A 62,067-nucleotide genomic window follows, 5' to 3' on the forward strand; every position below is an offset into this window, starting at 1 on the left:
GTGCTGCATGCATACAAATGACACCTGCTGACATTCCCTTTTCTAAACAATTGTTAAAGGTACAGGAGCCCTGTCCTCCTTTCCATGTGGTAACTCTATCTCCTACATGAATTTACTGAACATGTGAAGGGATAGCATAACATGTTGAGGAGCTGTGCCCTCTGTTGCCATCATATCTGCTGGAAACACCTCCACCAATAATGTGCTCAGCAGAAATGAAAAGTGGCCTACGTACATACATCTGTATGCATGCTGGGCTTACAAAATGCATGGTCCTGCTCCCCTCATTCACATTCAGAAAACAGTGTGTGTGTGTGTGTGTGTTGTTGTTGTTGTTGTTGTTTACACACTTCTACAGACAAATATGCTATGTGTTTATTTAAAAACTGACTGCTACAGAATGCCAGCAGTCAGATTCACTCACATTTTGCAAAATTTTAGCATTCCCAACATGGATACAGAACAGCAAATGCTTGCCAAATACTCAATCCACACATTCTGAGAACATTTGATGATGTTCCACCACCAAAATTCAAATGTAGATCCTAGACAAAATTCACAAAAGCAAATACTTTCCAATGGATGCTAAATGTGGCTGAGTCATCAAATTGTTTTTGTTTATGTGTATTGTTATATTTATATCCATCAAGGTGGCTACATGGAACTGCTAGGGGGTCTCCCCTCAAAGCACTGAGTAGATCCAAGCCTTCAGCAAGGTGGCTGCCTCATGTGCCTTCAGGCCATGCTCTGTAACCATGGCAAGTGTTAAGGAATCAAGTAATGAGAGGCCAAATGATTGATATGCATGTATGAAGAACTAGTCTTTCTAAGATTCTCTAACAGACAAAAACTGTAGACTTATTAGTTGTCTTGTCAATTGATGGCCTTCCCAGGAACTGATGTCCTCTTTTCCAAGTGCCATTCCAGGATCCTGTGATTCCAACAACTTTCTGTTATATTTTTGCCCATTAAATTTTATAAGTAGCAATGCAATTGTAAAGCTATTTACTCAACAGTAAATCCCACTGAGTTCAGTTGCTTTATTCCCTAGTAAGTATGTTAAGAACTATTGGGGAGGGGGGACAGATTTATAAATCACTAGTGTTAAGGATGCCCAACTGAATTTAGTAGGATCACTCAGGTAGAAGCAGTTTGTGACATTTAGGACTACAGAGTGCGTGAGCTACAATATATATATATATATATATATATATATATATATATATATATATATGCTGTGGCTCAGTCTGGTGAAATGGAAAAGAAAGAAAAGAGAAAGCACACGTTTCTAATATGTTTAATTTCACAATGGTTGTGGGTATACAATATTTGAGAACCAATCCGTGTCTAGATCTAAACCGCACAATTCTGAAGATTGGCCCTGAGCTTTGTTGATGTTGATTGCAAACGCCAATCGAATTGGGAATTGCAATCTCTTAATCTCTTTGCAGCTGGACACGCATATTTGTAGTTAATTTTAACGTCTTTACGTGTCGCCACAAAGTAGAGTATTTCAGGCAAGCATTTATTTCGTCCGCTGGTGTCGAGCAAGGAATTACAGGTAATGTTTGCCTGAAATCTCCTGCAAGCAATATTAATGCATTCCCAAATGGTCTGGTGTTTCCATTCAAATCTTGCAATGATCGATCAAGAGCCTCGAGCGATTTTTTGTGCGCCATTGTGCATTCATCCCAAACAATAAGTTTGCATTTCTGCAATACTTTTCCCATGCCGGATGCTTTGGAAATGTTGCACGTGGGAGTTTCAATGAATTGCATGTTCAATGGCAATTTCAAAGTGAAATGAGCTGTTCTTCCACCTGGTAGCAATGTCGCAGCTATTCCGGACGACGCAAGAGCTAAGGCTATGTCATTTTGGGATCGAATTGCTGCCAGAAGCAATCTAATTAGGAACGTTTTACCAGTTCCTCCTGGCGCATCTAAGAAGAACATTTCTCCAACCCCGTTATTGACAGTTTGCATTATTTGATCGTAAATGCCATTTTGCTCAAGCGTTAGCTTAGGAATATTTGATTGCACATACGACAAAAGATCACCCGTGTTGTAATTTTGTTCACGACGCAATTCTACATTGAACGAAGCAGGAGCAGATCGATTCGGTGATGGCAATTGATTGAGAACTTTGTTAGCGATTTCTAAGCACAAATCTTCAATCATTATCAACGCTTCGTTGTAGATTTCTGCTGTGAAATCCATGTTTATATTTGAATTTTCCTTGCGTATTTGATGGAAAATATCTTCAGCCATGTGCGATTTCTATTTCTCCCATAACTGTGTTGGAGATGAAGGAGAGCAGGTGGTCAATATGATTGCAAACAATGCACGAATTTGATTTGGATGTGACGTGTTGTACGCGTCATTAATGTATACATCCCAGTGTCGGTCTGTCTCCAAGAAATTCAGAGCTTGACATGCACTGCGGAAATGGCATGTGTAACGCCATTGACAATTCTCAATTGCTTGAAAGACGTTGGACCGGGCACATTTACCAACAGCATGCGAAGAAAGAAGCATTCCTCTTGATTGGGATGCACGGTGTACAGTCTGCCTATCATAGTTTCTTTGAATATGCCAGGTTGTCCGTCAACTCGCTCTCCTTGTTTGCATCGTTCAAATGATTTTCTACTCGCATTCCATGTGTAATACGTAGGCACTTCCGAATACAGCAGTATTTTCGCAAACGCGTCATTTTGACATAACGTGAAGAAAGCAGTTAACGTTGTAGCCAGTGGATTCAGGGCTATTTGTTGCACATTTGCAGCTGTGAAATAAACGCATTGTCCATTTTCTAGATGTACTGCTAAGTGAACAACAGCTGGACTTCGTTCATGTATGGGAAATGAAAGAATTCGCCATACATATTCATTGCTGCTTATGTATCTTCCAGCCTGACCAGCATGTGTTGCTTTTATGTCCAACAGATGGCGCTGTTTTTCAAAAAAACATGTTTTTACCTGTCACAGGTGTGACATCTATATAATATAGGTATATAAAAACACGCGTGTATTCGAATGCAACGTTGTGTCAAAATTTCAAAGCAATCAGTGAAGAACTTTTGGAGATTTAAGATTTTGAACAAACAAACATTTACATTTTTATTTATATAGAATAGATAGATAGATAGATAGATAGATAGATAGATAGACAGATATGAGAGAGAGAGAGAGAGAGAGAGATGCGCCTAGCAATGCACTTAATCACTGAAACAAATAATGCAAACAGTCCATCTTCCCTTATAAAGTTGGCAGCCCTGCCCTGCATGAGTAACATTACTTTAACATTCTTTTTCTTTACATTATTCATGGAGAAAATTTACATGCGTGCCCATTCAACAGAGTATGTATGTGATCAAATCCATATATGCAAAATCATTGTCTTATATTGGCGTATGGACACAGCTTCACATAGGTTCCAATAGCCCATAGTCTGATATAGCAAAGCCTTCAAGCAAACACATGCAGCTGTCAGAGGATGCATTGTGCCCACCTTATCTGAATGAAAGCACACCCACTGGCACCCAAAGGCATGGTTCCTACCATGGTGGACCTCAATATCCCCATAAGGGAAGAGTCAGTCCACTCCATTTCCCTGAGGAGAGGTTGCCCCACAAAAGGAGGGAGGCATATAACTCTGTCCGTCACCCAACTAATTTCTCCAGGCTTCAAACTGTATGGTTTGCAAAGCTATGTGCGACTTAGGGAAGTCTGCCCCTACTGGGTGAAGATGTTACTGCAGGCTTCAACCACACGGACCCATTTAGATGAATTAAAAGTAATTAATGCATTTTAAATTCAAAATGACCCTGCAGTGCAGATCCCTAGGGTCCCTTTAGTGTGCATGCAAAGTTTCAAATGTCTAGGTGTTACAGCCTTCGTGGTATGTTGCTGATGAACAGAAAGACAAACAGATATCTTCTTTTATTTTCATAAATGACTGGGGAAATCACACATCAAAGCCATGAAATAGGCTACAAGCAAGATAAGTAAGGCAGTGAAAAGCTGAACAAATGGAGGGGTGCCCCAGCACTAGAACCCACAGTAAAACCCAAAGGCAAACAGCCCAATTCCTTTGCACTTGCTCAGTAAACTTGACACAGAAAGAACAGGGATCTTGTTTATGCTTCTCTACAAGGCACAAAAGACTCTTACCCTGCCCATCAGAAGTGGGGAGTTTCTCTCCACAGCTGTGGCACTTCCTGAATAAGCCACACTGAACCATAGAAGGCCAACAGGGTTAGTCCATCAAGATTTATTTATTTATTTATTTATTTATTTATTTATTAATTACATTTTTACACTGCCCAATAGCTGAGGCTCTCTGGACAGTTCACAATTAAAACCATAAAATACAACAGATCAAAGCATATAAAGCTTTAAAACTACCATGCAAAATCAAAATAAACCCAGCAGCAGTTACAGTCTGGGAAAAGATGTGTTTTTAAGAAGCATTTAAAGGAAGTTACATTTTCCACCTCCTGAACTGCACGAGACAGGGTTTTCCAGATGGTGGCTGCTGCTACAGAGAAGGCCTGCCATAGAAGTTCTTCATGGCAACATATTCCATTTGTTTTGGAATGACCAGCAAGGCCTCCTCTGAAGGGTGTATATAAAGGAAGACCTAGGGGTCTGCTAGGTACCCTGGTCCCAAGTTATTTAGGGCTTTATAGGATAATAACATAACCACATGACTCAGTAGCTAATAGGCAGCCAGTGCAGACTCTAGAGTAAATAAGCCTGGAAATAGTTTAATTATGGGCTGCAAATGAGGTACTGCATGTGCCATAAACCATTTGGATGCCATATTTAAAGTTTGCAAATGATTTTCACACAAAAAAGTACAAAACACCATTAATTGCACAGATGTTATCTCCCCCCCCCCCCAACACATGACTCACACGGTTATTGGGCTTGTTGTGAAGGTTGTTGGGCTATTGAGAGCCAACACAGCTATTAAACTGGAAGATCCAGGTACAAACCCTTGGTCAGCCATGAAAGCCTTAAGGCCAGCCATTACCTCTCAGCTGAACCTACCTCACAGGGCTGTTGTGAGGATAAAAGGGAAGGGGGACTATTTATTTTATTTTATTTATATTTTTATTTACAATATTTATATGCCTCTCCACATTCAAAGGATTTCAGAGTAGTGAACAACAGACAGCATAAAAGAATGAAAACACCATATTAAAATTACTATTTAAAAAAAGAAATTACTATTTTAAAAGTAAAAAATAAAAACAGTTCTGATAAAACTTCTGGTAAAACTGTGGCTGGCAACTCAAGGAAAGCTTCCTGAAGCAACAGTATTTTCAGGAGGTGTTGGAAGCAACAAAACATTGGTGACTGCCTGACCTCCAAGAGCAGGGAATTCCATAGAAATGGGGCCACCACACTTAAGGCTCTTCTCCTGGTAGATTTCTGATTTGAAAGATCTGCATACAGGGCTGGTGCTACCATTAGGCCAACTAGGCAGCTGCCTAGGGCGCAGACCTCAGAGGGGCGCATTACTGACCTTTAAGGGTCACACTTTTATTCAAATTAGCAGTTTTTTAAAAAACGTAAGTTCAAGTTTTGTGCTTTTTATTTATTTTTTTACAAAACATCTGTTCTTAAAAATAGAAGTTGTCAAAAAAATTGACAACTTCAATTTTTAAGAACAGATGTTTTGTAAAAAAAAAAAAGCACAAAACTTGAACTTATGTTTTTTTAAAAACAGCTAATTTGAATTTTTTTTATTTTTGAGGGGGGGTGCACATGCACAAGTAGCTCGCCTTGCCTAGGGCGTAAAATAGTCTGGCACCGGCCCTGTAACTGTGAAGGCACACAGCACGGCTTCTACCATTCTGTCCTGCTATGCTCCCTCTTAGTTGCAAACAGAGTGGGCGGACTTGTGGGATCTATTTTGTTTTTTAACAAGAGCCTTGAGATGCACCAGCCGGAACCTGGTGCAAAAGACACATTGCGAACACATAGCAGATTCTTTGTTGCTATCACATAGTAATGTTGTATCACCCCTCTTGTATAAACATGAGTTCCTAGGATGGCTTATAAAGATGGTGTGATGATACCAAGGTTGTGCGATTATTAGGCCACTTGTTATTGTTTTTGTCACTATTGACATGGCTTCAACCGTTGAATGGGTAGAAGAAATGCAACCATTGAATGTGCTTTATGGGGCTGGGACATCACACTACTCTTTTATTCATTCTTTCTGGATCAGACTGCACTCATGTTTTGCTTGTGAGTCTCCTGGCTGGTTGGTGGCCACTGTGTGAACAGAAGGCTGGACTAGATAGACCTGTTAGTCTGATCCAGCATGGCTCTTTTTATGCTTTCATTGACAGCAGTGCAGTGGGCTAAAGAATCCCAGGGGGTTGCAGATAAGAATTAGGCAAGTCTCAAGGAACAGGAGAGAATTGGAATCTGAGGCCAAAGCTTACTCAGAGAGGGAATAAATAAGAGCTCCCTTCAAGCAGAGGGTGGCTGAGTCATGAATTTCTAGGACTTTGAGGAAGGAGGTGATTCTGTGGAGGTCTAAGAATCCAGGGGGTGGGGTGGGGAGATATGATGCAATTGCCAGACTCTGGAGTATCCAGGTAGCATATTTACCTAGGATCTCGAACTACCTACAGTCAACTCTGCACCATCCTCATTTTCCATGTTTTGCTAAACAACCATGACGGCTAGAAACATAATCTCATTTTAAATGAAATACCATGTTCACATAATTCTATGTAAGCCACCATATTCTTTGTTTGATGGGTATTCAACTTTTTGCACAGTCTTAGTTATCATCGCCATACATACCAGACAGCGAGGAATAACATACAGAGGTGTAACCACAGAAGACAAGAAGAATATCATCTGCTCAGAGTAAGCCAGCCTTACTGTCCTTGCCTTGGACTTCATGTGTCACTGACTGACTCAGCCATTCATCGTTCACTAACGTTTCCATGTCTCCTACAAAACAATGCCTTTGATTAGGCTACCTCTGCCAGTTGGAAAAATTATAAAGCGAGGGCAGTGAATAAGACTGGCTGACCCTCAAGTCAGATGTTAACAGCTTTGGACAAGTGTGGGATTTTTACACTCCTATCTGCAGGAAAATCTAATGTTTAGTGCCCTAATTGTGAACAGGTCATCCTTAAAGCGTTGAACATCCTAGGCCAAAAAAAAAAAAAAAAAAAAAAGACAGAGAGAGAGGGAGGGAGGGAGGGAGAGGGGCCTGGGGGGAATTGTACTGGTCCTAATCCCTTCTGCCATTCTGCATATTCATGGAACATTGTCATAACACATCAGGCAGTTCAGTCGGACAAAAGATCTGTCGGCACCCCCCCTCCCCATTCCTCTGATGAGCCACGAGACAAATGCTGAGTAAACACTTGGAAACCATTCATTGGGCCGTTCTCATACTGATGAGAAAGGCCCGGGTCTTTCTTGCAGACCCAGAGCTGCTCAACCTAATAAAGTACGGCCCATGGCCTGTGAAAAGAGTGGCCTATGAATGATGAAAACATGGATTATCTCGTTGCACTCTCCTTAGCCAACAGTGCTTACATTTAGAGTGCACTTGGTCTGACACGCAATTACAAAAAAAAAAAAAAGGAGGGGTGGGTAGCCGTATTGGTGTGCGGCTTGGGGGTGGGGAGACAAGTTCTCCCTGCAATTTCACAACTGACCTTTACCTAGTGGGAAATGTTCTCTCCCCTCCCAAGCATGCACTTCACCCCGAGTTTGGGCATGAAGTTGCCCATAATCGTCCTAGCGAGCATTTTCAGAAACACCATTCAAACAGTAGGATTTCTCAGTGAAGAAAGGACAACAATGGTATTGTAGGGCGCTTTACTGTATTTCGTTATGTTTTGCCATCACAAGAATGGATTGAGTCTGACCACTGATCCTCTTTTACAAGCAGGAAAGTGAAACTGAGAGACAGAATTGCCAAGGCCATTTAGAGTGAGTCCTTGGCAGAGGTGGGATTTGAACTCAGGTCACTGCAAGCCAAGCCAAAGTCTCCTAAAATTTTTACCCCTAATATATGAGCCCTATACAATGCCGAGGACACACATCCAGAGTTGTGGTTCATTTAATAAGATCTCTTTTGCAATACCCTGCCTGTTGGTCTTGGGAGCTAACATGTTGTTCTCAAAAGCATGTAACAGAGCCCAGAAACTGTGTGTGTTAGCATGAGGTTTAAAGAAAAGTGGCTTATGCAGAGGGGAATTTAGAGCAGAGCAGGAATGTGGCTAAGCACCCTTTCCGAGGCTGTTCCTGGAGCTGCTTTTCTTAAAACAAAACAAAAAAGTAGCACAGCACCAGCGTGTCGTGTGTTAGCCCTTCATATGACCAGTGTTCTACTCCGTTTAAATCACATGGCTGGGCTCAAAAGAGCTACTTTACTCATGCTCAATAACCTGGAAATTTGCAGTGAGGTTTTCCTCTCTTTCATGCACTGTCTTCACTGCTGTCATCATGCCCCTCTCCTGATCATTCATTTTATTCTGGTCTTACTATCCTTGTGCCCAGCCCCATTTGATACATTCATCTTATATAATGAGAGATTTTCAGTCATAGATACTGATGGCGTAGCATCTTCAAAAGATCAGGGCTGATTTTTCCAGTCAAGTTCTTCTCAGACTGTCAATTTCCCCAAAACGCTTTTCAGCTTATTTACTTCTTTACCTGTTTTAAGAATCCATAAACAGCACATTCACAAAAATTGAAAATTAGTACAATAGTAAAATAAATTCAACATTAGTAACAGTCCCTTTGCATCCAAAGTGGGTATGGGATTGCAGCCTTGAATTGTTTTGTAATAGGAATAAAAAAAGGAACATTGCCCAGAACGTAAATTCGTATTATGGATCCTTACCTTCTGCTATCTAATCTGAATTAATAACATTCACACAAAGCTGTATGTAATAAAACTTTTCAAAGGGTATAAAGTAAATCCTATTAAAGTATATCTCATGCTTCTGAGGCCCTTCATTGGGCCCCATCCCACTGAATGTACAGCAAGTGGGACTGCAAGAGACAGCTTTTGTTACAGGCAGATTTCTGAAGTAGCATCCCCAAGGAAGGTATGGCCTAACTTCATTGCTGCACACTTTTAGATGAGGAACAAAGGTGGGTTTTTTTCCAGCAGTCATTTTCAGAACGCTGTTTTTAATGGATTTTGTATTGTTGCTTCTTCCTATTTTAGTCAGTTTTTACTTAGTCCATTTAGGATGCAATCCTATGCATGTTAAGATAGAAATAAATGTGCCCCACAACTTCCGGCATTCCTCAGCCAGCCATATCTTTGTCTAAACATGCTTAGGATTGCACCCTTAATTGTTCTTGTGTTGTTACTCGTTTTGGATTAAGCTGTTGGACTGTAGTCCTATACACACTAACCAGAGAGCATGTCCCAGTGAACTCAACAAGACTTACTTCTGTGTAGACACATATAAGATTGCACTGTTAATGTATTTTTATATTATTTAATTGCTGGCTTGTGGTTGCTGTTTTTTAATTGTTGTAAGCTGCCTCGAGTACTGTGTAGAAAGCGGACATTTTAGAAATACAAAAACGTATTAATTGCATCAAACCAAATAAAAGCGGAGAGGTTCACTGGCAATCTAAACTCATATTCTGTGTTGTACTAAACTTCTCCCATCTTCCCTCACCCCTAATGTCTCTGAGAGAGTGTCTTTCAAAATTCAGCCTCTGAACACTAGGGCTGAAAGGGAGTAAGATCCTCCTAAAGGTTCCTGGATCCCGCAGCTTTGAGAGAGCTATGACAGAAAGGCTCATGAGGCAAGCGAGTCATCCAGCCGAACAGTGTGATGTTCTAAAGTTGCAGCTCCCAGTGTAGAGCCAGCGTAGTAGCATCAGCAACCATTGTTGTTTGCTCAAGGGAACCAGAGTTTTCTTAAATTCAATTGCCTGACTGCGAAGGAGAATAACATCCAAGTGGAGGGAGTTGCATTAAACATACACTTTTTAAACAGCGGTGTATCCCCCCAGGCTACCAACGCCTGAAATCATAATATTTATTTTCTTAAATAAATATTCAAATGGTGGGCTTGTAGCTGCTACAAAGGTAATCCAGAGCCAGATGGGGAAGGCTTGTGCTTCGCCTGTTTCCTACCCTAGAACACAAAACATTTGTTGCTATAAAAGATGGTTTGCACAACAAACAGAACATTCACGTACAGTGGGATCAACCTAACATGAAGCCCTTTTCACAATAGGTAAAAAAGGAATAGTTACAGGGGAAACATACAGGACCGAGTGGTGGTAGGCAGAGTTCACTTTTTAAAAAAAAGTTGGATGCCCCATCCACGTCTTAAAAGAGCAGCTAGATGCTGAGCATGCTTTGGATTAAAATACATTACAGTAACTTCTATAAAGGTAGGGGAAATTACTAAGCATCCAAGATCCTACAGGTGATTGGAGTATATTATGGATAAACACCCTGTGGCCACTAGGTGTATAACTACAAATGGCTCCATTAAACAAATAAATGTATAAGATTCACTTGGATGCTGCAAATAGGCATCATTCATTGTGCCTAATAGGATTGGTTGGCTCAGGAATAGATTAGCTCAGAAGGGTTAGGGAGCTGAGATCTACAAGGCCATAATCCTGCCTCTGTGCAAAAATGTGCAATGGCTGGGTAAGGAGTTTGCAAAATAAATACATCTGTAAAATTGATTTGTCCCATGGTAAGTATTGGAGTTGCTGGCTGAAATATTAAACAACAAGAAAATATATATGTTAGCAGTTTTGTATTATCACTGCCACCAATACACAACATAACAACTTCAAAAATGTTACCATGACTGCTACTATTATTATGAATTGTTACTATTATTCATAATAAGAAATATACAAACAATCCTGTTTTGGATAGATATTGCCATCTCTCCATCCATTCTCTCTTTCCACAACTCAAGTCTGTTTGAGTAGTTAGTACTACATCCTTGTGCTAGGAGCCTAAAATAGGGGTGGGTTTTCTGTGTCCTAGGCCTCAATTCATGCAGCCTCCTGTGTCATTTCAAAAGCCTCCGAGACTGCAAGTGATCAGTTCAGATTTCTGTCAAGAGCAAACCTCAACTGATTGGGAAGGAGGAGGGAGAAGAGAGAGAGAGAAGTGCTAGCAGAAAGAGAGACAAGGAGAAGCAGAAAAAAAGACAAAGGGGGTTGGGGAGAGAGAGAGAGGAGTGGTTATGGCTATACGGCCCTGCAGACCACTGGCATGCACCTCCAAAGGCATATAGCCCTTGCAGAAAATAGGCAAGGGAATGTGGCCCTCACAGAAAAAAAGGTTCCCCAAACGTGGCCTGTAATTTAGTCAGTGTGCACTCCTACTTCTGATTCCCCCGCGCCCATGTTTGGGGTACCTCTGGCAACAGTTCAATCTGCAAATATGGCTTCACATGACTGAATATTCCTTCATATCATCAATTCGCTGTAATTTACCATGAAAGTTGACGTATAAATTCCTATAACATCTAGTTTTCCTTGTAGAGGCAATTCTCTTTTTTGTATGGAGGAACGTTCAAATATGTGAACCCCATTTTAAGTCTGAAGTAGCTCAGGCCAGACAAGTTTATAAGCTTAGGGGGGATGACCAGATTAGTAATTCTGACAGAAATGTTAATATTTATAGATATTTGTATACAATCCTTCAATTATATTCCTAAGGTAGCTTACAAAAATAAACAATTGAAATAAGAAAGATAATAAGCTAAAAACTACAGAATAATAAGAGCCACATAAAATAGTCAGCAGAATTAAAACTGCATCTAAAACGCTCAAGGAAATAAAAAGGTTTTTACCTGATGCCAAAAGCACATTAAGGTGGGTACCAGATGAGCCTTTCTAGAAGACCCTTTTCCATAACAGGGGTGCCACCACTGAGAAGACCCTCTCAAGGTGCCTCATTGGTGATCTATAGTCTAAATCACATCTGCACCAGCAATGCCAACAAGAAACTCCCCAAGGGTTCGCTAGAATCCCATGGATTCCATAAACATTCTGGGGTGGCTCATCCTAATTGGTCCCCTGCCCCTGCACAGGGGAATAGTTGTTGGGAGTTTAAACATCAACAGGAAGTGTGCTATCTCCAGCATTCAAGACAGTAAGCCTGTGTGCACCAGTTGCTGGGGAACATGGGTGGGAGGGTGCTGTTGCACCATGTCCTGCTTGTTCATCCCTGGCTGATGGCTGGTTGGCCACTGTATGATGAACTGAGTGCTGGACTAAATGGACCCTTGGTCTGATCCAGCATGACACTTCTTACATTCTTAACCATGATTAAATTCCCAGGCCATCATTCACATGACTAGTTGAGAAAACCAAGTCAAGAGTGTGTCCTGCTATAAAGATTGTGCTGACGACATGTTGGGACAGCCCTATGGTTGTCATGGTGGCCATGAAGCCACGATTGTCAAAGCAGTCTTGGCATGAACGTTGAAGTATCCAAGACTACTATCCTGGGACCCCTCAACAAACAATCTGAGAACACCTCTGTCAGCTCACACAGAGAAATATGTTCCCAAATCTCTGCTGATATTTGGGGCCAAATTTTAATTGAAACCAACTTTGTCATTTCAATACATCTACCATTAATTGTTCCATTAGGCTGTGACTGATTGGGGAACATCCAAGCATTGTTCTCAAGGACCCATAACTGAGACCAAATGGATATTATCCGCCAACTCAACTCGGTCTCTGATACCTGAGCAAACATTTACAACATGAGACTTAATAGACATGGGCATGTCTGCCTTCTCTCAGGTGGTTCTTGAATAAACAAAGTCAACTAATCTCCATTGCTAAAGTTAAAAGCTGTCAGTCAGCCCAGGAGGTCTTGTTACAGGGTCAACTGTGCTCTAAAGGCTTTCAAGGCTGAGTTTGACATGTCAATCTCCCAACATGCAACAAAGCATTGGTTTCTCATGTCAGTGTCAGATATCTAACTTTTAGGATTAGCTGTCAGATACCATAATATGTTATTATTTTACATCTTACAATAAAGTAAAATAAAATAAACAAATAAATGAGGTCATGTAATTTGCCATAAATACTATTCATTATACAGTAAAGCATTATTCTGTTCCAATAATGTATAAATAGGCTTCTAGCTAGAAACAAATACCAACAGCACAATCCTATGAAGGTCCACTCAGAAATAAGTCCAACTGAGTTCAATGATATTTACTCCCAGTTATGTATGTATAGGATTATCACTTTAATACCCTCCACTCCTTTCTTTCCTTCCCTAAATATCAGTGTGTGGATAAATTTAATCATAGTACTTGTATTTCATGCTAAATTTTAGCCTTCCATCTTATCTTCCTGGTTCATCTGACAATAATCTAATTCTATTCGTGCAGTGATTCTGATCTGATACTTTTTAGTTCTGCTCTATTTTCTGGAGGTCCTTTACCTATAAATTGTACCTTCCACCCCCTTTTTACTCTTTTTCTCAGTTGAGTAATTGTGTGAGTTGTGGGGAAATTTGCTCTGTCTTCCTGATTCCAGTTATTTACAACAAAGTGCTGGAAGAGGAAGTGAGGAGGGGCAGGGAGATTTTGTGTTCTGGCTTTAGCTGCCTCTATCATCCTGTCCTCCTCCTGTGCCATGGTAACCCGGCGCAAGTTTCACCCACAGTTAGGTGGTCTCCCCAAACACACCAGCCTCCTTCCCTGAGCCTCTTGCCTTCTCTCTCCCTCTTCCAGGAAGCCTTAGAACCCTGGTTTGCCTAGCCCCATGTTCTTCAGCTCTTCCAGAACCATAGTCCAGCCCAGTTTGGGTCCATACCCACCACACGTGTTTGTGGCCCTTGTCTTCTATGTACAGCAACCCTTGATTTAGACACCAAGTGGGCCTTTGAGCTAATTTCCATTCCTTTTGAGTGCTGTTCACAGATGTCTATGGTGTTCATTTTAGTACGAATTACTAAACTGCCTTATCTGTTTAGTATACCTGGGGTTGTTTGTTGTATATGAATTGATTAATTCAGTCTTGGAGTTAGTACCTTTACCACTCAGCTAATTCACAATGAGATAATTGTATATATGTCTTGATTCTTGTGTGTTAAATAAGCAAATCCCTTTTGGTAATAAATTTCTGCATTGTTGGATCAAAACTGTCAAGATGCACTATGACCAACATTGAAAGATCCCATAAATACATGCGTACATGCGTACAAAGAGGAAATCAATTAACAGCGGTCACTAAACATATTGTTTCTTATCTTTCTCCCGATACCCCCAACAAGTGCCCAACAACCAAGTTTATGATTTTCAAGGTCAGACCCACTCATAGTGGAAGGAAGAAGCAAAAGCTCTTTACAAATGAAAGCAGAGACAACAGAGCTATCAGCTATTTCTTTCTTTTATACCATTCAATATTATTGATTCATGGTATTTGATCACCTTTCAACATACATTTGCTAAGTAATTTCAATATAAAAGTAGAATAACATCAGAAAAATATATTTAAATACTTGAAGTGATTAAACAAACAATAACCAAATAAAGCAGAACAGCAGCAGAAAACTGCTAAAGATACCTTCATTTTCTGTATCAGACAGACACACACTTCACAGCCTAACCAATGATCGTACTTTGAGACCAGTGAGACCCACTTTTTTGTTTTGTTTAGTTTCTGTTAAAATAAGCTTTGCATCAGAAATGTTGTTTGACAGAATCACTACAAGCAGGAGTTCAAGGATGACAGTAAAAGAATAAGGAGCCCACCATAAAAGAGAAGTATGACCTAATGCACAGTGTCTGCCCCCCTCCCCTTTTATTAAGCAAGAGAGACGACAAGTATTGAGGCAGACTTAAAAGATTCAGGGATGTGATGACAGCTCTCATTCTGGAGAAGAAAGGACTGAGGTGATGGGATTTGGGTCCAGACTAAATCTTTATGGCAGGTAAGTCTTCAATATGTACTGAAAGGTCAGAGCACAGAGCGGCTTGTTTTAGAATAATAAAAAGCTTTCGACTTTATTAGGCTTTTACGGCATCTTTCTTCCCAGAGACACAACTCGAACGCTTTGATTTCTTCTTTTATGGAATTTGGATTACATAAACATGTGGTTCCATGTCTGAAATGGAGAAGCAATTTTGCACTAGGGCTGCATTTTCAGTTCCTTACAGCCAACATTCATCCTTCACTTTTTAATCACAGAACACCAGAGATATGAAGCTCCATCAGACGGAGGGAAATCATGCTTGCCTACTGTTGCTTCTCTGCCCCCGCTTTTGTTGCTTGATACTTCCTCTGTGGCAGGATCTACACTACTGCTTTAAAATGGTTTTTAGCAGTAGTGACAACTGTTGGGACCCAGGACACGCTCCATATACAGTTTTCAAACCGTTTTCAAAGTGTCATATCCTGCTTAGTGTAGATCTGGCCCTTCTCTCAGGGAGAGGAAGTAATAAAAAGTGCACATGGTCCATTCAGGGGGTATCTTTAGTGCACTGCTTCTCTTGAGCGCAGCAGGAGATAGTGGCAACTTCCATTTTAAAAAATAATAAGCCTTATCCGGGGCTTTTTTTTTTGTCACTGGAAGATGCCTAGAAGTGGCGGGAGGTGTGCAGGAGGCAGACGATGACTTGAGAGGGACCTGTGAAAATCCGTGAGTGCCCAGGAACGAGCATGCAATAAAACGCTTGCCTGATGACGCCCATGGAACACTCTCATAAGTAACAAAACAACCTTGGGGCTGCTTCCCACACTACTCATTTTGTACAAAAACAACTTCCAAATAGAAACATATTTATTTACTAGATTTATATCCTGCCTTTCCATCAGATGTCTCCAAGACGGCTTACATAAAACCTGAAGAGTCAAAGCAGATGTAATGCAGGATTTTCGACAGTTTTAAAATATATTAATTGGAGCCATAAGGGGAGCAATCTGGATAGAGGCTTAGTTTTGGGGGAGGAAGATGTTAATCCTTTTCTCTGTACCATTTCCTCAATCTGAACTGTCCTTTGAGGGAGTTGCAATTTGCCCTGGGCAAGGATTTAGGGGTACCATATGCGTATAGGCTGCTGCTGTTCTATCTCTGTCATATGTGTGTGCATGTCCATCACATCTGGTTTGGCCCTAATACAAAGTATAAAATAATGAAGCCCAGGTAAAAGTCAACAGTCATAAAGCAAAGCATGTTCAATGTGGCAAGTCTCATTAAGTCATTTGGCCACCAAGTCCTGAACCAGCTGAAATTTCCAAACACTTGTCATAGGCATTTTCATGTATTATACAGTGCAGTTGTCTTAACCTTGATGTTATAGAAGCATGGATAATTAGCAAGATTCCTGTACCCATCTGGTGTGTTGGCAAAAGGGCTCTGAGCTATGGATCTAAAAGCATTGCTAACATGTAAATTGGATCCTTAAGAAGGGAGCAATCCCATGCATAGTAGGCTGTGAATACCATCTTCATGGCTAGCTATATTACCTACCAATAGGACCCAAACTTGTCTGAATTCATTAGTTCTCATCCAGTCCATTACTGACTCTAGGCACCTTTCCAGAATCTCCATTGCCACATCTGGATTAACTGAAAAGAAGAAATAGAACTGAGTGTCATCAACATATGGATGACACTTTGCTCCAACTCCTTGGACAACCACATCCAGGAGCTTCATGTAGATGTTAAACAGCATGAACCAACAAGGTAGAACCCTGTGTTACTCCACAGCATAAATGCCGCAGGCCCCACATATTGTAACATGTGAAGCATGGTAGGTTGCCCTCCCCCAATCTGTTCTGCAAATATACTAATCAAGCAGCAGATATGTGCCAGGAAATTCGTATTGGTAAAGTGGCCCCTATGTGCATGAGACATGGAGCAATGTTACTCTTCCCAGGTTGACAGCAATATGGGAGGTAAAGCCAAATCTCCCATCTCTCATCCCAAGCACTCAACAGCAGCCCAACTGGAATCTGAGACAAGTGGATTGTGTCCCAGATGTTTCGATAGCTAAGTATTTGCCTCCCAATAAGCCTTGGGTTGACATGCATAAAATGTAATGCCATGGAGATTTGATTAGAGCAAGTCTAAAACCATAAGGAACCATGAGAGTTGAAAAAGTCCAAATGTAAGTGCAGAGATACCCGATATAATCCTCTGATCATAAATCTTTGCTCTTACTCATAATTTATTCCTTAACAGTACTCACTGGGGCAGAGTTAGAAGTACTGCTTGTGCAGGACAAGACACACAAGTCAAACAAATGGCTTAAAATTAATTTGAAGGGCGGGTTAAAGAAGGTTCACTAATGAGCAAGGTAATAATACTTTAGACTCTCCATAAAAAGTTTAGCTCTCTTAGCTCTGTTACAGCCAAGTCATCAATAAAAGAAAGAATTCATGATACACTGCAAGTTCTGCCAGTGAGTTTTATTTTGGGTAAAATGTAAACAATCTCTGCATTGCCATGAAAATGAAACATTAGCCACTTAGTAGAATTAAGTAACCATTAATAATGCAAAATGTTTATAAAGCATTATGGTTCCAGAAATGCTGCCATTTGTGCTTGGTGGTTACTACTTCAAACCAGCTAAACATTGTGTTACTGTGAGTATAGCCTGGGTAGTCTGGGTGTATTATATATTAATTATTTCATTTATATTCCACCTCTCTTCAAAGGTAACATACTTAAGATTCCCAGGCAGACTGCTATATAGGCACAGATCAGTCCTAGACCTGCTTAGCAACAGCAAAGCTGCTTCAACATGTGCCCGCAGACCATGCTCTGAGATCAATAGTAAAAAGCCTTCCTACACTACTTTGTTTGTTCACTGCATAATCAATGCAGAACTCATGAATTGGCTAATGTGTTAGAGAGGGCGTAGCTATTCCATTGAAGAATTTCATGCTCAACAGTGCTTTACAATGGATGACTTTTGTCCACGCAATAGACTCCAACTGTGTAGATAGTCGTAGTTACCCCTATAAAAGCCTAACCAACTTGGCCATGGCTACTCAACTATAAGTCCACTATGCCAATTTTTTTTTCTAGACTGTGGCTTTAGTCATTATTGAAACCAAATTGGGAGATTCAGAGTGCAATGTTTCCTTGAGCTCACCCTGCTGTTGGGCCCAATAGTGAGCCTCATGCATACAGAGACATTCCCTTACAGTGGCTGGATTTCCCCCTTAACTGTATCTGACATATGCTCAACACGAGTTGGTATCTAAAATCATGAAGCCTAAATTGATTTCAGGGCTGGGGCAGCTGTGGTGGATATACTGTATAGCATAGAAGTGGACATTTTGCCTCAACAAAAGCTATAAAATCACTCTAATAGAACTGTTATATTCCCATGGAAACATTTCCTAGAATTTGTATTATCTAAGGGGAGTGGGAAAGCACCTCCCGAAGAAGCAATGAGATTTTGGAAAAAGGAATGAGATCCCGTGGTGGGGGGTGCACTTTTATGTTAAGTATGATTATGTTAATAGAATAAGCTAGAATATATGTTATCAAATGTTATCTAATAATTTATGTATTATGTAGTATTGTTTTTATTGTATTGATGTATGTTGAAGTATTAAATAAAAAAAGAAAAAAAAGAAAAAAGAACTGTTATATTCCCGCACTACAGAAGAGGGTGATAGCCAAGATATAGTATTATGTAAAGATGGAAAAGTGGCAATCCAGTTAATTGTCCCTATTAACAGATATTTGAGTGCTGTTATTTTAAACCATGGTGCTCACTACAAACAGAGGAGTAATTAACCCCCTAGGCAAAAATGAAGGTCTGAAACTCACACATGCTCAATATTGCCATGGAGGATTTCTAACAGAAAGTTCAGACACTTCCATAAAATAAGTCATTTTACCCCAATACTGAAGGCATGTTTTGTTAAGGTCACCTGTGCTGTATCACTTTAATTAAGGATGCCCTTTAATTAACTGCAAACAAGCATGTCATCCAAACTGTAATAATCAAATCATTCATTTTCATGCAAAGCTCAGTAAAAGTTCTATACTAGGAAAGGTCTCCAAGCCCCCACCTACCCCCAGCCCAATATCTTTCTCCAGTTTGAAAGTGGGAAACACAGCCAGTAACAAAAGAGTTATTGTCTTTACAATAAGGCTGAAATTTCAAATACAAAGTGCAAGTCTTAAAAGGGAACCAACACTAATATTCCAAAAGCATTATGAAACAAAAATAAGCCTTCCTCCAAGTTTATTAAAAATAACATTGTTAGTGATTTTCTTTTGATAAGCAGGTTACTCACTAATAGCCCAGGATGAATGGTTGATACTTTCTCAGTGGAAAGTAATGGTTAGGCAATAGGCAGAAGTCTCTCAAGCCTTAGCCATCACACTTCATAAAGACAAGGACACCTGGACACTTACACACACCTGGGGGAGGGGAGGGAGAGTTGATGGTGTGTGCGCGCCTGTGTCTATAAAAGGAACTGTCAGGGATGGGCCAGGAACTGTGGAACAAGCCAGAAATCAGGTCTGAAGGACAAACCAGGATGCAGAAACAAGGAGCAAAACAGAAATCAGGACCAAAGAACAACACAACACAAAAACATACCAAATAAAAGATAAGGAAGGCCTTGTTGCTCAAGCAAAACCCAACTAGAAAAAGAAGGTCCTCTCAGGCCTTCCTGTCCAGAACTATCCAATGGCCAGTCCGGGTGGGGAGAATCAGTCTAGGGCTTGAAGGTACTTCACTGAGAAGTTACTACCTGCAGTTCAGTGGCTCACCACATTTGGCAGCTGTACACAGATCCAGTACTTTGGGACAGGAGCAATAGGTATAGGTTTTGAGACTGTGAGAGCAAGGCCACAGCTAGACCTAAGGTTTATCCTGGGATCATCCAGGGTTCGCCCCTGCCTGAGCACTGGATCCCCTGTGTGTCACCTAGATGAACAGGTTTGACCCCTGGACGATCCAGGGATAAGCCTTAGGTCTAGCTATGGCCTAAGACACATACAGGCAGAGAGAGGGCAAGCTGAGAGGTAGGTTTGAGTTGATAGTATTTCGTGTACAGGTATCTCTCTCTTGGGATCTAATGTGAGTTACTAGGTCTGAGCTCACACTGCTTACTTCCACCTATGCTTGTATATTTGTAAATAAAGCAATTATTACAAAAGCCAAAACCAATTCTTACCACTCAAGGAAGTAGAAAACACTCTCTTAGGCTTTTGCTTTAGCTGAAGCAAGGGAGTAAACCATTTTGACACCAACTACAACTCTGGATCTTTCTGGCTGCAATCCTATAGACATTAACCTGGGAATAAGTCCCTGGAACTCAGTGGGGCTTACTTCTGAGTACATAAGTATAGGATTGCACTGCATAATACTGGAAATTGCAGCTGTACAATACAGGAACCAGAGTGCCTTTCTCCTTGCTTCATAATGCCAGTGTATTGTGAGGGATATTTGACAGAAGTGACTGCTTTAACAAGATACTAATATTCCTATGACAAAGCCGAGAACTCAGGTCCCTAACTAAGAACATAGGTGTTAGTTGCATTAGCAGTATAACTAGGGATGTGTCTAAGGGTTTCTCTAAACAAGTGATTTATAGCATGCTCATGACTTGCCACTCACAGAAGTTTGCCGATCGATTACATGACATCATGAACAACCAGGACATCTCCTGTGGAAACAGTTGCAAATTCTGCTATGAAAAGAACCACTTTTAAAGTAGTATGATCCTTTAAAAAGAGGGATCTTCCACCACTAGATGGCACTGTCTTAATTGAAGTGAACAAAGGGAAAGTATTGAACCCATGCGGTCGCCCCTCTCCATCCATGCAATGCAGCCCATAACAATCGCACCAAAAAGCAGGGTAAGCAAATGCTTCGGGTAAGCAGCACTATTTCCCCTTAATGTAAAGATGCCCTTAAACAAAGTGGGTAACTTCTGGCCTACAACTCCCATTAGCCCTAGCCAGCATATAGCCAGTGGTGAGGGATGATGGGAGTTGTAGGCCAAAACACTACAGATCCACCCCTAATCTAAGAGGTGAAGAACAGTTGTATGGATTTCCATATGAGGCTGAAGTTGTAAACAAGCAAAATTATCCTAAAAAAATGAATGCCAAGTAACAAGGCATTAGCATTCTGGATATCTAATACAGCTAATATTACAGACCAAAGTGTGAAAGATCAGCTATTTTTATTATTATTATTATTATTATTATTATTATTATTATTATTATTATTTGCAAGCTTCTGCTCATTCAATGAACCTCCAACCTTCTTCTTTCAATCTTGGCATGTGCAGAGCACCCCAAACACAGGAAAACACACACACACACACACCCCACTTCTAGAGTGCAGAATAATGATGATTATGATAATAATAATAATAATAATAATAATAATAATAATAATAATAATAATGAGAAAGTGGCATTGTCAGTGGCTTACTCACAGTTGTGCAACCCTCCCGCCCCCCGGGGAGACTTTCTAAACACCAAGTCTAAGCATATTCCCAAAGTGATGCAAAACATTTTTAATTGTTGGGGTTTAGTGGCAAGAGTTTGGGAAATATGGTATTTTAGTAACTCAAGCTGGGTTGTTATGATTAATATCCATCCCTTTATACATTTATCCCAGATTATATATTACTGTTTTACAATAATGGTCCCAAGCAATTATCTGGACATGCTTCATTTTAAGTGGAAGAATGGAAGATGGGGGTGGGCAGGGGTGGGATCTCCGTCCAAAAATGTTAAACAGATTGAACAGTCAGAAAACCCCATCATTGTAAGACGTTAGTCCTCAAGGCTCTTTCCAGTGCCATGATTTTTTATTTTCTATTGAGGTGCAAATGTTGCCCATTCTAAATATATGGAATATCTTTAACATATGGAATATCTGACATACCGTATTTCTTCGATTCTAAGACACACTTTTTCCCCCATATAAACATCTCTAAAAATGGGGTGCATCTTAGAATCGTGAGTGCGATTATTATTCTTAGAATCAAAGCTTTTTTTTCTGTTGGTGGTACTGAAATTAGTGTGCGAATTACAATCAATGGCATCTTACAATCGAAGATATACGGTAACAGATTGTGTTGGTGTAAGCATCCTGCAGAAGGGGATATCTTTGTGGTCTAGGGATGCAATACTTGACCCCACCCCCTTCTAAGCTAGACAGCTTAGTACCCTACTCAGACAACAGCAATATGTACTCTCGTCAAACCCTTATTTTTTGTACATCCATGAAGCTCATTAGTAGCCCATTGTGTATCAAAGTGATTGACTGAGGTGAGGGATCCCTGTTTCTGCATCCTGACTTTTCCCTCCATCCAGCCAACCTGAGATCTGATTCCTGGTTTAACTGTACCCCCAATGACACAACAAAGTTGTAGCCCCTCTTCGCTCCCCACTCCCTTTTCCTTGTGTGTCACTCTTTTTTAGAATGTAAGCCTGAGGGCAGGGACTGTCTCCTTTACTGATTGATGGTGAGCCACTCCTTTATGGCTGAGGTGTGGGATAAAAATACTATAAATAAATAAAGTTGTATCTGTTTTATACTAGTTTATCCTTAATGGCTTCCCCTAAAGAAGCTTGAAAACTGTAATTTGGGCAGGGTCCTGAGAATTCTGTTTTGAGATTCCTCACAGAACTATACTCCACAAGATTCCCCGGAGAAGAGGAAATGAATATTAAACCAGTTTAAGTCTGTAGCGTAGATAGAACCCAAGTACTTTTCAGCTCACTGGACAGCCTTTCCCAACCTGGCTATGCTGGCTGGGAACAATGGGACTTGCAGTCCAACATATCTGGAGGACTTTAAGTTGAGGAGGACTGACACAACCTGCGCCATCTTTATTAGTATCATGGTGATACTAACGCAATGGCATTTACTTAGTACATTCAAGTATTGTTTTCATATACATTACCTTATTATAATCTTCACAACAACCTTGTAGGGTAGGTCAGTATTATCTCTGCATTGCAGGCAGGGGAAGAGTCTCAAAGATACTAACTTGTTTAAGGACAATGCTAGTTCATGGCAGGGGCTAGACTCAAGCAAGGGACCTTCCTTTGAAGCTCAGTCTCTCCGACACTATGCTATACCAGGTCTCTTATGATTAATCCATCTGGTTGATGACTATGTACCAGTGTATTTGCTCTTGTCTGCTGCCATTTACAACCCTAAATATTATAATGAACTTTTCAAGCTGCACTGTGTAGCCTCTAGAGCAGGGAGCCTTTAGGCTTACACTGAAGTATCATCTTCTCCTACAAAGGCATTACTGATCTAACATTTTTAGCTAGACCCAACCTGCAACTTCCTCAGACAGTATGAAAAGAATACCAAACTATAAAAGAGCAGTGCAAGCTCAGAAAATCCAGTAGATACACATATTATTTCTTTAGGATCACTTTCAAAGTCTTCCTAACAGTGAAGTAGAGCATTAAAAAGAAACCTCTAACTTACCAGCTCCATCTATTTTATACTAGCCAAACACTCCTCCTTGTGGCCAAATGGAAAAATTAACAAGATGACCGCCAACTTCAAAGCCTCACAATATAGCAGAACTTTCTTGCAGACAAAAGTGAAGTACTCTCGTTGTATCTGTAGTCAAATATGAAGATCTCCAGGTACATAGTTTCCTAAAAAGTTCAAATAGCAACAATTCTTCTCCAGCCCCCTTTTCCCCATGTAAGTTTTTTTATTTTAATTACTATTTTAAACTAGTTGTTCTGTATTGTACACACACTATTGAAACTTGTTTATTCAAATCCTACTTCTGGATAAAATCCAGATAAGGAGCATATGCTGCAGATGCCTATTATTTGCTTTAAGTAATTGTCAGATATCTCTGGTACTCCTGTGCTCACTGAGGTGGTAAACTTACACCTAGGCTATACCACTTGAGACTGCTGGTGGAGGCTCATGTGATTCAATCTTCCTCCCTATTTGAATCCTCCTCCCTATTAAAAAACAACCAACAAGCCAAATGAACCAAAACACAAGGTTTCCCCTCACAAAGAAAACTAGACATCAGGGAGAAGAGTTGTATCCTAGATGTATTCCATGACATGTATGTTTGCTATATTTATTTGTTACATACCGCCCCATAGCCAAAGCTCTCTATATCAGGAATTTATTATTTTTTAAACAGAAAAGCATTCAATTATATGGAAGCCCCACCTGCGGTCTGAAGCACTACAGCCCTGACACAGGCTTACCACAGTGAGAAGTAACTTCTTATTATTATTATTATTATTATTATTATTATTATTATTATTGTATACCATAGCTGAAGCTCTCTGGGTGGTTTACATAGGATTAAAACACTTAAAAACAATATACAAAAGTTAAAAACCACAAAAACATACAATATACACATTAGATTGTAAGCGTATGCGGCAGGGTCTTGCTATTTACTGTTTTACTCTGTACAGCACCATGTACATTGATGGTGCTATATAAATAAATAAATAATAATAATAATAATAATAATAATAATAATAATAATAATAATACATTTAAACTAGGCAGCATTTTGAAAGTAAACATTGCCAAAACCCACTTCCTGGGTTTGGAGGAGCAGACTTGCAGTGTTTATGAAACCACCTCAAGAAAGTGGAACCATATTAAAATAGATAACCCCCTTTTACAAGAAAAGGGTTATAGTCTATAAATCTTATTAAATGGAAAGTAAGCTAAAATGAAGATTTTATGTCAGTTTCACCAGGGTAGTAAGTCTGTAGTTTAAAACTGCTTTTAAAACAAAAGCATGTCACACTTCATTACAATTTTGTGCTTAACGACAAAGGGTGAAAAATCCAACTTTTGTCCCTCCACCAATGGAAGGTTTGTTAGAAGGGGGAAGGAATGATTCTTCCTCCCCAAAAATCTGCTCTAAAGTGTTGAGGGGCCTCCCTCTGGAGCAGATGGGGGGTTGGCAGTTGCAGAGAGGGAAAGGGATTCCCCCCACCCCCACTCCCTGTTCTGCCGATGGAAGTCTTCTGTCAGTGGAGCAACCCTAGCTGGATTCCACCCAAACATGAGACAGTGGTGGCTGAGTGATGTCAGCCCTTATTGCTTCATGACTAGGAACCTATAATAGTGATGGTGAAGCGCTATCAGCCCTTACTATTTCATGACTAGGAGCCCGTCACTCCCCACTTTTCTATATAAAAGACAAACAACATTTTCAGATTAAAATTGCTCAATTCATATACTCACGAACAATATCCTTATAGTATCATTTTATGTAGACAGAGCTTGAAAAGCAACGATTCACCAGTTAAGTTCTTTTGGAACAAAATTTATTTGAGAACATTTTAAAAGCTTTTTTTTCACAACTTGCGGCTCTATGGAATTATACATTGGACTACTGATTATGGAAAATGGGGGTGGGGAGATGAAGCCAGCTTGGAGAAAAACACTGCATTCATGGCATCAATAAAGAGATTGACAAAAACAATAATCTATTATAGTTGTTCAGACAACACAGCTAACCTCAAATTCAATATTGGCCACATCTTTTTAATATAATTGGTTTACCTTCTTTCAGTTTTCCAACAGATAGTCAAGTACCTAGCAAGGAGGTGTACAATTATTCCTATTAGCATTCTTAAAATCCAAATACTGCTATGCTAATATCACCACAAAAACGACTTTTGTCTAACGGCTATCTTTATGAAAGGAACTTCTAAAAGGTTTGTTGGTAACACTTTCAAGTCATTTGATACTATGCATACATATTTATCATAGGGTGACCATATGGAAAGGAAGACAGGGCTCCTGTATCTTTAGCAGTTGTAAAGAAAAAGGAATTTCAGCAGGTGTCATTTTTATGCATGCAGCACCTGGTGAAATTCCCTCTTCAGCTCAACAGTTAAATCTGCAGGAGTCCTGCCTTCTTGACCAGATATAAAAGAGGGCAGGACTCCTGCAGCTTTAACTGTTGTGATGAAGAGGGAATTTCACCAGGTGCTGCATGCATACAAATGACACCTGCTGAAATTCCCTTTTCTTTACAACTGCTAAAGATACAGGAGCCCTGTCCTCCTTTCCATATGGTCACCCTATTTAATAGCATACAGACAAGATCAATGTACCCCACAGCGTGTGTTTTCCTGCACAGGGAAGGCGGTTGAACAGCAGTAAAAGTCAAAATTCAAAAGAACGTGTGTGGCATTTAGCACACAACTGAGGTGTTCATATTTCCTCACCATACATTTTCAGAAGTGCTTTGAGTACATGCTTTCAAGCTTCTTTGAAGTCACAGATGAATTTGGTTCCACTGAATCCCTTTGTTTCTTCTTGCTGTGGTGGATTATTCACAATTGAATTGTTTTTTCTTCTTAAGAAAAATAGGTCCACTTTGTTTTCTGCCCCATCAGGCCTAACCAAATGTTACATGTGAATGCCTATAATGAAACCCTTGACAACTGGCTTTTAAAACAAAGAAAGAAATCACTTCAGAAACAGCAATTCAGAGTAGAGATGCAGCGATGAGGAAAGGTGCTTAAGCCTTTCCTTGGTGCTTCCCTATTCCTAGTCTCTCTCACCCTCACCTGTAGTTTGTTCCCTGTGTGGTACCAAACAGGTGCTTACCTTGGCAAACACACATTTGGAAGGGAAAAGCAGCCCGAGAATGGGCAATTTGGAACAGAGAAGCAGCAGGCGGAGAAAGGGTTATATACCCTTTCCTCTTCACTCTTCTACATCCTTCTGAAATGGCTTTCACTTATAAAACAAAACAACAACACAAGGGCAGTCATTGGGATTTCATTATACCTGTTTAAATGTAAAAACTGTTATGTCCTGCATCAGGAAACTTAAACATAGGAAGCTTGGTTTTCTAGTTTTCCTTCAACAACTTCCTAACACCTTTATTCTTTTTTACCTGATTTCTAGCAAGACAGCATCTCCTACAATAATTGATAGTGAGGGATTTTCCTTCAAAAATAGCTGAGCAACTCCCTAGCAGTCATAGCAGGCAAGCAGGGAGGGAAATAGAAGATATTGGGTCATGACCACTGGGACGGAGAAACACAAGAACACTGTATAGTTACAGGTATCAAGCATCCCCTTCTAGGACATGCTCACCATCAATGTTAACCCTCAGCAAGTCCAAGAAGGAGCCCGTTTCATAACAAAATCTTCTCAGGTATAATCAAATTGCAAAGATTGACCAACACCGTAAGAAGAGAGAAGAGTAGGTTTTTTAAGCTCTTTCAAACATCTACATAGAATGACTATTCTAATCAATATTAGTGAGTTACTACAGAAACATGGGTAATTAATTGAAAACACTGTTTTCACACGATGTTCTTAAGACACCTAGAGTTCCATGGATGTTTGTTAGGGGTTGATTGAGAAATGATGGTCTAGAATTATCAAGCAATATCTTTTATGGGGTGCACTCCTTTTGCATGAAACAGCTATGCCAAAATAGATCTTTTCCATGAGTTGAGTACACACCCAAAATGTTCCCTGGAAACCTACGCAACACGCAGGGAATCCATGGCAGATACATAAGGATCCCTTGGCAGACAAATAGATCAAGGTTTTCCGAAGGTTAAAAAAGAAGGAAAGTGAAATCCACTTCTCTAAAATAAGACTATGTGATGATCTGGGCACACCCCAAGGAAAGCTGATCATGATTTGTTTTTTCTCAAATTAGGTGGAAGTTCTCAACAACACTGTACTTTTATGCATAAATATCTCATTCCTGGCATCATATGTTTTCACACAGGCTTTGTACTTCTGGAAAAGCCAAAGCACAGAGTACAAAGATTTAGCTATTCAAGGCCAATTAATTATATTTTAATTAAAAGACAAAATAAATCACTAAACTCTATTATTATGTGTGACATTTACATTAACAAGAAGAATTATCTATAGTTGAAAACACAATCAGTTCACATGTCAGTTGTTACAGCAAAAAAATCGTTTTCCAGGTCCTATCCAGTGGGGGGAAAGTAGTAACAGCAGACATATCTAACTAACTATTTCCATGTTTTTGCTGCACAGATTTTAAACTTAAGATGCAATTAGAACAGCTGTGCAAACAGTTTAGTACCTCTGACATCCAAAATTTCCATTTATTTAAAACTTATTTCTACTACTAGCATGACACCAAATTTAAACAATTAAGATCAAATATATTTAAATGAAAAATACAGATTTCTTTTATATTGGCAAAACATATCAAAAGTATAATTGTGTTAAAATGTTCTTCACGGTGCAATTTTAAGGGGGGGGACACAATCATAAGAATATCCTCCTTCATATTATCCCAAACAAGTACTCTTTATACCACTGAATAAATAAGCAATTTTGTTACAAAACATCACATAGAATAATTTTAACACGCAGCTTGAGATATGTGACAGAATTATGATGTTGTAGTTGCTGCACTCAAACATCAGATTTCAAATTCTACTATCTTAACCCGAGCATCACAAATACTCAATGCCCATATTACTTGTAAATAGACAAACGCATACAATTAAATGGCACCTACTTCATCTGAAACCTCAGCCCTAAACACATTGGTTTCCATCCAACCTAGATTTATTGCATTTGGGTCCCATTGAGATCAACATGACTTAAATTATTCATGACTAACTTTTCAGATTGATTTCAATTAAACCAAAGTCCAGCTAAATTAGGTTAGATCCAATTCAGTAGTCAAACTATAGTCCACGTGATCCTCAGATACTGCAGCTCCCCATTCTCTTTGAGAAAGGAGACAACACCCCCACACAACCATTTCCCACTTTGTATGTTGAATGGCTCCTTTCTCAGATGCCTCAAAGGTATGAGGGGGTGGGGGAGTTATATAAATGTGAAATCAATTGGACAATTTCCAAGCAACATGATTAATATTGGGGTGTGCCGTAAAAGGCACTGCTTTATTAGAAAACCAGATAAGCAAGAAATGAGAAATGAAAAAGATGTGCTCTGCTTAAAGCTTTGTTTACTGAAATTGCCTGTCATTCAAAACAGTGAATATCATTATTTCTTTAAAGTAAAAAACCCACACACAATTTCCCTATATTTGGTCCAAAACTTAAAAAAAAGAAAAAAGAAGAAGAAACTCATTGTGCACTCTGACTCATATGTACAATTTCACTGTGTGGTTTTTTTAAAAAGATGGCTTTTGGCAGGAAGGGAACAAAAGGATAGTGAGGTGTTTTCTAGAAATAGCTACGTTTCATATTTGATTACTTTTATTCTGCAACTAGCGTTCCTCACTAGCTTCAAGTCAGTTTCAATGTATCCACCTTAATAACAAGCCACTTTTAAGTCATATTTTAAACCAGGTTTTCAAAGAATTAACCATTTTTAAACTGTTCTCAACAAAGAAGTGTTTTAAAAGGCATATTTTATCACCATTATAAAAATGGACTACAGTAGCAGCTCTTAAAGCAAGATCCAAGCATGTTTGAAAAGAGTGTTCAAGTAGAGAACTAGCCTTCTTTATCAAAGACGTTCACAACTTTGCCAAAAACCTGAAAGAGGGAAAAAAAACTTTATGGAACAACATTTGAATATAACATGCATTCTGTAAAATGAAAAATGTTCATAGACTTAAAAGTAAACCAGGGATGCAACTGTTAGTTTCTTCTTTGTTGATTAGGCCTACTTAAGGCACAAGTCTTCTACCATGTAGTGATAAGGCTAATTTGGAAGCTCTATCTGACTGCTTTAAAATCAGGAATGGAAACTGGCTATGGATGGCATTACAGCTACCAGCAATACACCATTGAGACAACTCCCACCCAATCTCCAGAGCTGTTTTGTACTTTTTGAAAATGTTTCAGTTTTTTTAAAAAAAAAAAATCAGTAAGGTAAAAGATAGGCAGATAGCTAGATAGATACATGTACATGTGTCTATCTAGCTATTTTTATTTTTAACAGCAGGTATCCCATGAAGGACAAGAGGGAGGGACAAGACTGACTGCTAAATTAACATTTTATTCTCTTGCATATACATCTGTCATTCAAGGTGAGATGAAGCCTCTGCCTTTATCTCATTAATTGCCACTTCAATATTAACTGCACTATTGTGCAGCAGAGGTTATGACTGGGCTCTTAGTAAATTGAGCTGTTTAGAATCAATGCTCTGCAAAAAGGCATACATTGCTTAACTGTCAAGACCTTTGTCTTTAATGCAGGACACAACATTAACAGGGTGCCCCCGCCCCCACCCAGATACAGGGACTATAGCCAATTTCAATTGGAAATGTAATGAAGAAGAGAGGCTATTTATTTATTATTTTATTTAAAACATTTCTATCCCGCCCTATATCACTAGGATCTCAGGGCGGCGTATTTATATGCTATAAAGGTTTTTGCAGTCTGTGTGCAGTTAATGAAACTTGGTAGAAAATTCAAAACCAAACCTTCTCTCTTTACAACATACCTCATCAACAGATTTTGAGGCATCCACTTTCCTAACTTTGCCCATTTTCTCATAGAGGTCTACTATGGGTTTAGTAGACTCTAGATATGTGTGAATTCTAGAAGAAAGAAAAATAAGAGAAAGTCACATAACTTAAAAGCATCAGAAAGCCAAAAAGTAAAACACTGCATGCACACAGTACCTCTTTTCCAAACTCTCTCTGTTGTCATCACTTCTGCCACTGCTCTTTCCCCTTTCAAGGCAGCGATTAATACATACCTTGAAACAAAAGTGAAAAAGTTATTACATACAGGCACCTCTAAAATATATGTTATCCTCATACAGACTGCCCACAAAGCACCTGCAAAAAAAGACTTGCCTTGCCCAAAATTCCCTGCATCTGTCTCCAGTTTTTACAGGCTTTAGTGACTACCCAAATTTGTTCTTCCATGAGCCTGCCGCCCCCATCCAGAGGGGCGGGAAACATCTTCTGACTTAAAGCTGAGCTCAATTATTGGGGTTGAGTGCCTTGTCTCATCCACACCTAAGGAGAGGGATGGGAGCTCATTCCCATTGTACTAATTCTCAGATGCTCAAAAAGCAGTCTCATGGCTTTCCAAACATCTCCAATGCAGCTTCAGGGAGAGTCCTTGCCATTCTCTTGTGCTTCTGAAGTAAGCATGGCATCACACAGAATGCTTGTGCTTCTCCAGGCATGGAAGAAGGACAAAGATCTCCCTGAAGCTGTGCTGTCATCAGAGCAAAATCTGTACTCATCAGTGACAAGCTGATGAGTGCATTTTGTGGACCTTGCCTGCCTGTCTGAAATTTGCCAGGCTTCATTCATTCAGAAGTGGGAACTATAGCTATAAATACCACCCAATTCTGTCCAAAAGTAAAAATATTATAGCCATTTGTACATTTCCCCACAACAGTTTCACAATGGAACTCCTGCCACACCACATGGTAAGCTACCCCAGGGCCCCTTTTCCTCACTGCAGCCACTGGGTATCCAAGCTGAGTACTTTACCGATCATGGGTAGTCGGGGAAAACACCCATCACACGACATGCTAACCCCACATGGGTCGATCCCAAACATGACCCACAACAGTTAGCGTTATGTGTGAACTCAGTCAATAGGTTCTCAAGATGGCTTGTTTGAGAAAATAAGCCACAGTACGTGGTTGACAAGCCACCCTGGCTGCATTCAGACACCACAATAACCCATGGTTCACCCAACAACCCACAGTTCAAAACAACCCACACTGAACCATTGAGTGTAATGTGTGAACAGCCTCATTGTCTCTCTTCACTTAGTACAAGTGAAAATTCTAAGTATATTGACACTGTGATTACCTCATTATCACAATCAAAAAAGAGAACAAAAGATACATCTGCCTTTCCATCCATTGTTTTGTTCCAGCCTTGAAGGTTGTCTTCATTTCTGGGAAATCCATCAATTAAAAATTTATTCTTCTGTGCATTGGCTGCCATAGTTTCATCCATAGCCTGATGGGCAACAGAGAGCTCAGATTGAAAGATGATTGTCTGTTACATTGACTGTGTATATATATGATTACAATCTCCCAAATATTGCCAAAAAAATATTAAAAAACCATTTGATCTGTCACAGCTGAATAGAACACATTATTTGTGGAACTTTAAAATATGATTTCACACAGTCCTAACATCAATACACTTATTCATTGAAAAAAGGAAACTGAACAGAATTCCACCAGAAAAATAAACCAAATAGATTTGAAGATTGAACAGCCTATTATTTGAAGGATGAAATAAAACACTTAATCTATATTAATCTTACCCTCTTTAACAAACTGATTGTTATCTCAACGGGTACAATCTTCCCATCTTTAATATAACTTTCAATAAGCTCTCCATACTGAGAGCCTGGTCTCTTTCTTTCATCCCGAAGGAGGTCACCTGCAGAGAGGTGGGTGTAACCATATTTCTAAAGGAAAAACACACATTTCAACATATTTAATTAATCAACATTGCATATGAAATTGGTAAAAAAAAATTATTTAATCACACGATGCTGTTAATAAAAGTCAAAATGCAAAACGCATATATCTCAGAGAACATTTTCTGTTATACTTCATCATCAGAGTTACAGCTTGTGTACACTTTCTCACTGTAAGATCTCTCAATGTTGAAACTGTTCCTACATTCCCTCATGGAACTTTGCAGGTGCTGATGAGCTCATACCTCTTCTATTCCCCCAACTATAGAAACAAGATTTCCCTCATAGCAAGGAAACCTGAACAGAAGAACTCCAGTCCAATCTAGGTTTTGAGGCAGGCTACAAGCAGTATGTTATTACTTTTATAAATGTATGTGGGGAAGGGGTTGGTCATGTATTACATTACAAATGTAAAACATATAGATCCATACAGAAGGAATCCATAAACAGTCAAAAGATATTAGACTAAAACTATTATATAAAATAACACATCACCAAACTTCCAAAAAACTAAACTGCTCCAAGACAAATCAAGATTGTAATGCACACTTACCTTGAAATAGGCCCCATTAAACATAGTGGGACTTACTTCCATGTAAAAATGCATAGGATTGTACTAAGTGTCCTACTTGTATTTTTATTTGAAGTTAAGAGTTTAGAATTTGGCTAGCAGAAAGAGTGGGTGTTACACCAACAGATACCAAAATGTGAACAATTTAATTTATTTCTGTTTTACCCGCAAAGGACTAAAAACAAGGTTCCGCTAGAATAATATAACTTTGTATATTCTCCCCAAATGCTACAAAATGTACACAGCTTGTTATCCCTAAGACATCAACACTTTTTAGTGATGACTTTGATCCGACCAGCACCAAGTCTATCTGAACCGTTTAAGAACAGCCCAAACCACAATCAAATCAGTACAAACTACAACCCCAGCATTCTTTGCGCGCTCACTGAACCAGTTTCCAGCGCTTCTATCGGCGCAGTGCTTGCTAGAAACCGTAGTTCCACTGCGGAGCGGGACTAGGGTGAAAGGGGCGAGATGCCCTGCCTGTTCCTTACCGCCACAATACGGGCACACTGGGTCCCCTTTCCGGCGCCAGGCCCGCCGAGAACGAAGACGACCACCGGCTTCATGAGGGTCAGCAGGCGTAGAGAAGGGGAAGATGTGGAGACAAAAGTGGCGAGCCGAAGAACCGGGGGACTAACACGAGCCGCGGCAGCCAAGAAGAGGCAACGACAGAACATGCGCCGGGGAAAAGATGGCAAAGGAAGGAAGGAAGGAAGGAAGGAAGAAAGGAAATATCTGGGCTCGGCACAGCCGCCAACCGCCGATGCCACCTCACTCCTCCGGCTGAGGTGGCGGCTGAAATGTCACCAGGAAGGGAAAGCGCTTCCGGGTTCCCGCCCGCGCGGTCACTCTCACCGATGGGGGAGGGGCAAGAGAAGGTGGCCGGGCGGAGGGAAAGGGGCGGGGCTTCGCGCCAAAGGCCGCCTGCCTGGAGCGGGCCTTGGAAAGGTGGCAATTCTCATAAGCCCTAACTGAGCATTGGGCATGCTGGCCGGGCGGCTGAGGCTAAGATTCAGGAGCAGTGTTAGGTTTAGGCAAGCACGGCCAATGGGGTAGAGAGGGTCGTTTTAGCTAGGAGGGATCCCATGGAAATAAGGAAGGGCGCCTTCAGGAACTATTTCGACTCACTTTGTACTTAAATGTAGGAACTACACACTGAAGTAACAGCGAGAGCAGAATTCTCCAATCTGGCGCCCTCCTGATGCTTTGGATTTTAAGTCCCATCAGCAGGGCTGGGAGTTGTACGAAACATCTGGAGTGCACGAGGTTGATCTAGAAGGATTATGGGTCTCTCTCTCCCTTTTGTAATTGGTTCCCAAACCTATAACAAACCCTGGAGATTGAAATGTTACGCTGCCAATTCGGCACTGGTTGGCGAGAGGGCAAAACGCTCACTTAAATCGGAGGAAGCCTCATTGAATTTAGTGAGAATTACTTCTGAGTAAACCTTTATAGGCTAGAATGAAGTCTCAGTCGTGGAGCTAAGGCATGGATTGTATTTTTGAAATGCAAATTACGAACCACAGCCTCCTTTATAGCCACAATTGGCTGATGTAGCTATAAAGAAAATATCAATCTGCTTCCAATTGAGGGTAACTGTCATTGTTTTGGATATACTTACTCGGAAGTGTCTCCTTGAGTTTAATACCCCTTATTTCTGAGCAAACATACATAGGACTAGAAATTTGAATAAAAGTTAGTAATAGAGTTAGTAACATGTTTACACAACTATGTTCAGCGCTACAGCCTCGGACCATCGCTAGGCGACTAAGTATTTGCTCTAACCATGGTAACAAAATGAACCACGCCTGTTCCGGACTTTTTTTCCAGTTTGCTGAGCTCTGCGCTTGCGTAATACTTGTCTTTCATTGCGACCGTTGAAAACAAAGCCGTGTTTTTAAATATCCCTCCCACAACCGGTCCGCGCGCGCGCAGGGGGCTTTCGTTTCGCAGGGGGCTATGTGATTGGTTATAGAGAACCGTTGGGTGGGTGCGGCGGTATTGATTGACGTGACGTAAACGATTAAAGGCAGGCGGTGGGCGGGGAGATTTGCTTGCTCAGAATTTTGATTGGCTGGATAGACCTGACGACCGAGCGGCTGTTTATTGGCTGATCGTGCCGCCATTGGAGCCGCCACAGCAGGGAGGGAATGGGAATTCAGTTATTCTGTTTGTAGTCTGTCAGGCTCTCGAGGCCAGGGAGAGCCTCCGCGTCGTATGGAAAAGGGACTCTGAAAAGGAGCGGTGAGGTAAATGACAAGCTCCTGCCTCTGACTTGCAGTTTCTCTCCTTTTCTGTCATGACTTGTTCGGTGTTTCTAGACGCTTTGCCTCTCACATAAAGCTTTAAACTGAAGAGTTGAGGTTCTCCGCTCTTTCTGCCAGGCCTCATGTGTTGCATTGACTACTGCGTGCCAGGCGGATATTCAACGGGTGACGTTTCCCCTCGTCACGCCTTCTGTCGCCCCCATGGGGTAGTAGCGGCTAGAATGCTGAGTCTGGGTTTGAGCAAACCAGGTTCAAATCCGTATTCTGCTGTGGAGTTCCATAGCCAGCCCTCCTCGCTAAGGGAAGCTGCCCTATGTCCAGGTGAAACCTTAGATAAATGAAAGTTAAGTCAGTGAGTTTCTGTTAACCGATGGAAACTCTTGTACCACGGTCTTGAGGCTGGAAAGGTTCTCAACCAGCTCTTGGTGACCACTCTTGAATAAACTCAAAAAAGAGCAGTATTACTCTTTTACTCACTGAGTTAGGGGCAACTTAAAATAAAATTGTTTTTGAGGGTGAGAATCTACCTCGTTTTGGCCTACAACTCCCATTAGTCCTAGCCAGCATACCCAATTGTGAGGGCTGATGGGAGCTCTAGCGCAAGACATCTGGAGTGTCACAAGTTTGTCTACCCTTTGTCAGTTATGGCTAACTAGCATTTGCCCCCCACCCCACCCCATTTGAACTGAAAGATGTGGCTGGGGTAATCTACTGGGAAGGAAATCTGAGAGCAGAGGTGGCTTTTCTCCCTATTGTAGCATGAGAAAAGAAATGAGAAAAAGAATTTATTTATTTATTTATTGCATTTCTACACCACCCAATAGCTGAAGCTCTCTGCAGAATGATGATCTGGTCAGAGGTGGCATCTCAGTGGGCCTGTTCAGACGACACACTAAGCCATGGTTAGGCTTTTGCAGGAAATGGTTAGTGAGCATGTTTAAACCGTGGTTATGTAGCCGCCATGGTTAGGAATGGTACACATGACACATGAAGTCATGGCTGACCTAACAGGCTAAGCCATAGTGTTTAGCTCAAAATGCTTAACCACCATGGCTTAGCGAGTCAGTATCTTGTAGCACATGGAGCACCACTTCTCACGCAGTAGACATTCTCTGCACATTGAGGATAACTGAGAGTTTTCTTGGGTGTCCTCTCATGGTGGAGTGCTTGGAGGTAAGCCTGAAGGAAATAGCAGTAAAAGCTTCTGACACTTGGACTTTCTTCCAGCTGGCTGGTACCTCTCTTGAGACGAATGCAGGTCAAAGGAAAAATGATGGTGCTTTAAAAAACAAAACACACCCAATCTTATCCAGAGCCATGAGATTCTTGAGGTGCAGAATCTAGCACATCAAGTGGGTGGAGTGCAGACCACTAACACTTGAGTTGTGTGGAATTACTGACTTTTGAATGCAGAAATGTTTCTACTCTAAAAATAGGTTCTTGGTAGTTGTCATTTCACAAATTAAAAGGTCTGCCTTTTACATGAGTGCCAATCTGGATATCATTCACCCTTGGATTGATCTACTTCAACACTGATGTGAAAACAAAATGCAGTTCAGAGTATCTGGGAGAATGAATAATTTAATTCTGGGGGAAGATGTAACTGTTTAATTATGTTTTTCAAAGCTCTATTGAAATCAGAGTCTGCCACAAAATAGTGGTAGCCTTGGCAAATGATTTTCATGACTTTCGGGGATGAGCATCAGCGTTACGTTAAACTAAAACTTGTGAGCCCCAGTGCAGTGCTTGGTTCACCTGAAAGCATGTGCTTAAGTGTTGCTGAGAGGCGATAAACACCTAAACTCGTAATTTAAAAGATTCAGGGTTGCATCCTCAAAACATATACTGGATTATCTCCCTCTGAGTGCTCAAATATCAGATATGGCTGCTTTAGGTGTTTCAATTTTGTTTAATTAATGCTATTTCTGTTCTTAAATTTTCCGACAGGGTGAAGTATTCAGTTTTTACTTTCAGCTCCATGGAACTCATTTCCTCTGTATCTCAGAACCAAAGGTATCATAGAAATTTTGTTCAGTTTCAGTATATGATTTACAGCCCAGTCATCTGCAATGTTCAGAGTGCCTGTACGCATTGAAATAAGGTGGCTTTGACACATCTAAGGCCACAGCTAGACCTAAGGTTTATCCTGGGATCATCCAGGGTTCGCCCCTGCCTGAGCACTGGATCCCCTGTGTGTCACCTAGATGAACAGGTTTGACCCCTGGACGATCCAGGGATAAACCTTAGGTCTAGCTACGGCCTTAGTCTATATTGGGATTGGGCTGCAAGTCACACATCACCAGCTTTGCTTTCTTTTAAACATATATTTGTGTTTATTTGCAGAGGTTGGTTGAATCATTATCAGGCAAACAGAACTGAGTGTATGCCCTGAAGATCTCAAGTTTATATTTCATTTCTAAACTTTGATTTGTGGATTAATAGCCACATAGACAGTTCAAACTTGCAAAATTTCTTGTTGATGATGACAAGTTTAGTCCTAAATATATCACTGAAACATTGGGCTGATTTTAACAGTGTACTTTCACACTGTTGGGGTCCCACTGAAACTAATTTGGGGAGTATGTAGGAACAAGCAGGAGGGGAGGAAAAAGGAAACTCCTGGTGTATGAGCGGAAGTCTAGTTGCCTAATTTTGGATGTAGCCCATGATTCCATTGATTACAGTAGAAATTGCTTTTGTATAAGTGTGAAACTGGTCAGTGAAGATAAAATATCTGAATGAAAATTTGTGCGCATGTTCAGGGCACAATTGTACATTTTAAGTTCAAAATGTAGCATGATTTCATACCCATTTTAAGAGGCCTGGATTAGATGTAAAATGCAGTGCAATTTAATATCTCCTTTGAATATGTTCATAATGCAACTTGGTGTGTTTGTTCACTGTAATACTCTGAAATTCCAAAGCTCATCTCCACACCCACACTCCCTCTTCTCAAGGGAGTTGAGAAGAAGGTTGATGTGGAATTAAGCAAGATGCATTATCAGTGCAACATGAGAAACTTCCTCGTTCTCCAACTCCAGAAAGGGGAGCATGTGGCTTTTATATCACTTGAGCATGCACAGAAGACTTTGGAGGAGGAAGAGAATCTGTGGTGATCACAAATTATGGCTGGCTATTTTATTCCACATTGTTATGGGATCCCTCCTAAACATAATGATGTGGCATTCATTTTTGGAGGATGTAAAGAAAGTGTCTGTATCTAGTGAAATGAGAGAAATGAACATATTGGCTCAGTTCAGACAATATGTTTCTCAATGGTGATTTAGAACTCCATGGTGGAGTTTTTACATCACTGTTGAGAAACATGTTGTCTGGTGGGAAAACTCCACGCAACAGGGGAGTTTTTTTGGAAAACACTCCACACAGAATATCCCTGTGCAGAGGAGAGCTCCTGCATAACTGTTGTGTGGTGGGCTCCATGGAGTTTTCTGTTGCGTTGAGTTGACTTTGCCCACTGGCTACAGAGTTCTCTGGCAAGAGTGACAAAAGGAGGGAATGCAGCTCTAGGAGAGCTGCCAGGATTGAGTTTTTTGCAGCAATGGCTGATGGGATACCATCGGGAGGACCGGTGGAGGAGAGAGGGTGGAGGAATTGTCAATCAAACATTGTGATGGATTTTACTCAACTCCACAGTAGCCCACAGTCACACAATGGTGGACTTAGAACATGTTGTGTGGAGAGTACCACCTAAAAACCTCAATCGTTGAGTGGAGTTTTCACACTGCGTTGACTAACATGTCTGAACTGAGCCATTGTCTGCCTTTTACATAGCAAACGATACCATTTCAGCCCTACCATTTTGAGAGAATTTAGTACAAACAAATATCTAACCTAGTATTCTCAACTAGGTGCCCCCCAGTTTATTGAACTTCAGACATGATGGAAGTTTTAGCCTCATCTATCTGGGGGCACCAGTTTGGGGAAGGCTGTGGTAGCCTGTAACTCAAGGGTGGACAGCTTCGGACCCTCCAAATGCTTTGGCCTGGAAATCCTATTGTATAGCCAATGGTGGAGGATGGATGGAGTTGTTGGCTAAAACATCTGGAAGGCCATAAATTGTTCACACTTGCTCTAACTGTAATTAAATTGAAAGTGGTGAATTTGCAATTGTCTATCTTTCAGAGGTGTTTTGGGGAAGATGGTGCCCTTCAGCTTTCCGCCGTCGAAATTTGCACTTTGGAATCCAGCTCCTGCTGGAGAAAGCACTGTCTCCCACCTATGTTATAGGTATGATGTCCTCTTTTAGGTTAAAAAAAGTGCTATATTAGTTTTTGTCAGTTCCTTCGCCCCACCAAAATATTTCTACTCATCTGTGAGTTATTGATTTAACAATTAAATCATACAATATCCAAATAACACATTCAGCAATTTTTATTGTTATTATTTATTGTTGTTATTTATTTATATAGCACCATCTATGTACATGGTGCTGTACAGCGTAAAACAGTAAATAGCAAGACCCTGCCGCATAGGCTTACATTCTATTAAAATCATAGTAGAGCGATAAGGAGGGGAAGAGAACTCCGAAGCTATAAAATAAAAATTCATTTAAGGTAGATTGGAACATCCAGGTCTTTAAGACTTGTTTAAAAACAGTTGGGGTGTGGGGGAGCATGCGTGCATCCTGTAATTGTGGATAAAGGTCTTGCCTCGTGAGCAGCTAATCGGTCTTACTTGAAGGCCAGTGAGAAGATCCTCTTCCAGGGTTGCTGTCTACCTCTCTGTTCCCCAGTGTAAATCATCCACTTGGGTGACCAAGGGTGTTCTTGTCCAAACCAAGGCTGGAAATCAGATTGGAATGGATTCATAGAACCATGGAATAGTAGAGTTGGAAGGGGCCTATAAAGCCATTGAGTCCAACCCCTGCTTAATGCAGGAATCCACATTAAACCATATCGGACAGATGGCTGTCCAGCTGCATCTTGAATGCCTCTACTGTGAGAGAGCTCACTACCTCCCTAGGTAATTGGTTCCATTGTTGTACTGCTCTAACAGTCAAGAAGTTCTTCCTGATGTCCAACCAGAATCTGGTTTCCTGCAACCTGAGCCCATTATTCCATGTCCTGTACTCTGGGATGATCGAGAAGAGATGCTGGCCCTCCTCTGTTTGACAACCTTTCAGGTTCTTGAAGAGTGCTATCATGTCTCTCCTCAATCTTCTCTTTTTCAGGCTAAGCATGCCCAGTTCTTTCAGTCTCTCCTCACAGGTCTTTGTTTCCAGACCCCTGATTATCCTCGTTGCTCCAGTTTGTCTGCATCTTTCTTGAAGTGAGGTGCTCAGAACTGGATGCAGTACTCAAGATGAGGCCTAATTTGGAAGTTATACTTCTATTAATGCAGCCCAAAATAGCATTTACTTCTTTTTTTGCAGCCGTATCACAATGTTGGCTCATATTCAGCTTGTGATCTACAACAGTTCCAAGATCTTTCTCGATTGTAGTTTTACTGAGCCAAGTATCCCCTGTCTTGATATAGATTCCTGTCTGTATCATCCAAGACCATCTAGAACTGAAAAGCCACCACCTTTTGAAGTATTACTCTGTTGTTCATATAACAGAACAATTTCAGATGTAAACAACTTTCAAGTTTCTTCCTCAATTTTCTCTCTCATTGCTTTCCTTCTTTGTGACATGGATCTACGGTTTTCTGTCATGTGGTTTTTCTTGGAGATAGTTGGAAGCCCTAATCTAATTATGTTTAGGTTTGGAATGGTAAATTCAGGTATTGACACTTTAATTATGTGTCTTTTCAGGAACCCGAAGTTAATCCTGGTTGAGAAGACATTGCGACTTGCCCATCGTCACGCTAAGCAAAGTCAAAGAAAACTCTTCGCCTGTTTTCTAGTTGGAACTCTTGCCATTGATGAAGGTAATTGTATTGTCAGAGAAATCACTTTCCAACCTAGTTTTGATAGACTAAGTAAGGCTATGTAACATACAAGGAAATTGACAAGAGAAGACTGAGTATAGGCTAATTTGCACACAATTGCAAAGGCCCAGGGGAGAAATAATAGAAAGAGAAAGGAGGGACTCAGCTGTGCAATTCAGAAGTGCTGAAAATGGGAGGAAAGGTTGAATGAGTTAAGTGCACCAAAATTGTGTGTTTGTGGGGGATGGTATCTCCCCGTCTCACTTTTAAGTGTTGAACTGACACTTTTTAGTGTCCTCCACTTTTAAAACACTTCTCTGAGTCTCCAGCTGGTCCAGAAATGGGAATTATTAACTCCCCACCCTTTCACGGCTCCTTTTCAAAGGAGTTACTGCAGGTGCCAGATATCCCTACCATGTCCTCCCCAACCCTTAAATTTGAGCAAATTTCCCCTTGATTTACTTTCCAGCTGGTAAATTTGCACAAATAGTTCCAACAGTTAAAATAAATATCTCTTAGAAGTTGGTACAACAGGACAGAGCAAATGGGGCATCTTCACCAGCAGTGCTTACACATCCTCCAAATAAGGCCCTATTAACTCAGGGTTGTTTGTTTGTTTGTTTGTTTGTTTGTTTAAAAAAAGCCATGGCAAACGTGATTGTCTATCAAGCTTATTGTGGGTTGTTCAGCAAACAAACAACCTACCGTGGCTTAATGGCTTAGTGTAATGTGCAAATGCACCCATAGTCTTGGGCTAACAATCTGACAAATTATTGCTTTGTTTTAACTTTGTCTGGGTAAAATATTGGAGTTAGTGAATACAGAGTCTGCATAGAATTATTTTTAATTGCTCTAACTTTTTTGTCACAGCTGGTGAAGGTGTGTTGCTAACAATAGACCGTTTTGATCCTGGTCGTGAAGTAACTGGTGGCTTGGGGAAAATACCCACAGCACCTCTTCCTGGAGATTTTTTGATTCCATGTACAATTAGTGCCTCAGGTTTTTCAGCAGGTGATGTCATAGTGCACAATTCTGAAGATTTCAACTTGGCCTTTCAGGTAAGAATATTCTTTTTTCTACAATAATTCTGTATTGAAGATACATTGTTTCTTCTAGGTGCTATTTACAGTAATAGTTGTGCATTTGCGCATTAAGAAACAATATCTGTGCCGAGCTTTCATTTTCAGTACGCACTTAGAAATGATTTTTCCTAAAACTTCCTTCATTTTCCAGCATCATTTTCTTCCCTCGCCCCCAATCTCTTTTCTACCTGCTGTTTTTTGTTCCACTCTTTCTTGTGGAAGGCATAAAATATATGTCCTATCCCAGCTGCTGCCTTTGGTGGGGTTCTTCTACTTGCTGGAAGAACAGAAGCATGGCCTAGAAAGAATGCTATCACAGATGCCTCTTCTATCCTTAACAAACGCTGCTGCTGTCTATGTCTGAAACTAATCAGAATACTTTTTTCCTCCTATAGATACTTCAACAGAATCTGAACAACCAAGATTCTTTGGAGCCTTCAAATTTGCTGACCTTAAGAGTTCACATCTCTTCAACAGAGAATATAGACAACCTAAACTTTGACTTTCACTGGGCTGCTGTTACAGTAGCCAACGCTTTAAAATATACTCCTGTGAAGTCTGTTCCAATCATTCCTACAGCCCTTGCTAGAAATCTAAGCAGCCACATAAGTATTTCCCAAGTGCAGAGGACCTGCAAATGTGGGTAAGTTAAAGTTCACAGCCATTCATATTTGGAAAGTTAGATTGTTAAATAAGTAGGCTTGGTTAATTGGTCTGGGAGTCAAATACATCAAAACAACAAAGAGACTTGCAGCACCTTAAAGACTAACAAATTTATTCTGGTGTAAGTTTTTGTGGACTAGGAAAGTAGCTTTCAGCTTCTTAAAATCATCCAGTATGAGATTAATATTTCTTACATTTCTGCACAATTGACTAGTGAATTGTCATGGCTATTTTCATAGCTTCAACTTAGCAGTTTTTATACATTATGTTGCCTGTCTCTTAGGATTGTTTTTACTGTGGCAACTATAGATCACTTTAAAGTGTTGGCCTTTCAGGAATAACTCTTCCTCTTCCCTAGTGGAAGCATTGCCAACGGTTTTCATATAGTGGCAACTTGAGGCTGCAATGAGCAAAAGCTGCCTGCCAGTGTGAGATGCCCGCATCCTTTGGAAAGTTTCATACCAGTGATCGAGAGAGAGAGAGAGGCCTTAGCATTTGAAATGAAATGTACAAAAACTAAAAGCAAGATTGTACTTGACCAAGATTACCCAAGTTGCATTCTAAAAAGTTATATTAAATATAAATTCCAAAATTAATACAAGTCTTTACACATAAAATAAAAATAAGTAAATAAAACAAATAAACCTCTGTTCAGTCAAAGGAACTCTGAGAAATTAGAACTCTGATAAAATGGTAGATCTTATTTTGATAGCACCTGCTAAAAAAATTGCAGTTTTTGCTGCCACATGCTTATTTTGGTCTGCAGGAAGAAAAGGCACAGAAGCAATAACTGACCACCCTGGAATAGATAACAGTAGTATAGTGATCACCTATTTCCCCAAGTCTCTGTAAAAAGTAGAAAATAATAATATGTGAGCTACTGTTTCGATACTGCCATCTCCACATGGGAACCTGTGATGTATATTGTTGGAGGTGGCTGATATGATGGGGGCAATCTACTGATTAAGCAGCATTTACCTGTTAGTCACCACCACAAAGAAGCATTTCAAACAGCTGTAATGTATGAATTGGCCTGCGCTTAAAACTGTTTAGTCTTACTGGCTTTGGAAAGAAAGGTAGCTTACATGCAGGCCAGTTGAATCACTTTGATGTGTAAATCAAAGGCTGCATTTGCATTTCCAATAAGGTATTAGAAATTGGTTTTTCTATGATACATGTGACAAGAATGTTCCACAAAGACTTTGCATCACATTATAAGTGATGTCCAGTGTTCTAAGTTCACATATTTCATTCTGTGTGTGTGTGTACACGTGTGTGCCGCACACTATATTGGAAGTAGATAAGAACATAAGAGCCATGCTGGATCAGACCAATGGTCCATCTAGTCCAGCACTCCGTTCACACAGTGGCCAACAGCCATCGGCCAGGGATGAACAAGCAGGACATGGTGCAGCAGCACATTCCCATTTCCCAAATCTGTTGTGCCGGTAACTTGTGTGATTCAGGTTAATGAAAAGAGTCTACTTCATATTAATTTTGGAGTATTTAAGTTAGGTTTTTGTTGGTTTAAAAACCAAACATACTGGGCATTACAAGCAACTTGTCTTTAGAAAAAAATACTTTCTCTCTTGCAGATATCTTACAATGGATCAGACCAGGAAATTACTTCTAGTTCTAGAATCTGACCCCAAAGCATATACTTTGCCACTGATTGGCATGTAAGTATTTTGATGTGTGATTTTCCCCCTGATATTGCTTCTTGGTTTGAGCTTGGCACTCAGCATTATAAGCAAAGACCAGATGTTAACATTAATGTATTTGCAGTACATTTATTTATTTATTATTTATTTATTACAGTTATATACCGCCCCATAGCCGAAGCTCTCTGGGCGGTTTACAAAAGTTAAAAATAGTGAACATTAAAAAGTATACAAAATTTAAAACCATCAAAAACATAAAAACAACAGTATAAAAACAACCTGTTCAGATTAACTGAAAAAATGTATTTCAGTAATGTCTGAGCTATGTGAAGATATACCTGCCGTGGCATCAATGCCTAGCCTGAGTTCTCAAAAATCTTATTATTTCTTCCTTTAGTTGGCTGAGTGGAATATCTCACATCTACAATCCATGGGTTTGGACTTACTGTCTACGCTACTTATTTAGCTCATCAATTCAAGAGAGGTGATTATAATTAAAATGAACTTTTCTCAGACCGTGAGTGTGGTAGGAAACAAAGCCTCCCTCTTACTGTTCAATTATCAGCATTTTTATTTACTGGGATATTTATCCTGCCTTTTTATCCACCTGCTAAGCAGAATGTCTGCTGGAAAAACCAAGTCTTCAAACAATGCTAAACTGTCATCTAACATGAAGCAAAGCTGATCTCCTGGGGCAGGGAGTTCCACATTTGTCTTTGGTACAGGAAAAAGCTCAGTTGTTTCATGTGGTAGGAAACAACATATCCTGAAGCAAGCTGTTTAAGGGTTCAAAAGTGATCTCTAGCACATTGAACAGAGCCTAGAGATGGATCAGAAGCCGTTGTAGCTGCTACAGAAAGGGGGTTACATACTCTCCAAGACTGAGTAGTCAATGGGTTGGACTACTTGGATTGGCTCATCAAAGAAATATTGACCACCTTGCACCAAGCCATGCCACCTGGGTTAGGACAACGCAACAAACCAAATCTTGGTGGTGATTATGGAAATTACACTTGGTATGTGTCACGATTTAAATAAGCCACCATTGCTTTTTTTAATTAACTCATGTTTTGCCAGGGTTGTGTGCCACTGCTGTTTTGAATATTCAACCTTCAATTGGAGGTTGACTTGTAATGTGCAAATCTGGACTCTTGGTAGTTTAACTTTGGCTTATTCATGGGTTAAACTACAAAGAGTTGTTAGGTTAACTTTGGGTTGTTTAACGCATGATTAACCCATAGTGTCTGGTTCACACATCACAGAGCAACCTTCAGTATTAAAAATGGTGGTGGCATGTGCTACGGCAAATGATGGATTAATCATCTTACAATTTGTTGCCATTCCAAGCAAGTAGGGCCACAGTTATGATGATTAGTAGCCACTGATAGCTTTATCTTCCAGGAATTTATCTAATCTCTTTTTAAAGCCTTCCATATTGGTGACTATCACTACAACTTGTAGCAACTTCCATAGTTTAACTATATACTATGTGAAGAAGTATTTCCTTTTATCTGTCTTTAAACTTTTACTATTCAGCTTTGTGGAATCGTCCCATATTCTAGTATATCTACGTTCTCTGCACCATGCATAATTTTGTACAGCTCTCTCCTTACTTGTCTTTTTTTAAGTTAAGCAGCCCCAAACGTTGTGACCTTTTCTCCAGTAGAGTTGCTCTAGCCCCATTATTATTAATGTTATTTACATTTACCCTATTTCTTCAATTCTAAGAAACACTTTTCCCCCCATATAAACATCTCTAAAAATGGGGTGCGTCTTAGAATCACGGGTGTGTCTTAGGTTTTTTTTTTCTGTTGGTGGTACTGAAATTAGTGTGCTTCTTACAATCGAAGAAATATGGTATATCCCACCTCTTTTTCTCTTCCAAGGAACCCAAGGCGGCTTACATAATCCTCTCCATTTTATCCTCACAACCTTCTGAGGTAGATTAGGCTGAGAGTCAGTGACTGGCCCAAAGTCACCCTGTGAGCTTCATGGTTGATTGGGGATTAGAACCTGGATCTCCTGAGTCCTAGTCCAGCACTCTAACCACTACACCACACTTTATAGTTCTGGTTGGCCTTTTACAGCTCTATAATATCCATTTCATGTTTAGTTACCAGGTATGTACATAGTATTCCAAGTGTGGTCACACCATAAGTTTGTATAAGGGTGTTATGATATTGGCAGTTTTGTTTTCTGTTCCTTTTCTGATTATGTCCAACCTGGAACTTGCCTTTTTCACAGCAGCCACATGCTGGGTTTTTCACACTTGAGATTTTCATTTAGCTTTTCACAACAACCCCAAGATCATCCTTGGCCAGTTACTGTCAGCTCCTATCCCATCAGCATAGGATTATTATTATTTTGTCCCTACACTTGCTTATATTGAACTGTATTTTCCGTTTTAAAAACCATCACCTTTCTTGATCAATATGTCACAGCGCCAGGTGAATCTCTTTTGTAATTTGCTTATGTTCTTCTATTTAGGGTACTTTCAGAATCAGGCAGTTTTCTTATAGTCCTTTATTCTCTGAAGCATAAAGATCCAGAGTTTTATGAATGCCTCCCCTGTGGTGGACATATTGAACTAGGTTTCCAGCTACTTACAAGCAAAGAAACATTACATGTGTTCAAAGTAAGTTTTTGATTTCTTGACTTTAACATGTTGGATATATGGTTGTAATGTAGCAGTGATCAGTTGTTTCATGTCAGAAGAAAATATTTAAGGGATTAGGATGCATAAATATACAGCATTGTGAAATGGTCCTGTATGTAGCTCTGTACATGTAATCAGTGAATTTTGAATTGATGCTTCTTCCAAAGCTAGCAATTCTTTTTTTAAAATCATAAGTGTTGCTTCACAGGCCAGTGTGCTATAGTAGTTAGAGTGCTGGATAAAACTAGTGAGATCGGAGTTCAAATCCTCTACTCAGCCTTGCAGCTCTTGAGTGTCCTTAGATGAGTTACTCTTTCTAGCCTAATCTACCTGACAGGATAGTTGTGAGGATAAAAGGATTGGGGAAACCTTGCAAGCTACTCTTGAGTTTCAGAGAAGGGAGGGGTAGGTAGACCAAAAATGTAGTAATTGCAAAGTTTAATTTCTTTTAAAGTTTGACCTAGCATCTTTATGTATAATCATTACACCACAGGGCAGCTACGTATTGTAATTAGCTTGATTGTTCGTGCTGAGCCAAACAGAAAATTGGGTTTGTGGAATGCTTGCTGTTGGTGAAAGGGGGAAATCAAGGTCCTTTGCATTTAACTGCTGTAAGAATGACTGATCCATGGCTACTTAACTAGGATAATAATGGTACAAAAGTTTTCAGAGTCCATCTAATAATTATAAGGCCATTTGAAAACAGCCTCATAGGACGTAGAAGCAAACAGAAATAAGAAACAAACAAGTACTCGAGCAGACATCTCTCCATGCTCATTCAGAGCTGTTAATGTGACAAGCCTCTCTTATCGGGCATATTCACAGTGGAAATCATGCTGTAACTTTCTGATTTCCATGTATGCCTGATATGTGGCACTATTGCTGGAGACTTGCAACAGCCAATGATTCCCCAGCTCTTACCTCTGCTAAGTACCTGCTCACTTGATAGTTGTAGTAGTCATGAGCCTTCTACAAAGGAAAAGACTCCCAAGATGTAAGAAGACCGCACAACCATTTGAGTTCCAATCAGGTGTTAGAGGTGAGAGAGGGAGGCAGTTGTGTGATTGTTGAACATGAAGATTATTATCTCCGTCTACTTTATTTCAGAATGTGGAGCCTGCAGATAAATACCCTATTCAATTTGAGCTGAATTCGGAAAGTAAAAATTCAGAAATGGAGTTCTTCAGCAAAATTTCTAAAAAGGTTTCCTTTAGCAGGTGAGGCACTTTTCAAATGCTTATGCATACAATCTGTCCTATGTCTGCCAATATGCAGTTCTACACTCTCCACAGAAAATGTTCTCCCCACACAAGAAGTATATATTTTCAGCAGGAATAGTTAATAGTTACCATGCCAGATAGAAGTATTTTTACCTACCTTTTAGTGGTGTGCTCAGTGTGTTTCATGTAGGTATGTAAAACCTAGCAGGAAGTCAGCCAACATAACATAAAACATCGAGACACTCTTAAAACTAGATGCATTGTACAATGAAATACTATTCATAGAAATTGGACTTCTATGTAGATCTTGGGGTTATTTGCAACATGTCTACCTGTGTTTCAAAGCTTTTTGTGGTGAATTATATTTTACAAGCAATACAAATCTTGAAACTTTTTTTAGCCCATCTCAGGGTTCTTCTCCCAGTAAATTGTCTGTCAGTGATCATGACTCTGGTGTGGAAGAGGATGCATCCCCACGACCATTTCCACGTCCTCACCCAGTGAGTCAACAGGTAACTTCTAGACCTCTCTTCAAGCATTCTGATAAAATGCAATTAAGCTTTGCTCTGCTTTTAAGTAACTGGTAGGGCCCAGGTTCAGGATCAATATCAGGCTAGTGTTATGTCATAGTCTTGCCACTAGGCTGTACTGCAATGCTGTTAACCCTTTATTGCTACAAATACCTTTCAAAAGCTTTTTAGGGAACTGTATTCTGTGTGAAGATGGCAGAACAGTTACATCAGCTAAAATTTATCCCAATTATTTGACTTAATTTAGTAGGGATTGGGATGGTGTTGATCAGTTTTGTCTTCCGCTTTCCTACTTCCTATGCTAAAAAGAGAAGAAACAACAACTTTCTGGATGAAGACAACAACTGTGCTGGTTGTGTTTTGCAGCGAGACAAACTGCAGTATATTCAGTAGCACAGCACAAGGATCCCTTATTCTTCGAGAGGGTATCTTGTTCAAGGCTCCTACTAGATAATACTTCTTTAAGAGTGGGTTATGGCTTATACATTGTCTTGTGATTACTGTTTTCACTGATTTGTATTTGTAATGTAGGGAAAGGTGTTACATATCAGTTGCTAAGGTGTGAAGGAAGGATCTTTAGATTAAATTGTTAACATAAATGCATATATATACAATTAAAACATGTTTTAAACTTAATTTGTCCTGTTTTCCAGATGACTGGGATCCAGCCTTCAGTTCCTGAATTGTCAATTGTATTTGATGGTGTATCTGCAGAATCTCTACCAACATCCAAAAAAGTTATGGTCATGAATACAAAAAAACGGCCTTCATTTGGACATCAGCCTGCTAATATTACAGGCCCCATAGGGCATCCACCCTGCCAACTTCAGGGTTCTGAAAGTGGAAGGCAAATTTTTGGTTCATGTGCCAGAGAACCTTCTCCAAGGCAATTACCAAGCCAATTAAAGCAGAGAATTCCAGTTTTAAAAACTTGCAAAGGAATGCAATCTCCCCTGCAACAACAGCCTGGTGGAGTTGGGTCTCAAGGAAAAAAGAGCTTTGGATCTACTTCCTCCTCTCCTTCAACACCTCTTAGTGGACCCTCACCCAACACTTCATCGTATCAACTTGGAACACCTTGCGAAAGACACTTGGCAAGTGATGATGCCATACAAGGAAAAGGAAAGTTTCCTACAGGTGCACCCTCAGCATCTAATACTAAGCCGGCTCCTGCAGTTTCCCAGCATCTCTGGCATAGCTATGTATTGTCACCTCCACACAAAAGACCAGTGGACCTTCGGATACCGGTTCAAGGTCAACCTTGCTGTCCTCCCTGTGTCTGCAACTGTCAGCTACATGGTCATATGCAGTACAGTCCAACAAATTTTTGGCAAGGGATGTGTAAAATGGGTGCTTGTCACACACCTGAAATCCAGTCAAGCAGTATCCAGGAGAGTACACAATTAATGTTTCATCAAAACACAGAATGTATAAATGCTGGCTGCAATCCAGTATGTGCCACAAGTAGCCCTATAAACCTAGGCAATCAAGGAATAATGGGAAATTCTCCCCCAAGTGATAAGTCGTCTCCCGTTAGTGATAACATGCCAGCTACAGTAAGGAATTCTTCCCCTGCTGACCCTAGCAGTGCACAACCTAATTCAGTATATTCAACTTGTATACACACTTCTGCACCAAAAATAGGATCAGATAATGGAATTATGGAATTATCTTCTGATGTTTACAGAATTCTTAATGAACAAGACCGGCAGATCAAGCTGCTACAAGCTCAGGTTTGTAGGTTACTTCTATGATCTCTTAGTATGTTCAGAGTTTATTTAAGTTCATTACTGGAACATAATATCCCCACTTATGATTTGCATGATATTATCACACAAGAACGTTGTCCTGGTGTACTCTTCTGCTTATGTTTGGTCTCCTCTTAGGCAAGTAGTGGATCAGTAGTCCCATACTTAGCAAATGTCTCACAGCAATTCTGAAATCGTAGCTATTTACTAACACTGGCAAGTTTACCAGCCAATTTAATGAGTCATTAACTTGTTTGGAGTTAAGACCAGAGCACAGTAGGGGCCAACTAGATGTTAATTAATGAGTTGTACAATTTTAGTAGCAATATCTGTGAGCTGTTCTACAATTCCCTGTATTACATTCTCACTTGAAGGTAGCTTAAAAATGCTGCATTGCATTGTTTTGAGGAAAGAATAGTCCTATATGCATAAGAGACAAATTGTTGACAAATGATACTTACTGCACTAATTGCTTTCCCCACTTTTGTTATCTTGGCAGTACAATTAACACTGATCTTACATGCTTACAGATCCAGCGGCTTTTAGAGGCGCAAAATCTTCAGCCCTGTTCCACTAAGACTATATCAAACAGTAGTATACAGTCTGAGAAGCAAGTGGAATTTGTTGCCATGGAAACCCAATCTTCCCCTGGGTTACACATGAAGAAAAGTGTCAGCATTGCAGTGAGCACAGGTAACTGTTTATTGTACATCATGAAGTGACAGTAATGCAAGACACAGGAGCCATTTTGGCTCAAGTTGTTCATAGCCTGCTGTTCTGTCTCCCATTTGTCCCAGCAGAACACTGTACTACCATACTTGAGTCTCGTGCCCAGAGTGAACTGTATCAAGGCAGATTTTCATGCTGTACAACCAGAGTCTTTGAGGATTAAATTTTAATTGCTTAAATTATTTTAAACTTTGTAGAAGACCTATTGTGTTTGCTCAGGCAAGTACAAAAATAAATTAAAATGTTAACATTGGTTTCTTCTTGAAGCCACAGTATCAGAACTTCTCACCTTAGTGCTGTGGTTCTTTTTTATGAGAGAGAGTTCTCTAATAGGATTGCAAAAACCTCAAACCACATAGCAGTATATAGTGGCATCAACCGTTTTTCTGCTTTTATGACTCCTACTAGTGCCTGAAGTTTGTGTTACAAAAATAACAAATATGTACAAGATGGACAAGGATGCTAGGAGACTGCCCACGAGCCATGTTCATATTGTCACTTTTCAGCTGCTTAACAAATACATTGCACGCACAGTAACAATTGGCTGGTAGTTACAGAGTCTGCACCATTGATTGGCTGTAATGCATGGAGATGGTGGACAGCTGTGTCAGGAAGGGCCCACGCATATACAGGGTTCACTGCCACCAATCTAACCAAGTTCAACCAACACTTTCTTCCTGTTTGACTTGCTTAGGTGCTAGCTTGTTTTGGAATACCCCTTTGGAAAAGAGCAAAAATTCTGTGAAACAAGATGATGTTGAAATTTCCAGTGAAGAAATTTCTGATATTTCTATGAACACCGGAAAGAACAGGAGTCAAACAAGCATTGCCTCTTCATTAAAAGCTGTTGATATCCCCAGCTTTGTAGAAAGTCTTCATGTTGTTGAAGAAGGACCTGGTCAACCCTCTGCTGAATTCTGGTAAAACTTTTTTTAAAAAAAACCTCTTTGTATACCCTTTCTGTCATGTGGAGTCTATTTAGTTTTTCAAGATTTAAGCTAGTATTTGATTTTATTGGTAGTATACAGTTTCACATTAGTTTTCCTCAGTTCTTACCCTGTGCCATCAATAATAAAATATATTTGTACTAGGAGAAGTTGATCGCAGTTGGCAACTTGGCTAGATTGCGCTGAATTATTCTGTATTAGACATTTACGTGCTGGCTGAGTACAGTGACCTCTTATGCATGATTGTTTTGTTGTAGACATGGATTTGTATTCTCAGCTTGAATAAGCTTTTTTGTGTGTATTAATTTTAGTCACCTATTGGGGAACTAAAATTTTAATTTGAAGACTGGATGGGGCTTGATTTTGAAAATTTATTTTCACTTTTCTTGAAAAGGTGAAAGGGAGTCTAGATCATTGTTTCCCTCATGATGGCTGCTTCATACAAACTGCATAGCAATAAAAATTGTTTGGAAAGCTGGTTCTCTAGCATCTAATCACACAGTAAAAGTTTGACCACAGCTTTATAATCAATCAAATATGTGTATACTTGAGGAAATAAGATTTCCCTCATGTAACCAGTTCCTTTGGCAGTTGTCTATTATAGTAGCTTGTTACATGGTAAAGGAAATATTGACTATGGAAGTGACTGAAATGGCTGACCAACACATTTTAACCAACACAATATTGAAATGACTGACCAACACATTTTAAGTGTTAGCTGTGGTGCAACCAACTCTGTGAACCTTACATTTGCTCATTCGTCATAGCAGTCTTCACTTCCCACAGGTGTCACTGGATTGCTTATCCTGTGAATTGTAAAAATGATCAGGCCTCATTGCACCAGCGTGAGGTGCAACTTCACTAGTATCTTGGATCTTAAGCTATAGAAATACTTTTTGAGCATGCGTATGTTACTGTTATAAACGAGCAATCTCTTGAGAATTTCTGAGTTCCAGCAGTCAAGGTGACTTTTGAAATATTTAGCTTACATAATTTTGCTGAGGATGATGAAAAATCACCACTCTACAGCAACTGATAACCTGTATTGACAGTCTGGTACAGTACATTATCTAGATCTTATCTCCTTCAATGTAGACGATTGATCGCTTTGAGCTCGAGTACTTTCTTTATTACAATGGGATCGCTTTATGACCTAGATGACACTTTGGAATTCATTATCCATGGCTCTAGCCTCAGCTATTAAACCATACATTTTTGTGATTGTTTCTAATTATGTATTAAGTTTCATTTAATTAAGGAATGGTCTTCAAAATTGAATTATTGCATAGTAAATGTACAGTTGTTGCCAGTTTTATTGCATGGGTCCACATGTCCAGTGTGCTTATTTTTCCTGTACTTAACAGCAATATAGTTGTTGTTTTCTCCAGCTAATGAAGTCATTGCAACTTATTGTATAGAATGTGCTTGAATAATCACCATAGGTTCCTTTTGTATATTGCCAATGGCTTACTGATGATGACCATTCCATTTTCTAACCTTAATACCAGCATCAATCTGTGAAGAGGGAATTTGCAGGGTAGGCAAAACTGGGAGTCAGAAAGTATATTGTTGGGAAGGTAGTCTTCAGACACTGATGTGTTTTGCATGTGAAGACTAACCCTGGGTAGCTATGAACAAACAAGAGCAAATGAGCATGCTCACTTCTGCCCACCTGCTTCTGCTGAGCTAAAAACCCAGGGATGCTCCACCCTGTGTAGTTGTTTGTGATATAAGCACCTGGAATTGGGCATTGCTGAGGTAGAAACAATTCACAATTCTGGGTTTGAATTATACAGATAACAGCCCAGGAATGTAGCATCCCTGGGCTGTTTAGCTCAGTGGGGGCAGGTGGTTAGGACCCAGCATGTTTGCACACTCCCATTTCATTTACAACTATCCAAGGTTTAATGGATGTGGGTTACTGCAAAGTGCAAACCAGGCTGCTGCCATGCAACTTCAACTAGACTTGCTGCTAAAATGTAGCTGGCATAATGTTTGCCAGACTTTTCCTTGAGAAGACACTTCCTGTTCCCATTTTAGCAGTAGTCCATCTTGTGCATTAAGATATGTATCTAGTAAGTTGTGAACAGAAGCAAGTCTATCTCCTCAACCATTCTATATGAAGCACATAATCATACTGTATTTGAATCAGAGCTTCTAGGACTTTTAAGGCAAACTATTCAACTGTCTGTTTCTCCTGCATTGGTTACCTAAATAAGCTCTAGAAGTGTTCCAGAAGACTTTACACACTTAAGTATAATAGGTTGTATAGGTGAAACATTCAGGTTTACATAGAGCTTTTCTCTATACAGATAAATAGAAAATCTTGAAGCCAAGATTGGTTTTGATAATTAGCAAGTTTTCATATTGTTAACCAAGGTTTAAGATTAAATGCATACTTTGATCTATATATTAAAAATAGCAACATGTATTGCACTGCAGAGGCTGTTGATTTTAATTAAGAATGCTTCCTTGACTGTAAACATGAAAGCAATACTTATGACACTTGTATTGAGTAAAAACAAAAGCTTGAACAACATTTTCCTAGCCTATAAATCAGGAGTAGGGAAGTTTTGGTCTGTAACTCCCACTATCCCTCACCATTGCCTATATTCATTAGGGATGATGGGAATTGTAGGCCAAGACATAGGGGGGCACAAGTTTCCCACCCCTGCTATAAAGCATAAACATCTCGCTCCCTGGGAATTGAATGGTATATCCTAAAGAACTAGGAGAAACAAGTGACCTAACTTACAATGTAGCATTCCCTCTTCTGCCCCACAGACAAATGTCTGTGATAATTGATAATTTAATATACTCATTTGAATTGTGTAGTGACACACTGTTATTTATTTCTAGCAACGAGCCAACTGTCTCAGAGATGGCCCAGACCTCAACGCTAAGTGAAAGTGTTAGCATGTGCTTACAGACCAGGCCATCTGAGGGAATTGGCAATCATTTGTTAGCAATTAACGAACAAAATGTTGAGCATGCCATTACTTCCCTGCCAAATGTGCCACCAGATGATCAGAAATTTTACAAGGATATATTGGTAAGTTTTCATAGATGGTTTTTCAGTTTAACACTATTATTTAACTCAAATCTACTAACAGCCTTGGTGGAGAAATCATTTTATTACTAATGCAGTGGCTCGTTCAGTGACAAAATGTGTATTATCCAACTACTTCTTTAGTCTCTATTTTTCCTTTAAAATCCTGAAGAAGAGGCATTTCTGACTTCCAGGGGAAAAAATTGGGTGTGTGAAAAAAATTTTTTGATGCATTCTTTTAATTAAAGTAGTATGTGGCACAGTAAGTAACTTAAGATTGCATTGATTATCTAAAATGAAATTAGGTTATTAAATTCAAGACTAGTTGTCTGGGGGTGTCATACCCACCCTACAACCCACAATGTGTAGTAAAGCTTGTAGGATGGGTACGAAGCCCCCATACACTGGGTTCGGACAGCACACCAACTTGTACTACAGCTCAGGGCATAATGCAAATGGTGGTCACACGGAGGTGAGGGAGAAGCCACAATGGCTTCTTCTCCCATTGTAATTGGCCTAATGCACCCTTTGATTAATAACAGAGAAACTGAAGAAGGTGGAAGCCGAAGCAGTTTTGTGAGACACTCACATCGTTCCTTCTCTCTCTATTGCATGTGTGATGTTTTCTATTCAGTGGTTACTTTAATATTAAATGTCAATATTACACTTAAGAGTACCTCTAAATATATAATTTGAGATTCTTTAGTATGTTGTCAGCATGTTGTGGTCCTTTATGTGTGTAGTATCATACAGCTTTCCTAAAATTGGCTTTTACTATATTTTGTTCTGTATTTTTTTCCTACATTCCTATAGGGTCAAGTAAACCACTTCTTGAAGGAATCTCCTGAAGTAAGCAGTTCCTCAGTAAAAGAGGACCTGCACAGCAATGAATGTACCACATCCTCAAAAACAAGCAAGACAAAAAGAGGCTCAGCACCTGATCCAGTCCTAAGAGATAAAGATAGTGTTCTGAATGCAACCTTGAAGCAGTTAAGAAACCTTGGAGTGAATTTTGACTCCTCTGACAAACTGAACAGTGCATTCAAAGTAGAAAATGCGAGGTAACTGGAAAGAAATGGATTTGCTCTGATAGTCTAAGTAAAAATAGGAAGAAAATGTTTTTGGACAGAGAATTGTATATAGCTGGATCCCTCCAAAGGAGCTAGAACACTGACATGTGGACTGTTACTGGTTCAGAGTTGTGTATATGTTTAGTTTTTTGATCATAAAGATATTCTTATCAGAGCTGAAGAAAGTTCCAAAAAGGGCATCTAAAATGGCTGATGGGGTTGGTATTGACACTTTTAGTTTAGGAGAAAAAAAGATTAATAGGGTGGGGTAGGGCAATTGAAGTATAAAATAAAATTGTGTTGAATACAGATCAGTCCTAAAATACTCACAAAGGCAATTTATGCTCCGCTGCACCTGTCTTGGTAATTCTCTTATCAAATGAACTGTTAAATAATGCAGGGGAAAAGGCTACCCCCATCCAATCCTCCACACTTGTACGTGGATAAATAAGACACTTAGTACAAGTGCATTCTGCATTTGATGGCCATAAACCTCTGAATTCGGAAGCTTACGGTCATCCCAAATTTATTTATTATTTATTAATCACATTTCTATACTGCCCAATAGCCGGAGCTCTCTGGGCGGTTCACAAAAATTAAAAACATTCAAAGTATAAAACAACACTATAAAACTATAATATAAAATACAATATAAAAGCTCAACCAGATAAAAACAGCAGCAATTCAAAATTACTAATTTAAAACACCACGTTATAATTTATTTATAGACTGTTAAAATGCTGGGAGAATAAAAAGGTCTTCAAATGGATGGCACCCTTAGGTTGGTAGGTGAAACTGAGGTGCAGACCACTTCCAAGTAGCCCACAGTTCTCCGAGGGGTGCATCAATGTTGCCTGAATAGTGGGACACATTTGGTTATAGCTCCTGTATCTGTAGGTCAGAACTTGAGACTTCCAGAGACTTATTTGACAACCTTAAATCTTAAATGCTTAGCTTAGCTCCTTTGGACAGGAGAGTGAAGTACAAAGTGAACTACCCAGAGAGCTCCGGCTATTGGGTGGTATAGAAATGTAATAAATTAAAATAGTAATAATAAATAATAAATAATAATAAATAAATATATAACACTACCCTTTCCTGGCTTTTGATGCTTCCTTCTGTGCAATATTATTCTTCACCTATAGTTGTCTGGATCCACAAGGGCAGCGGATGCGGATGCATCTGGCCCTCACAGGCCCAGGTGACACCACCCAGCACCAAGACAGGCCTGTGCACGACTGTTCTTGCGCCTTTGAGAGCAGTCAGGCACAGGGGGAAATACGCAATTTTGCGAAGGCTAGGAAAATTCCGTATTTCCTCCTCCGCTCTAATACCAGAGTGGAGGGAGAAAATGCATAATTCCCCTACCAGGGCGAAATTGTGTTTCTCTCTCCTCCCATCGTGCCAATGGGTTTTTTAAAGACCCTATTAACTGGGTCTTTAAGGCACCCATTGTTCGGGGGTGGGTGGGGAGTAATGCGATTTCCCCAAGGCTGTAGAAATCGTGTTTCTCCCCTCTGCCAATGGGCACCTTAAAGGCCCTCTTAAGCTTGCATTAAGAGGGCCTTTAAGGCCCCAATTGGTGCATGGAGGGGAGGCAAAGTATGCTTTCTGTGGTCTCTGGAAACTGTGATTCCCCTGGCCATGCTAATGTCATGCTGGGAGAATTGCATTTTCCGGAGGCCCGCACAGCCTCCCAAGCCCTCAGCAAGCCTGGCTCCTTGAAGCAGGGCTGGATGAGCAGGGCTCAGCAAACTCACAGGGCGCCCCCCCCCCCCAAGTTTTCTAAAGGCTGTTTGCAGATAAGTTTCATTGAAATCCCGGCATAACTCTCTTTCCCAAGAAGCTTCATCAGAAAGGTATGCTTCCAAGGAAAGTATACCATATATTCTCTTGCAAATCTGAATACGTTTGGAAAAAACCATATATTGCCCTTAAACCTTACTATGTTAGAGAAGAACAAGAGAGGAGTATATATTAATTCATTTCATTTCTATACTGCTCAATAGTAAAAGATTTCTGGATGGCTTACAAAGATTAAAACCCTAAAAATACAGTATAGTAATATAAAACAGTTAACAATCAATAAACATGTCAGGACCTGTTAAACCTTTCCATATGTTGTTAAATGCCTGAGTACAGAGGAAAGCCTTAAGCAGGCACCAATAACATGACAATGTTGGTACCAGGTGGACTTTACTGGGGAGAGCATTTCATAATCTGGGTTGAGAAGACCCTTGTTAACATCCTCTGAACTTCCCTCAAAGGAGGCACCTGAAGGAGGGCCTCAGATTAGGATCGTAGTGTACACATAAGCTCATACTTGAAGAAGCATGCCATCAGTTACAGCAGTCCAAAGCCATGTAAGGCTTTATACATCAAAACGAATATTCTGAATTGAGCTTAGAAATATGCAGGCAGCCAGTGCGAGCTGACAAGAACCAGAGAACTGGCAAATAGCACCACTATAATCTACCACTTCCTGGATAATCAATTAGTATGTGCATGCGGCAGTGTCAAAGTGCTACATTTTTTTCTGTGAAATCCTTATACAGATAAAATTAGGAGGTATTACATGGACATCAAAGCAGCTGGCAGCAGCTCATATTGATGTTTAATGATCTGACCATTACAGGTAAGTGGAATGAGTTGCAGCCTGTGTTTCCCTAAAGTTAAAATAACTTTCTCTCTCTCTCTTTTAGTATAATGGCTTGCATTAATCCTGAAGCAGTTGTCCCAGGGCTAAACTACATTTCTTTTGCTAATGTTGGAATGAGTGGATTAACTCCCAATGGAGTAGATCTGAGTATGGAGGCAAATGCTATCGCCCTGAAGTATCTAAGTGAAAGTCAACTGTCACAGCTTTCTCTGAGTCATTCAAGCCAAAAGAATTCCATGGCTTCATCTGTACAGACTCTCCTGCAAACCAATACAGACAAGACTTTGGTAGGCTTTGGCTTAATTTCCCCAAGCAATATGTCTTTTGCAACCAAGAAGTACATGAGGAGGTATGGGCTCTTACAAAACAGTGATGGTAGTGATGAAGAGGAGCAGCAGACTGATGACTACAAGAGAGGGGAGAATTTAGAACCTGTTCTACAGCTGGATTTAAGCCATGTTTTAGAGGGCTTTGCCTGCTGGAATGACCCTTCTGAAAGAGCTGGTGAAAGACAATTTCCATTTAATCCAGTACAATGTGAAACTGAACTACCTAATGGTAATTCTTCAAATTTAGAAGGCCCTGTATTAAGAAATGTTACAAATACAGTCCTTCCACTGAGAATCCTGCAGCAGTCAAGTGAAAATTCACATCCATTTTTAAAACCAAAAATGAGACTTCTACCTGGAAAAGTTGAGTTCACACACCATCCTGACAAAGAGAATCTGGATGTTCAGATTACGCCTGAAACGCTGCAAGCTCCCATGGTTGACCATTTAAACCAAGGAGACAACATGAATTCAGTGGGTACCTTTCTTGATGTACAGCAGCTCAGACAGTTACCAAAGTTACTCTAAACTGCATGTGTTTGGCAGCCAGCTTTTTGCAGGACTTCTCAGTGCCAGCTGAACCAGTTCTTGCACGGGTTCAATAGAATCAAAAGAAGCCACTGTCTTTAAAAGCTGTTTTGGCAATCAATGGGTGAGGGGTTCAATTTCATCTTTGCCAATCCAGTTGCCTAGTCTGAAGGCTTGGCTGTTGTATATGAGTATTTGCACCTTTGTGACACAATTTAAGTGTCTTTAATTCCAAAAGCTCAGTGAACATAATTTAGGCATAATGTACACTGCGTATGTTTTTTTAACAGTTAACTCTTGAATTTAATAAAGTGAATATGGAGGGTGGGGTCGGGCTAAATTTCATCAGTGCTAAAGCAGATGGTAACTTAAGATGAGGCTAGTTTTGTTACTCAGCCTATAGGATTATCCTTTTTTTTAGTCTTATCTGGGCATATACAGCCCTAATTCTCATGAATTTGAAGTAAAGCTTTGCCTGGTTATTTGTAACAAATGTGATTCTGAAGCAAAACAGGGTTAGCAAATGTCACCCCATCATGTGTTTCTGATTTCTATCAAAACCATAAGGAATAAGCATTCCATAAATTGCTGAACTGTTTAACACTTTGAGTGTCTAAATAAAATGTGCTACTAGTCTTGTAATATGCAAACTCATAAACTCAGGGTATATAACCTAAGTTAGTTTTTACTTTGTTTCTTCGTATAAAATCTGTAATGTTACCAAAATGGTTGTAATTCATCATCTTCCCTGAAGAGGGTTAATGCCTCTTTGGGTGCAATTCTATGCATGTTTTGGACAGGAAAAGCCCTACAGTTTCCAGCATTCCTCAGCCAGATTGGCTGGCTGGGACATCATAGGATTTGTAGAACTTTTTTCTGTCTAAACATGCGTAGGATTGCATCTTCAGGGAAGCAGTCCTAGACTTACTGGGAGGTCAGCTGAAGGACTGAGAAGTGGAAAATGCTGCTCTGCCAGCAGCAAGACAGAACTGGTGGCATGATACTTCCACTGCTCTTCACAGGTGAAAAGCTCCAGAAGTACAGGAGGAAACAGGGCTTGTCGAGGTGGCTCTCATTTCCAACCACACAGGAGCCAACCCCACATAATGCAGTTGCTCTGCAGCAGATCTGTCAGCAAACTATATGATTGCTTTTAAACGCTGGGGTGGGGGGAACCCACTGTAAAATACTTGCCAATTTCCTTTTTTTAAAAAAAAAAAACCCACCAACCCCCCCTTACATTCATCTGTATGACTTTAATCAACCCAATCCCATTTTTACAATGCAGTGAGTAATACCAATATTGTCACTATCGAGTTGTGAGGTTTCTGACATGTCTTCATATGAATTCATATATTCAAATTGCCAAAAACTTAGAGTGGATAGAAATTTTGAGCTTTGGTGAGCTTTTGAGCTTAGGGGAATTCATCACAAGCAAACCGTACTTAACGTAATGAGTGGTATCCTAAGAAGTTTGACCCTGGGTTTTAGAGGGAGAAAAGATCTCCCTATCCAGTTTCTCCACACCATGCACAATTTTGTACACCTGTATCATGTCCCCCTTAGTTGCCTTTTTTCTAAGCTAAGCAGTCCCAGACATTCTAACCTTTCTTCATAGGGGAGTTGCTCCAGCCCTTTGAACTTTTGGGTTTCCTGTTTCTTCACCCACTCCAACTCTACAATATTCCATTTTAGGTGCCATGACTAGGAACTGAATACAGTATTCCAAGTGTGATTGCACAATAGATTTGTTTGAAGATAGTATAGCAACAGTTTTATTTTTGATTCCTTCCCTAATTATGTCCAATATGAAATTTGCCTCTTTTTTCTTTTTCTTTTTTTTACACAGTCACTGCACACTGGGTCAATATTTTCATTGAGCTGACCACTGCAAACCCCAAATCTCCTGAGTTACCACTAGCTTGGATCTCATCAACACATTTATGAATTTTGGCATTTTTTTCTCCAACATGCATTGCTTGCTTATACAGAGCCACATTTGCCAGTGTGACGAAATCCTTTCTACGGCTGTGCACAGTCCCCCCAATTTGCCTCAGAGGCTGTTTCGGAGCTCCCAAAACAGCCCCGATTTGA

The 62,067-nt window shown here is 40.0% G+C and overlaps 2 protein-coding genes across 2 annotated transcripts; one reads left to right on the forward strand and one right to left on the reverse strand.

Moving 5' to 3' along the window:
- Positions 1 to 27,513: 27,513 nt before the first annotated feature.
- On the reverse strand, positions 27,514 to 33,772 carry CMPK1 (cytidine/uridine monophosphate kinase 1). Its single transcript, XM_063139314.1, has 6 exons — positions 33,438 to 33,772; positions 32,214 to 32,360; positions 31,748 to 31,900; positions 30,593 to 30,669; positions 30,412 to 30,508; positions 27,514 to 29,497 (listed from the first exon to the last, which is right to left on the reverse strand). The coding sequence occupies exons 1-6, from the start codon at positions 33,621 to 33,623 to the stop codon at positions 29,456 to 29,458; spliced, it is 702 nt and encodes a 233-aa protein (XP_062995384.1). The 5' UTR covers positions 33,624 to 33,772; the 3' UTR covers positions 27,514 to 29,455.
- Positions 33,773 to 36,070: 2,298 nt separating this feature from the next.
- On the forward strand, positions 36,071 to 60,402 carry STIL (STIL centriolar assembly protein). The gene is made up of 17 exons (XM_063139152.1): positions 36,071 to 36,136; positions 37,161 to 37,226; positions 39,357 to 39,461; positions 40,987 to 41,102; positions 41,973 to 42,160; positions 42,580 to 42,827; positions 44,443 to 44,526; positions 44,906 to 44,992; positions 46,996 to 47,143; positions 48,272 to 48,381; positions 48,785 to 48,896; positions 49,568 to 50,647; positions 51,193 to 51,355; positions 52,086 to 52,311; positions 55,198 to 55,390; positions 56,201 to 56,448; positions 59,160 to 60,402. Exons 2-17 carry the CDS (start codon positions 37,192 to 37,194, stop codon positions 59,971 to 59,973), a joined length of 3,957 nt encoding a protein of 1,318 aa, XP_062995222.1. The 5' UTR covers positions 36,071 to 36,136; positions 37,161 to 37,191; the 3' UTR covers positions 59,974 to 60,402.
- The last annotated feature ends 1,665 nt before the right edge of the window (positions 60,403 to 62,067 follow it).

This window comes from Elgaria multicarinata, chromosome 1 (assembly GCF_023053635.1).
Source record: "Elgaria multicarinata webbii isolate HBS135686 ecotype San Diego chromosome 1, rElgMul1.1.pri, whole genome shotgun sequence".
NCBI classification, from domain to species: Eukaryota; Metazoa; Chordata; class Lepidosauria; order Squamata; family Anguidae; genus Elgaria; species Elgaria multicarinata.

Coding starts and splice junctions, on each gene's coding strand:
- CMPK1 (XM_063139314.1), bottom strand. CDS start 33,623: ATGTTCTGTCGTTGCCTCTTCTTGGCTGCCGCGGCTCGTGTTAGTCCC. Junction 32,361..33,437: donor AGTGTGCCCGTATTGTGGCG/GTAAGGAACAGG, acceptor TTTTTCCTTTAG/AAATATGGTTACACCCACCT. Junction 31,901..32,213: donor CAATCAGTTTGTTAAAGAGG/GTAAGATTAATA, acceptor GTTGCCCATCAG/GCTATGGATGAAACTATGGC.
- STIL (XM_063139152.1), top strand. CDS start 37,192: ATGGAACTCATTTCCTCTGTATCTCAGAACCAAAG. Junction 39,462..40,986: donor GTCTCCCACCTATGTTATAG/GTATGATGTCCT, acceptor GTGTCTTTTCAG/GAACCCGAAGTTAATCCTGG. Junction 47,144..48,271: donor AAACATTACATGTGTTCAAA/GTAAGTTTTTGA, acceptor ACTTTATTTCAG/AATGTGGAGCCTGCAGATAA.